Source organism: Brachyistius frenatus, unplaced genomic scaffold (genome assembly GCF_029030835.1).
Source record: "Brachyistius frenatus isolate BFR_SWC_R1_liver_20210118 unplaced genomic scaffold, ASM2903083v1 Contig_258, whole genome shotgun sequence".
Taxonomy (NCBI): Eukaryota; Metazoa; Chordata; class Actinopteri; family Embiotocidae; genus Brachyistius; species Brachyistius frenatus.
The window spans coordinates 105,156-177,244 of NW_027210857.1; the positions used below are offsets into that span (position 1 = coordinate 105,156).

General features: G+C 45.9%; 2 protein-coding genes across 7 annotated transcripts in view; both read right to left on the reverse strand.

Annotated features, from left to right (window-relative positions):
• Positions 1–2,296: 2,296 nt before the first annotated feature.
• Positions 2,297–36,642, reverse strand: usp25 (ubiquitin specific peptidase 25). Of its 4 annotated transcripts, none has more exons than XM_069721137.1 (26): positions 36,474–36,642; positions 30,991–31,068; positions 30,744–30,888; positions 30,482–30,605; positions 29,671–29,833; positions 25,371–25,457; positions 22,291–22,428; positions 21,135–21,211; positions 20,954–21,027; positions 20,125–20,276; positions 17,924–18,051; positions 17,734–17,829; positions 17,389–17,553; positions 16,764–17,002; positions 16,609–16,679; positions 16,299–16,527; positions 14,651–14,908; positions 12,971–13,110; positions 10,079–10,249; positions 9,371–9,466; positions 8,217–8,395; positions 7,444–7,522; positions 7,204–7,283; positions 6,786–6,909; positions 4,980–5,172; positions 2,297–3,142 (listed from the first exon to the last, which is right to left on the reverse strand). In XM_069721137.1, exons 1-26 carry the CDS (start codon positions 36,513–36,515, stop codon positions 2,970–2,972), a joined length of 3,501 nt encoding a protein of 1,166 aa, XP_069577238.1. In that variant the 5' UTR covers positions 36,516–36,642; the 3' UTR covers positions 2,297–2,969. The 4 variants fall into 4 exon arrangements, with proteins under 4 accessions (XP_069577238.1, XP_069577237.1, XP_069577239.1 ...); XM_069721136.1 differs by having other exon boundaries at positions 16,764–17,005; XM_069721138.1 differs by lacking the exon at positions 9,371–9,466 and having other exon boundaries at positions 16,764–17,005.
• A 9,324-nt stretch (positions 36,643–45,966) lies between these two features.
• nrip1b (nuclear receptor interacting protein 1b) overlaps positions 45,967–72,089 on the reverse strand; it is a 34,904-nt gene continuing 8,781 nt past the window's right edge. For 2 of the 3 annotated variants that reach the window (XM_069721132.1, XM_069721134.1), the window contains exon 2: positions 45,967–52,259. In XM_069721132.1, the coding sequence (XP_069577233.1) occupies positions 48,189–51,812 (3,624 nt within the window). In that variant the 5' untranslated portion in view covers positions 51,813–52,259 and the 3' untranslated portion in view covers positions 45,967–48,188. Of the gene's footprint in view, positions 52,260–68,313; positions 68,332–72,089 lie in introns of those variants that run through there. The other variant, XM_069721135.1, reaches the window with a different exon arrangement.

The following is a 72,089-nucleotide window of genomic DNA, read 5'->3' on the forward strand; positions in this document are numbered from 1 at the left end:
AAATGAACTTTTTTGATTTTAGCAAATGGCTGCAATGAAACAAGTGAAAAATGTAAAGGGGTCTGAATACTTTCCGTACCCACTGTATAGTGATATTAAGGCTGTCCTCATGCAGCTTTTAAAGGACCGGCCGAATGGCTGGATGGCAAACTGTTGGCTTTGACCCGGAAAAGCCAACCGGAGGAAACCTTTGTGTTCTGGGTGAATCAGAACATGGAAATAAACGTCATCGGTCTACGGAAGTGACCCACCCTCCTGGACTGATAGTTTGAAGGATATCGATTGTGCGAAGCACCTAAAATGGAAAGACTTTTACATATCCGTTCAATCTTTTTAGATCTAAAGGTCTGAAAGAACTGGCCTTCTCTGGTATCAGGGAACATGTTGAGTAGAACCCATGGGTTTTTGTCCAGGACTGTGGCTATCTCCTGGAACCAGCAGTTTGTCCTGAAGCAAACAGGTCATCTTAACCCCTGAGGGAGGTGCGGGCCGGCGGAGGCGTTCCACTGCCGTCTGGATGTGTTGCCAGGGTGACGGGCTCAGGTGATGTGGATCTCGTGAGCGCTGAGCGGAGGGGCCCCGGCGTCTGAAGCCTGGCCGGATGCTGCCTGCGTTCCAACGCCCTCGCTGCCTTTTGGCCCGAACAACTGGTCCGGTACAACAGGAAGTTTCCGCAGTGACCAACCGTAGGCGCCTGACGAGGGAGGACATGCAGCAGCCAAGCTCTCTACACATCAAACCAAAGGCATGAAGCGCTGCGTCATTTATGGCAATTAACTCCCCCCCTTCATGCTCTGGTTGGAACATGTGGAACTGGTCGAGGGAGAGCAGAGTTCCCAATACACGCCATGCCGTGTCATAAGCCCTTGAAAGGAGCCCCTCAGTGCCCCTCCACTGCGGCCTGGGACAGCGGGCATTGCCTTTCAAAGCTTCATGCAGTGAGAGGATAAGTGAGGTAATACGGTGGTCTACAGGAGGGCTGTGGTTCAGGCTAGGATCCCCTGCATGCGGCATGGAGGCTAGCGTCCCGGTGTCCGGTGCCCGGTGGGTAAATGCTCAGCAGTGCTGCAGTCCGTCTAAAGATCTGACTGCCCACAAGCTGAGGAGCTGCTGCGTCGTGGAGACCAATCTTAGCCAGCTGCATCGTCTGCAGTGGGAAGGGTTCGTCCCCAGAGGTCCTGAGGGAAGTCTCTGATCCGCTTCACCCCCCGGAGAAGACAGCTCAGAGGAAGAAACTTCCCCGGTGCCGAGTGCCCCGACATTACATCAACACCCGACGCTGCTCTATTTCAGCTCAAAGCCTCCATCTCCTGATGAGAGGGAGTTTGCTTCCTGGGCTTTTTGAGCTTTGGGCTTCCGTGTCCCTAACAAGTAGCTTGGGCTGATTCTACTCCAAATCCTTCAGTCTCCGGCAGGAGGTCAACCAACCTGTTCTTACCTCTCTGAGACCTGCACAAAGAACCCAGAACTGAAACACACATCTACAGAACAATTCACCCGCGAAGAACCACGTCATCAGCAGGAGATCAGAAAGGACGGATGTTTCCAGCGGAGACACAACACAGGACAGCCTCATTGTTCCCTGTTTAGTCTGGACTTTCAGCTACTCTGTGATCTGAAAGCTCGTAAATCTTTTCCTGGTTTTTCTTTTGTAAAACAGAATTTGTAAAGAGCATCTTGCAGTGACGAATACATCATTTAATAAAAGTAAACGCAGGTTTACAGGTGATGTATATACGTCGCTGTACGTGTAATATACTGGAGAAAATACAGGGCTGGATCAAACTACAGACAAAGTTAGTTTTAATTATTCATCTTCCTGGTTCTGAGTTGCAGTTTGGAATAAAATTCAAAACGCGCATTTGAAACTATTTTAAAAATGACACCGTAACATTTCCAGTGCTGAAACCAACGTTTGGAGATGTTTTAAAATGACTTCCTGCTCACATCACTTGTTTTTTTTGTAAAGTAACATTACTCGAGGAAGTTAGACCAAAATAGCATCATTAAAAAGATCCATTTTAAAGCAGCTAAAACAGAATCAGTTTTGTATTTTTATTATTTGGGCCGCCTGCTGGAGGCGTTGAGAGTTCGTATCTCCACATTAATGAAAGCCTGGTTCTAATAACCAAACGGCACAACGTACGTTAGAGACGCTTCTTACATCTCAGCTTGTATTTATACACTCTAAGCAGGACACTGAACTTCTACTTTCCTTGCAAACCGCCGGTCACAGTAAAGTGTCATGTTTTTGTTGTGATGGTGATTTTGTGCACAAGTGAAGGAAAAACCAACATCAGGCAAAACATTTGTTTATTTGGCCTAAAAGGGCCATAAATAAAATTGTATTCTCTCGGTTTATTAACAAGCCACAGGAAGTCCGTGGCCAACTACCACAGCACTTAAAACATCTCATCCTGCAGTCCACCAAGACACGAGACCGGTCTGAGATACTCTGAGCCGCTGATGCATCTGAAGGCTCTCTTCTGCACTTCCTTAGAAAAATAAAACAAAAGGTGGTAATACTGTACCAAACAGCGGGGGGCCTCTTCACACAGAGGAGGGTGCTTCAGGAAGGGCTATGAGCGCGTTGGGGAAGCTTGAATCAAACAGCAACAACAATAATAAACTAGGGAAACCGATCAAACTCAGGTTGGTTTTTTTGCTAAGCTGCAGCAGAATGTGCTCGGCTCTCGGGATCGCCACCGTTTATCCGTCAACTTGTCCTCTCACATTTCTTTTTCCCTCCTGACAGTCCGCCCGGTCCTCCTCCATCCTCTACTGTGTTTTGCTTAAAATAAAAGTGAAATAATATTTATAATAAAACCTATAGCAGCAAAAGAGGAATAACAGCTAGAAGCGAGCGACCCCTGGATTGATAAAGAAGGCGTGGGTTAAGAGAGGTCCATGGATTTCTGCCCGGGGTCGGGCCAGTGATCAGGGAGAGGTGCACGGTCGGCCCTCTGAGCTCATCTGCCCTCGCCGTGCACCCTGCCGACGGCAGCCATGATGCGGCCGAATCGTTCACACAGCTCCAGGGTGGAGAAGGTGGGCAGTTTGGGAGGGTCGTGGAAGCTTTTGATCTCCGTCGAGCAGTCCAGTAACTTCGGGAGGAAGTCGGTCAGCTTCTCCTGGAGGTTAGCTGCCGGCAGGAAGAGAGCAGACGGACAGACAGAGAATGAATAACACAAATCACAATGGAGTGAAAAATAGATCCCTGAACAGAAATCAGAAGGTAAAGGTAAAGGTAAGTGTCGTGTCAAGGAGCTGGACATCATATTGTAAAACTGCAGTGAATTGGGGTGTAAGTGATAACACTCAGCTTCCTGAACAAAGACTCCCATGAGCAGCTCTCTGCAGACTGATACGGGAACAAACTGATAAGAGCTCGACCCTCTGCAGCTCAGAAACTATTTTCAGGAACATTTTCTCAATATTTCTGTGTGCATTTTAAAAATGTCTCATTAGAAGTGCTGCAAATAAGAGATCAACTACACATCAGGTCAAATGTCACAAGTCCAACTATATACAATTAATAAGATGCAACTATAGACTGTATAGAAAAAGAGAAGCAGTGCAGTAACACTAAGGGCCACTAGGGGCTCCAAAACAAAACAAAAAACAACACCTTCCAAATATGGTCACAAGATGTGGACGGCTAAAGCGCCAGCTTTGAGGATTCAATGCGGTAGTTCCCCAACCAGAGGGTGACGTCACGCCGGGGTGAAACGTGGACGCTTCACACGTCCACGTTTCACCCGACACGCAGAACATCGACACAATCAGCAGTTTCAAGGTGTCAGCCGCTCAACATGTGACCACATCACAGTTATGGTGCTGGAATAATGAAAGGAGAACATTATGATGTCACAGTGACCTTTGACCTTTTGTATATAATGTCATAATTTTATACACTTGAGTGAATTTCTTTTTCATAATTAGTGTGTAACCTCCTGAGAGTTTTGTGAGGTCACAGTGACCAAAATCTAATAACTTCATCCGTGAGTTCAAGTAAAGGTTGGAGGCAAATTTCCACATATGTCAGTCAGAAGAACGAGACAGAAAACAGACCTGAGGCCAGTGTGCAGGCAGCAGAAGGGTCGCTCTTGTAAAATGAATGAATTGATTAATCAGTGAACTATTAAAACGTATCTTTGAACCACTATAATGTAGATGTAGACAGGAGGACAGGCTGCTGAGAGAGCTTAGATTGGCAGATGCAGCCCCTCCCTCCACTCTGCTTCCACCAATCAGCTTGTTGCTCCTCACTGAGTTAAACACTCTACAAAATCACCACTGTTTGCTGTCCCGGCTCCTAAATGGTAGAATGAGCTCCCCACCGACATCAGGACATCAGAAACTCTGAACATCTTCCACCACAAACTAAAAACACACCTCTTCAGACTTTACCTTGAACAGTAGAGGAACTTACTTTTAGCATTTTGAAGTTTGTCTTTCTGGAAGAAATTGTATTTTCTTGATTCCTGTTGTTCTGGTTTTGTACCCTCATGGTTGAAATGAACTTATTGTAAGTAGCTTTGGATAAAAGAGTCAGATAAATGAAATGTAATGTAAAAGTTGTAGTTCTATAAAATATGTATTCATAGGTTCATGAATTTATCATGGTTGACGCACGCTGTATATAAACAAATACTTAAATATGGCCTCAGGGCTGCTTCCAAACATTATTGTGTTTGATGAAGCGTTTATTAAAGGTTTGTGTGACACTTTAATAAATGGGGACATGAAGTGTCGTCATCATCATGATTTTGACCTCTTTGATGACTTCACAGATCCAGCTGCTCATAATATTTCAGGTTTGTGGTGGAAACCGCCTGGAAGCTGCTCCGATGTGTGACCCGAGCAGCGGTCCGGTTGTGGTGCTCTTCGGCAGAAGTACCGGGGAATGTACCGGTGACCTGAGCCTCCACCTCTCCAGAAATATGTAGCAGGCTGGTCCCGGTCCCTGAAGGACTCACCTTCCATCTCCTGGCCCAAGTAGGAGCACCAGCGGTTCCTCATGTCCTCCACAGCCAGCAGGTCCCTCTGCGCGTCGTGCACCAGCAGCAGCGGGATGCAGGGCACCACCAGCTCGTTCATGATGCCCAGGCCCGTGGTCACCTCCGGATCCTCTCCAGACTCAAACATGGCGGCTGCTTGCTCATTTAATTTCTGTGGGGGAGGGAGGGCACTGATCAGTCTTAGATTGTTAGTCACAGAAACATGAACATGATTTCCTGAGCAGTCCCCACGACTGCAGCCTCTCAGGGACCTAAACAGGAAGTACACTGTTTCCATGGAGACAGTCAGCTGTGGGCTACAACCTGTTTAAATTTGATCACTTATGAGGTGTAGGAGTTTTGATTCAATCAGGGGCGCTTGCCTTTTCCTCTAGTCGTATTTACCTCCAGTGTTTCCTTCAGGTTTACTGGACGGGATGAATTCATTTCCTTCTCAGAAAAAGACACATTTGTTTTTACGTGAACCCAGGATGGTTTTCATCCTTTACCAGCCAGCAGTCTTCTTCCTTCCTGCCTGTTGTCCACGTGTCCCTTTGACCTCCATCAGTATCTGTCTCCCGTCTGTCCCTCTGAACTCCTCTTACAGTTTGAAAACCTCAGCAAAAGACTCGAGCCGCTTTTAACCAGCACAAAACGGGGAAATGGGGATCACAAGTTTTTTTTATTTATAAAACTGTTTCCAAAAACATACTCTGCTTACGTCACTATTTTTTATATTAACTTATTATTATTTCTACTCCATACAATGTTATTATTCCACCAGTCGTCTCATTGTTCTTGTTTTCCAGTTCTTCTGTTATGTAAAGACTTGACAGCTAAAGTTCAATAACTCCACAGACACCATTAATATGACAGAACACTGGAGCTGAAGTGGGTCCTGCTCTCTGGTATGAATGTGGATACGAGCCTTTCTCCTGGTTCTTGGCCTGAACCGCGCTGCTGTCACAGACAAACTCCCTGACCTCCTCTCGGAGGAAACGACACGCTTTTTTTGGGGAATCGGGGGCTGCGAGGAGGGATTTGCAAAACATCCAAGAACATTAACTGTGTCAATGTTAGCAGTGTTTTCAATTAAAACAAGGGCTGAAGGTAAACAGCTGAGCGGACGGAGCCGGAGGATCTGGACTCAGATCTAAGATGAGAGCTCCGGCGGTGCAGAGCCGAGGTTTGAGGTTAGCTGAGGACACGCTCGTGTCTCATGGTAATGTGTTTACACTCGCTGGCCCTCCTGCTTCCTATTCCCACTCCAATGAATTACATTATGAGCACAATGCGGGTGTAAGGTTACTGAGTGCAGCACTGAGAGGGCTGCTAAAGACCAGTGCGAGGCTGATGGGACCAAATACCCCCGGCTCCAACCAATAATACCAGAGCAGAGCCTGCAGCTCGGTGGGAGCGAAATGAAAACGCTCAGAGGATTTTCATCTGTCAGTATCAGATGAAAAACCTTCAGTGGAATCTTTTTGTGGGTTGCAAGCAAGCCAAAGCAATATCTCAGCAAAAGCAATTTGATTATAGTACCCCAGCTCAATATTGAAGGGGAAATGTCTCGCCGTGCTCGTTCTGCTGAGTCACTTCAGCAGAGGAAGTTTGATAGAGAGGAAAGGGAGTGACGAGGAAGAGACGGGGATCACGGGGGGGAACTGCTTCACACAAAGGTTTCCGTCTCAGAACGCTCTGTTCAGAGGTGAAGCTGCTTGTGTCAAGAACCACATCCAGAAACTGTACGTTAGGACGGTCAGGGTAAATAAATCAAGGTCTCACCAGCAGACACTCCCGCCGGTAGTGACCCAGCAGCTCCTCGTCGTGCCCTCGGTACAGCCCTTTCAACAGCAGCTCCTTGTTGTACTGGTACGAGTAGATCAGGTACATCAGAGCCTCTACGAAACTGCAAAGGAGGAGATGAACACAAATCACATTCAGATCAAACTGTATCAAAGAGAACTTACAGAGTGAACCACTTCACAGGAGAAATAAACCCGATGAACCCACTGCACAACTACCAAGCAGAGAGAAGCAGGCTGGGAGGGGCTGCCCCCTGCAGGTGATGCAGGGATACAACATGAACTGAAAACAACATACTGTCTGACACAAAGTTAAAGCGCTAAGGACAAAGAGGGGAGACTGAGTTCATTAGTTTGCAGCAAAGATTTCAGGAGGGTCGTGGAAAGTGTCACCATACTTTGTCTTCTGAAAGAGTTCCAAACCGGTCATCATGAAGATGGTTGTCTCACGGAAATTCCTGTAGTCCTGATGCCACATCTGATCAAGATAAACATCAGTTAGCAAAGGCAAGCTCACTGAAATCCAAAAGAAAACAGTCAAAGTAATACTGACTGGGAAATATCAGCATTTTCAATGGTTAATTAAATCTAGTTTTAGATCAAATATATATAAAAACCCAGACGACACCACTTCTGACCTCATATTCATCCATGTTGACCTCCTCTGGCTTAATTAGGTCCAGTTTGGCACGTGCCACATTCATAATGCTCTTACATCTGTGAGAGAGGATGAGGAGGAGGAAGAAGAAGAAGAAGAGGAGGAAGAGCAAGAGGAGGAGGAGGAGGAGGAAGCGGCGTTAGCTCTGAGATGGTGAGTCATTGTGAGGTACTCCCGGAGATGAAACGGCCCACCCTGCCCCGAGGCCTTACCACGGCCTAATGAATCACTCTTTAGTGCTGAGAAGTGAAACGCTCCTCCGGAGGCTCCTATTGAGGCCACATGCACACATAAATCTAATTATCTCGCTCAAAATAGAGGAGAAGGGAGAAATCAATTTTTCACTCATGAATATGGATCGAGGCCAACAAGCGTAGTCAAAAAGTTTTTAAAAGACAGTCGGGGCATCACAGCCTAACGACACAAGCATCAGCAGATAACGGAGGGAGTCCTGGTGTTTTCTGGCAGCATTCAAACAAAACGTGCCTCTTAACATTTGAGTTTGAACTAAAGACACTGAACACTCATCAGAAGGATGAGCAACCCTGCCCGGAGCTCCTCCAGCAGGACTGCCTCAGATCCTGTCAGAGTGAAGGTCTCTGCTGCCCTCTGCTGGTCAGTGTGAAGTTAGACCAGTAACACATGATTCCTTTAAGTGACGAAGACAACCGGAGAAAAAGAACCGGCCACATTTTAATGGTACGCGAGGTTTTAAAAATGTCAGCTTGCAGCAGAGTGAAGAATTGGACCCACCGCTCGTCGAAGGCCAGGTTCCTGTCAGCGAACTGTGTGAGCAGAGTCCTCTCCAGGATCTTCTTGGGCGCCTGGTTCTGGATGAAGTAGACGATGATGTGCTGCAGTCGGTAGTCATTCTCAGGCGACGTGTCTTCTTGGGCAAATCTCAGAAGACGAGCGTACTCCAACTTGATGGCCTGACCGGAGAGACAAAGTTGGAGCAAGTCATGGTTAAAAATCAACTTCTTTTTAAAAAGGTGAAATGGGCTTTGAAAACACTTTTATTCAACTTCCAATCAAATAGAGGCAACTTCTAAAGGATTTGACTTTGCAGTTAAATTCATTTTGAGGCGATTGTTGTCTTTGGGAAAGATCTCTGACTCAGATTGATATGTTGAGAATCAAACATTAACTCATTAATCATCTTTCCTCAAAGAAAAGCCTTAGTTGAATATGTATTCATAGTGTCTCCACAGGACACGTACCTGAATGTCAAGTATCATACCACATATTTCCTCTCTGAAATGGAAACTCATACACATGAAATTCAGCATATTTATAATCCATCTCAGAAAATCTCCCACACATCAGAATATTACTGTGTTTATGACTGAGCCTTTTTCCACCTTAAAAAGGTATTTGTCTTTGCTTCACCTCACATGTTGAGAGGTGACATACAAAACTGTCATGTTTGTTTTTTGGACTGTTTCTTTTCTGAAGAGGTTTGAGAGGCAGGAGGTTCATTTAAAGTGATGGGACGACAGGAAGAGTTCAATGGAAAAAGCCTTTTGAAAACCTCACAGGTGTTTTCTACATGTAGATGATTTCAATAATCAAATACAATAGAATAATAATAATCGTGTTAACAGCAGAGCTTCTGTGCAGCACACGTTTAAGACTTCCCCTCAAACACAGAACCATGTGATCACAATGAGTCAGCGTTACACCAAGAAATGAAAAGGAAGGTGGGTGGAGGTAGATGGAGGTGGGTGGAGTAGAGGGAGGTAGATAGAGGTGGATGGAGTAGATGGAGGTAGATAGAGGTGGGTGGAGGTAGATAGAGGTGGGTGGAGGTGGATGGAGTAGATGGAGGTAGATAGAGGTGGATGGAGGTGGGTGGAGGTGGGTGGAGGTGAATGGAGGTGGGTGGAGGTGGACGGAGGTGGTTGTACCTTAAAGAAAGCTGCCTCAGGCCCATTCTTTTGATAAACGCTGCTGGTTTTTCCGATGGCCATAATTATACCCTGCATGTTGGGGGTCATCATCGTCTGCCCAGGAAGCAGGAGTCACGTTAAACAGCACAACAGGTCGTCGTGGACAACGAGCACGCTCAACGCTACGTTACGTGGAGGCGCTACAGTCAACATGCCAGACGGCGCTCTGCAGTCCATGCATCGGTTAGAGGGACACAATCTGAGGGACGCAGCCAGTCGGCAAAATGCACAATCCTCACCATGATGTGAGAGCACCGAGGCTGACAGACAGCTCAGTGCAGTGAGACGGGCTGCAGTGAGACGGGCTGCAGTACCTCAACACTCTGACCAACAACTACCGCTCATATGAAGCCACACTTCAACAACTTCTCACACGAGGCGACGGTCTCGGCTTCTCCGCTTTAAAAGCGACTCGTGTGAAGAGGCGGAAATCAGCGTTCTGCAAAAGGTCAACCTGCCTCTGTGCCAAGATGCCGACTGGCAAGACTTTTCACACTGGAGTAACGCAGGAGGGCCGACGGAGGGCCGGAGAGGTCGGACCACTGAGGGTCAGCGTACAGGTGTCACGTTTTCTCAAGTGTGAAAAACCTTCTGTAGAGCCATGTGACCGGGCAGCCTCTCACTCCATATATCAAACAGACTCAGACGTGCCGGGGCCTCAGCTACCTCGTCATCGTACCCCCCCTCCTCCGTCTCAATCACAAAGGTCCCCACATGAGGAATGGCCACCTCCACTGTTCGCTGGCCAGGGAACAGGTCAGGAGGAGGGGAGGGTGGAGGGGAAGGTGGAGGGCTGGTCTGGACCTCAGGCTGGAGGTGGGGTGGAGGGGGGGGAGACTGCAGAGAGAATGGGACAGATGAAACAGGAAGGATGGAGCACTGATGGACAGACAAGGAGTCATACACGTATACGGTGGTGTGAAAAAGTGTTTGCCTCCTTCCTGATTTCCAATTTTTTTGCATGTCTGTCACACTTAAATGTTTCAGATCATCAAACAAATTTAAATATTAGTCAAAGATAACAAGTAAACACAAAATGCAGTTTTTAAATGAAGGTTTTTATTATTAAAGGAGAAAAACAATCCAAACCCACATGGCCCTGTGTGAAAAAGTGTTTCCCCCCTCCTGTTAAAACATAACTTAACTGTGGTTCATCACACCTGAGTTCAATTTCTCGAGCCACACCCAGGCCTGATTACTGACACACCTGTTCTCAATCAAGAAATCACTTCAATAGGACCTGCCTGACAAAGTGAAGTAGACCAGAAGATCCTCAGAAGATAGACATCATGCCGAGATCCAAAGACATTCAGGAACAAATGAGAAAGAAAGTAATTGAGATCTATCAGTCTGGAAAAGGTTCTAAATCCATTTCTAAAGCTTTGGGACTCCAGAGAACCACAGTGAGAACCATTATCCACAAATGGAGAAAACATGGAACAGCGGTGAACCTTCCCAGGAGCGGCCGGTCGACCAAAATTACCCCGAGAGAGCAGCGACGACTCATCCGAGAGGTCACAAAAGACCCCACGACAACATCCAAAGAACTGCAGGCCTCACTTGCCTCAGTTCAGGTCAGTGTTCATGACTCCACCAGAAGAAAGAGACTCGGCAGAAATGGCTGCATGGCAGAGTTCCAAGACCAAAACCACCGCTGAGCAAAAACAACATGAAGGCTCGTCTCATTTTTGCCAGAAAACATCTTGATGATCCCCGAGACTTTTGGGAAAATACTCTGTGGACTGACGAGACAAAAGTTGAACTTTTTGGAAGGTGTGTGTTCCGTTACATCTGGTGTAGAAGTAACACTGCATTTCAGAACAAGAACATCATACCAACAGTAAAACATGGTGGTGGTAGTGTGATGGTCTGGGGCTGTTTTACTGCTTCAGGACCTGGAAGACTTGCTGTGATAAATGGAACCATGAATTCTACCGTCTACCAAAACATCCTGAAGGAGAACGTCCGGCCGTCTGTTCGTGACCTCAAGCTGAAGCCAACTTGGGTTCTGCAGCAGAACAATGATCCAAAACACACCAGCAAGTCCACCTCTGAATGGATGAAGAAAAACAAAATGAAGACTTTGGAGTGGCCTAGTCAAAGTCCTGACCTGAATCCTATTGAGATGCTGTGGCATGACCTTAAAAAGGAGGTTGGTGCTGGAAAACCCTCCAATGTGGCTGAATTCCAACAACAACTCTGTAAAGATGAGTCGGCCAACATTCCTCCACAGCTGGAAAAGACTCATTGCAAGTTATCACAAACACTTGATTGCAGTTGTTGCTGCTGAGGGTGGTCCAACCAGTTATTAGGTTTAGGGGGCAAACACTTTTTCACACAGGACCATGTGGGTTTGGATTGTTTTTCTCCCTTCATAATAAAAACCTTCATTTAAAAACTGCATTTTGTGTTTACTTGTGTTATCTTTGACTAATATTGAAATTTGTTTGATGATCTGAAACATTTAAGTGACAAACATGCAAAAAAAATAAGAAATCAAGAAGGAGGCAAACACTTTTTCACACCACTGTATATAAGAGTGAGAGAGTGAAAGAGAGAGTGAGTGAGTTTGACAGATCAACTTGATTCACCACGTGATGATGAAGGTTGAACGTGTAATAAGCATCAGATTGTGATGAAAGAATCCTTCATAATTATTCAATCATGTCTCTAAAAGATAAAACTATGTTTAGTGGCTGTAATCGTCCCTCGTGGAAGATCACGTCACTGTTTCAGTGGAAGAGATGAGCTCCACAGATCCTCACTTCCTGGTCGATGCAGAAACTCTGGAAGCAGAGGAAGTACTCAGCTGTTTGTACAACGCTGCACCACGTTCACCAGCTGCAGGGGAACCTGGTCTCTGAGGAACATGTTGGTTTATAAACTTCCCACTGAGGCTGAAAACGTCACTATGAGAGTAAAAGTGACTTCATCACTACAAACAACAACCTCACAAACAAACCCAGCTCTCTGTCACCGCCGCGTTTCACATAAACGTACGTGGACCGCTCAGGTACATTAACCCAGCAATCAGCATCTTTTATTTATTTATTTTGTAATCAGTCCGAGAGAAAGTATCGATGAACAAGTGGACAATCTCCCTCGTTCTCCTTCACCTGTCAGTGTAACGGAGGGGGGACAGGCAGGGTTAAGCTCCGCCCCCAGTGAAACACACAGAGATCAGAAGACAGAAACTAGCGCGACCGTCAACACTCTCACACAAAGCTGAAAAGAAACGGAGGCTCATAAATTAGGTAAATAATATAAATACAATATTTAATGTTGGGCCAGAGCTATAAAATAAAGGTGTCACTGAGTGAGTGAGAGATCAAAGTTTCAGGGTCCCAGTCGAAGGGAAAACATGAAATCTAATGAATACAATTGGGCCCGCAACAACTACTCCTAGATACTCAAGTCATGATAAATAAAAACCCGGGTAGACACACTTCAGCTGGTTGATTATCATCATCATCATCATCAAATTATCAAACTGACGTGTATAAAGTGGGGACGGCAGCAGAGACCCCCCACTGAGTCTTCTGGACATGTTTTACGTACGGCGTTCAGCAGGGCCTCGGGGCTCCTCTCCTGCTGCTCGGCGGCGGCCCTGAAGATGGCCCTCTCCGTGTCCTCCTGCAAGTGCTTGGAGTCGTTGGTGGGTGACGGCTGCTCCATGTACTCCGGCTCCTGCTGGGGGGCTGCAGGACAGGAACATCAGTGTCAGGCACAAACACATTTATTACAGCATTAAAGTTGACTTGGGTTCCATGATGGTATCCGTTTAAATTCTACACCCAGTAACAACTACTCCATTCACCACGCAGCGGCCACCATGATTCAGTTGAAATACATTTAGCAGTCCCCGCAGGAAATCACAATCTTGCAATCGCAATAGTTAACGCAAGCAAACGCCCCAATATTTGCAGGAGTTTGCCTTTAAAAAAAAAAAAAAAATGTCGTCACCAGAAGCTGTGTCACATTACATTTCATTTAGCTGACGCTTTTATCCAAAGCGACTTACAACACACCGATGGTACACCATCAGGAGCAATTTAGGGTTCAGTGTCTCGCTCAAGGACACTTAGGCATGTGGACAGGAGGAGCTGGGGAGGTGCATGTTTTTGGATGTTGGGAGGAAGCCGGAGCACCCGGAGAGAACCCACGCAAGCACAGGGAGAACATGCAAACTCCGCACAGAAAGGCCCAGGACCGGATTCAAACCCGGAACCTTTTTGCTGTGAGGCAACAATGCTAACCACTGCACCACCGTGCCGCCCGTGTTGAACGTATTAACGATATAAAGTAAATCTTTTCAAACAAAACTGCCCTTAATAACAAAACTAACTCCTCATTTTCAATCAGAGAGGCTCTGCTCCTGTTTTCATCTCCAAATAAAACTGGAGAAACAGGAAGTGACGGGGTTTGAGGGAAATGTGTTCTTCACATTAAAATGATGATTAAATGTTTGTGATCAAAGGAAGTGATTCCATATTACTGGATGTTAAATGAGTTTTCTCCACACGTCCAGTTGTCAGAGACGTCTCTTTGTTGGTTTCATCCAGCAGGTCTATGTGTTGAATGAACATGAATTAAACAGCATCTAAAGCTCTTATTTTGACAGCTGATGTCGTCCTTGTTTCTATATTCCAGTCACAGACGCTCTGTTCTGGAAACATACGCAGCTTTTAGGACCTTTTAGGACCTTTTATCTCCACGGTTCTCTAAGTTCATTAAATAAATATAAAAAAATGAGAACTAAAATATTTCTGTGATGTGCAGCAGGATTATTATCACAAGAAGTAATTATACATGTATTACTTTATCAGGTAGTTGTTCAAAAAAATAAAATTCTTTCTGGACTTGCTTCTTTTTTTTTTTGTAATTCCCACAATTTTACGCAAAAACCTCACTGAAAAGACAGAAGTCAGAAAATCTGCTGCAAAACCAAATATTCCCGATCACAACAATCACAAAAAAACTGCAAAATCCTGGAGGGACGTATTTAGTGTTGTGATATCGATGCAGAACATGAAGCGCACTTTTAAACTAGCAGTATGGTTTATATATATAGATGGAGGAATATTGTATACAGTCACGTGTTTTAAGGAAGCTCAACGATATTTCAAGGTTATTCTCCTGTAAATCTCCGAGGAACATCAGATCTGTGTTTATCGTCCTAAAAAGTATTAATTCTCTATCAAGTATTCTCGTCTGTATTCAGAGTGTCATGAAGATGACCTGCGTTGTCTGGAGGGCTGGACTCGATACTCATGGGCTGAGGGGAGGGAGAGGAGGTGGACGTGCTGGATGCTGCTGCTGCTGCTGCCGCCGCCGCCAAGGCCAGCTTCTCCTGCTGGGCCTTGCGGGCCTGCAGCATGTCCCAGTCCTCAATCTCCTTGTCGAACAGCTCGTTGTCCTCCTTCACATACTGCTTCAGGTCTGGAGGCAGCTTGTCCATGCCGCTGAGGATCTGGCCGGTTTCCTTATCAAACTCCTCTGCAGGAGGAGCGGAAGGAACAACAAACATAATGTCAACAAAATGTCTGATAAGAAACACGACAGCTTATTAAATGTGTTTTTGAATCAGTTCTTCACCTGAGAAATAAGCAGCAGGCTTTATCAGTAACTGGAATCACGTTTGAGAAAAATGGTTGAATTACAAAACAGAGAGAGAAACCGACAAATGTTTGAATATGCATGTGTAATGGAGCACCGATGCCAGAAGTGGAGTCGCTGTTGTGCAATAAAGTAAAAAGATGAATCTTTATTATCCAAGTAATGTTTTAAATTCATTTACCATCAAATGTGAATATATTCATGATCAAATTAAGGAGTGAGAGACTTATCAGGGGGCAAAGAGCAAAACTCAGATCACACACAAGAAAAGACAACAATGGATAACCACAGGTTATCAGCAGCCTGTTTGTCTTCTAGAGAAAATGTATAATTTGATTTCTGTAAGAAGCATTTCCTCTTTGAGGAGGGATACTCCTTGTTGATCTCAGCACACACTGCAACTTTCCTGCTCATCAGGCTCGAGCTCCTTCCATGTGATTACAGGAGGAGAAGCTGATTTTTAGAGATGCTGATGATCACATAACTTCTGCTGTACGCTGTCATTGTGCATTTTCAAAGTTTTATGCTTAATATTTGAAGAGGTTGCTGCAAACATTAGGTTGTACCTCAGCTAAGGAAACTTAACCACCAAGAAGCAACCAGCAGTGAGGTCGTTTGTGAGCGTTATGAAGCCTTTACGCTGTAAAGTTCTACTGGAAGTTTAACATGTTAAGTGCCATGAAATAACCTATGTTGTGATTAAGAGATGATGAGAGAAGTTGAATGGGAGTCTATGGAGCCGGAGGCTTTTTGGAGCCGACCTCTAGTGGCACTCGCTGGTATTGCAGCTGAAGACACTTCTGGATCAGAACCGTTTTACAGACCTGAAGCTACGAACTCTTTTAGAAACGGTCTGTCGTAACCAGAAGAAGAAATTTCCCCTTGGTGATTAATAAAGTGAAATAATTTTTTTTTTTTTTTTTTAAAAACCCACTCAAGTTGAAATACATCCTTCTTTGTTTCAGCTGCACTTTCTGTTTTCACCTGCCTGCCACTGTATCATCTTGTGGCTTCTCAGCTGTGGGTGCAGCCCTTATGGATCAGCTTCTATTGTACATGTCACCCCTGTCCATGTGACTAAATGATCCCAGCAGCCTTACAATATAAGCTGCTAGTATCAATGAGCCACAGATAGTTTGCTCAACAAGGCCGATCAGCTGCAGGCTGACACTCATATGAGGATCACTTACTGAGGAACAAACAGGAAATGGTCACCCACCAAACAAAACACATGAACACCACCACTGACTGGACATCAGTTCATTCTTACCCTCTATGAGAAATGGCTTCTTGTCATTGATGTACATGAGGCAGTAGGCGCTAGCGTTGCGGTAGCCTCCAAAGGAGTCCCTGACCAGCTCCTCCCAGGACGACTTGGTGACGGAAATGTCGTTGTACTTCATCCAGCAGCGCTGGTGTAGGTCGTAGATATAAGCCCAGTAGTGGCCGGCGTTGGCCTGGCCTTCGTGGACCAGCACCGCATGGAGCCGGTATGGAACCTGGAAAAATACAATGACGATTTTAAAAACTGATAATAAAAAGGAAGCAGCCGACGTGTTGTTTTTTTGAGAGTTGCTCACCTGCATCATAGATTTGTCAGAGTACATCAGCTCAATGGTTCTGTGGATTCTGGTAATACTGCCCTGCAGGTCTGGTGGAAGGAGCATCACACACAACATGTTAGCATGTGACGTACTGAAGGAATCAGCTGCGGACGGGAGGCACGTCCACGTACCTCGGGTGTCGTTTTCCACTTCACTCCTCCAGCGATGCAAGCAGCCCTCGAGCACCCTCAACTCCTCCTCGGTGATGTGGCGCGGGGCCGGGTGCATTGGCAGGTCGGGGGGTAGCCGGGACTGGGTGAAAGGCTTGTGAATGGGAACTCTCTGCTGCTGAGCTGCACTGGGACCTGAGGTGGGACCTGAAGCAGGGCTGGAGCTCTCTGGGGCAGGTAAGGAGTCCTGCTCAGCTGCGCTGCTGGGTGAGGAAACATATACAATATCAACTGAAGATATTTCAATAAAACCTGAATAAACAAGTGGCAAGATTCAAAGAATCTGATAGCAGCTATATGTAGTTCAAAATAATATCACAACAGAAGTTGAGATAATGCAGCTGCGGCACGAGCTCTGATCGAGGCCGACCGCAGACCCACAGTGCTGCATGCATATCTGAATCAGGGTGTGTCTCATCTTAAGAAATGGTAAAAGGATTATTCAAATTAAACTCTTCAAATCACTATTTTATGATTTCCATCAAACATGTACGGAAAAAAAAAAAAAAAAAATCTCTCGCCTCCTTGTCGTTATTTAAATTTAGAGCTGCCACGCTAGCAGCAGCTATGTGTTTTAGTAACTTGCCTCGGAGGGGCCAACTGCTGTCCCGTCGTTCCACCGGGGGGCGCTGATGTGTCAATGTCCTCCACTGGGGAGGTACATACAGGCTTACTGGAGGCAAACTCCATGGCATACTGGAGGACATCTGCCAGAGGAAACCTCTTGGGGCCAGAGCCATAACTCAGATACCTGAGAGACCAGAGGGAAGGAAGTGAGAGTGTCACGGAGATGGAGGGAAGCAGAAGGACACAGAAATACTTGGAGAGGGTGAAGCGGCCTTGGAACAAAGTCCCAGTCAGAGTAAGGAAGGACTCTCTGGGCCGTCTACACAGCTCTGTGGGCCGGGGCTGAACACAGCTGGTGGTGTACCTCTCCAGTCGCTGCTGGAGCAGAGTCAGATGCTCCTTCAGCCTCCTGATCTCCTCCCTCTTGATCCTGGTTATTTCCCTGTTCCTGTCCATGTACCTAACAACACATAAGATATACAGGAGATGAATGACTAGTTCCAACAGAGACAAATTGACTCTAGAATAAAGTCCAGTGATAATGTTTCTATCACCTGTCCATGTAGAGCATGGAGGGGAACTCCAGCTTGTTGTGGATCTTCTCGGGTCGTCCGAGTGCTTGGTTGAACTCAAATCTTGACAGTTCAAAGGTCAACACAGGAGGAAGCTCTGTGAACCAGTGCTGAAAGAAAATTACATGTTGATGTTGACATTTATTCTGGTAAAGATTTTATTCCTTTAATGTTTCCAAAACATATTCAGCACAGCGTGTCAAACAGCAAAACTAGATTTCCATAAAACACTGAGAAGATCTGTACTGCTTGTCTGCATGTTATAGAGAAACAACGCGTGACAAATATCACACTTTAAATCTCAGGAGTCAGACCTTCATTTAAAAGAGCTTTTTTTCACTGGGCTTTTACAAAACAGCAGGATTGACTGATTCTGTGAAACCATGTTGAAAATCTCTGGTTTTAAACATGTCGCTGATGAAATCGATCTTTTCTTTGTCAGACAGGTGTAACATGTTGTTTCAGAGTCCATGCTTGAATCACTAATTCATTCTTATGATGGAACAATGTGCAGATTATTTTCTTGATTTATCCATTAGGTTTAGAACACCAAAGTCACGTCATTGAATGCTTTGTTTTGTTTTAAACACAAAGATGTTCAGTTTACTATTAAGAAACCATTTTTTTTCCCTTCACATTTTAGAAGTCGGGTCAGAAAAATTTATGATTACATTTGTAAACAAACATTTTGTCTTTCTTATGTGGTTTTGCACACAGAATCCAAATAGGTTTTTCACTCACAGCACTGTGGTTTCAGTATTCTCATGAAGCAGCAGCAGCCAGGCAGGTGGAGCCGGCTGACTGCTGCTGGCAGTAGGGAGGGGTGTCCATGAGGCCAAATACGGGTGAAAATCACACACCTCTACCTTTTAGAAGTACGTCTGTACACAGTTTAAGTGTTATAAGAGATTTATTTATGAATGAGATATATGCCTGCTGTGCCTGACAGAATATAATTCTACAAACAGTTTTGAATTTAATGTAAAAAGTACTATAAATGTCCTATTTTACCTTTAAAACAGCTGCTCATTATTTTATGTGAATCAACGAATCAATTAATTGAATAATAATTACAGCTCTAATCAGAGACTTGGAGGGAAAATAACAATTCGAATCACTCCCTTGACCTATATTAATATATGAATATAATGCTATAAATGAAAGCCTTTGTTTAAAGTACGTAAAGTCAGTCTTTCCCTGCATTGATTGATTCAGATCATATTCATCTCAGATTAAATACACACACTGTGATGTCATCACCAGACTAACGGTGGGTTTTGCCCCTCGGCTGATGACAGCACCGGGGGAACCCTGTCGTCCTGTATAATGTGGGCGGAGCCGTCTCTCAGGCTGCGTCCCGAGCTGCTGGTTGGTGCTTTTCCAGAAGGCTGGGTGCCGTACCCGTCTGCCTACTGGTAATTAGCTGCTCCTAGTTGTTTAGGGACAGTGTAGCTCAGGCTACGGCTAAGCAGAGGTCAAACCCGGAATAGCACAGATGTCACGTAAGGGCGAAGAGGTCAGGCCTTCGGAGAGGATCCACCACATGATCTCAAACTATTCAACCTGATTGTCTTCTCGATGCCACAGACAGGGGCTGACAGGCGTCGGTGTGAGGTCACAATAAAATGAATGTGACTCTCCAAATCGCTTGGAGTGTAAAAAACACATTTATTCAGTTATTTTGATAAATAAATGTAAAGCAAATGTTTCAAAGCCAAGTACCTTAATTGTGTTATGATTTAATGAGATAGGTTGAATATTAAGAGAAGACAGAGAGCATATTTATATGAAGTGGACACATCACCTCTGTGTTGGTTGTTTTCTGTGCATGAAGCACTTTGAAATACTGGTTTAGGAAGGGAATCTTTATATCAAATTATTATATTATATAAGGGTCGAAGGATTAATGTCTGCAATTAATGTTTGCAGTTGAGGACTCAAAAATCTTCAGTTTTTGAAGGAGATCTCGGTAAAATATACAATGAAATAATAGAAGTTCTTTTTCCTACTGAAAGCAGGACTAAAAATAACTGAAGGCTATTTGACCATGACACATTGGTGTCACAGTGTGTACAGCATTTCTAGAAAATATTATTTTCCTTTTGTACAATTTACCAAAATCTCCATCAAACTTGCTGCAGCAGTTGGATGTGAACAGCGTGATGGGCGTGCGTTGCACTGACCTCCTGTCCAGACCGCGCTGAGTTCTCCGCCGAGTGCAGCGACTCGATCTCGCCCTCGATCATTGCCGCCTCCAGACACTCGTGGAGGTCCTTGAAGCCGTTCACCTGGAGCGGGTACTGTCCAAACATCTCTGTGTTCTCAAATTTTTTACCTGTGGAATCACAATTGTACAACAAACACACATGGATGAGCACTTGTTCAGTCATTCATGTTCACTTAGCTGAAGGTGAAGTGTCGTCAGCATGTGGGAGAGGAAGAGAGGGAACGTGACAGCCATCATATCATGTGTGTCAGTCAGTGCTGTGACGGGTGTTTAAAAGGCAGAGAGCTTGAAAGAAAAGACATTTTACACTCAAATGCATCCGAGCTCATTTTCACGTGTTCAGCAGTCAGTCATTCATCATGACTACTTAAAACAGCTGCACGGAGCTCTGTGCTCCAACTACTGATGAGACCCCCCCGCCCCCTCCCCAAAAAAACAGAGGAGAAGAGGGTCTGCTGGCGGACATGCATATGAGGCATTAAGGTCATTTTGTGAGCAGCAGAGTCCACTGGCCCAGCTTCTGGTGGCTGTGGGACAGTATTGTCATGCATAATAAGCGCAATGTCAATCAGCCGTCAAGGTCTTCCACAATCAATGCAGCCGCTCTCCTCTTTTAGATGGACCACATCTCATTAAGACAAGGTCACCTTTCATTACTAGGGGCAAGGACTTGCTCGCTTTCTGGCTGTTGCAATCAGACCACGCTAATGCCTCCCTTCTCTGTTATTCTCCGGCTGCTCCCCACTTCTGCTCTATATTGGTGTAAATTAAACACCTCATCTCACCTTCCAGGACGCCCACAGCAAGAAAGCGGCCATAGAAAAGCTCCACCATGGGGTTCTTTGGCTTCTCACCCTCCCTGGAAGAAAAGATTGCCTCAAAATAGACGCCACAGCTGTTTATGCTGCATGTAAACATTGTACACAAGATCCAATCTTTCCACAGTGACTAATCAGCTGACGTTACCTGTCTTCCTCAGCCTTCATCTGGAAGGCATCCTCCAGCCAGTCCAGCAGCTTGTGGGTGAACTCACTCACATCCTGCTGTTGAACGAAACACACACACACACACAGGATGGACAAATCACCAGTTACAGGACTGCCTTCAGGACACGGAGGTCACAGTCAAACTACACGACACAAGAACAGTGCAGTCAGTCACATCAGTGTCATGTCTGTCATCTGCTCACATAGACGAGCTTTGGATACGAGATGACCCGTCTCAGAGGAGGGGTTCACGCATTGATGAACTTCAAAGGCAACCTGCAGGCCCTGAGGCCACTCCCATAGACATCAATGCAGGTTAACATCTATCTAACCTGAGTAACAGAGCCCAGACCTGACTGATGGGTCACAGAGGCCAGAGGGCCGACCCCACTTAGCCTTGCGGAGACTCCGTCTCAGAGTCAATGCTTATGTAAGGAGACGAACTGAACAGTGCCACACAGTTAGACACGTGCACGTCACATTAACGGAGGACGTGCACACACGGCTTGTTTCTCAGGTGGAACAGTATATTTCTATTGCTTTAGTTTAATAGAGTTAACGAGACAATTCTGTAATTTTCAACAGCTGTTTACGATTATTGATCTGAAGTGTGATTGTCCAACTTCGGTCACAACACGTTCCTGCAAAGCTTTTTTAAGAAATGAGGGTTTCTGTCTAATAACACGCTTTTAATTTGAAATAAAACAGGAAGTGTTTGTAATACCACATAACTTTGACAGCACCAATGGCAGCAGATCATAGCAAGGCTTCAGGTTGACGTCATGAATATATTAATACATGCGCCGTTCAGGTCAATGCATTTTTTATTTATTTTTTACAAAGTTCAAAAGAAGTGATGTCAGTTTGAGTCTGAAAAGCCAATAATAGATGAGAGGTTAAAATGTCTCGGATTTGATAGAGCTGAGTCAGCAGAACAACCAGGAAACTGAGCAGTGAAGCCTGTGACTGAGTGGGCAAGAAAAAAACAGGAGAATATAGGGTTTTAAGTATTATAAATGCAAAGAGGAAAAGGTTGATCTCTCTCCTGTGTACATCAGTGACATCTTTAATGAACAGCAGCTAGTCTAAGTGAACGTTAGTGTTGTTTAAGCAAGTTATGGCAGAACGAGGTTTACCTGCTGCGACTCGGTGGACTTGAAAGCGTCTTTGAGGATTTCTACAGCTCGTGATGGATCCACGTATTTCCTCTTGGACCCCACCATGAGGGAGAACAGGTTCCTCAGCTCCCGCATGAAGGGCAGGTTCCTGTGCTCCTGGTCAGAGCAGCACAATCAGTGTTAACTATTCAGTGAATCAAACTTCATGAGTCCAATCAGACTTCCTCATCTCAGAGTGTTGTAGTAAAGGTCTCAGGTACGGTGGTGTGAAAAAGTGTTTGCCTCCTTCCTGATTTCCAATTTTTTTGCATGTCTGTTACACTTAAATGTTTCAGATCATCAAACAAATTTAAATATTAGTCAAAGATAACAAGTAAACACAAAATGCAGTTTTTAAATGAAGGTTTTTATTATTAAGGGAGAAAAACAATCCAAACCCACATGGCCCTGTGTGAAAAAGTGTTTGCCCCCTCCTGTTAAAACATAACTTAACTGTGGTTCATCACACCTGAGTTCAATTTCTCGAGCCACACCCAGGCCTGATTACTGACACACCTGTTCTCAATCAAGAAATCACTTCAATAGGACCTGCCTGACAAAGTGAAGTAGACCAGAAGATCCTCAGAAGATAGACATCATGCTGAGATCCAAAGACATTCAGGAACAAATGAGAAAGAAAGTAATTGAGATCTATCAGTCTGGAAAAGGTTCTAAAGCCATTTCTAAAGCTTTGGGACTCCAGAGAACCACAGTGAGAACCATTATCCACAAATGGAGAAAACATGGAACAGCGGTGAACCTTCCCAGGAGCGGCCGGCCGACCAAAATTACCCCGAGAGAGCAGCGACGACTCATCAGAGGTCACAAAAGACCCCACGACAACATCCAAAGAACTGCAGGCCTCACTTGCCTCAGTTCAGGTCAGTGTTCATGACTCCACCAGAAGAAAGAGACTCGGCAGAAATGGCTGCATGGCAGAGTTCCAAGACCAAAACCACCGCTGAGCAAAAACAACATGAAGGCTCGTCTCATTTTTGCCAGAAAACATCTTGATGATCCCCGAGACTTTTGGGAAAATACTCTGTGGACTGACGAGACCAAAGTTGAACTTTTTGGAAGGTGTGTGTTCCGTTACATCTGGCGTAAAAGTAACACCACATTTCAGAAGAAGAACCTCATACCAACAGTAAAATGTGGTGGTGGTGGTGTGATGGTCTGGGGCTGTTTTATTGCTTCAGGACCTGGAAGACTTGCTGTGATAAATGGAACCATGAATTCTACCATCTACCAAAACATCCTGAAGGAGAACGTCCGGCCGTCTGTTCGTGACCTCAAGCTGAAGCCAACTTGGGTTCTGCAGCAGGACAATGATCCAAAACACACCAGCAAGTCCACCTCTGAATGGATGAAGGAAAACAAAATGAAGACTTTGGAGTGGCCTCGTCAAAGTCCTGACCTGAATCCTATTGAGATGCTGTGGCATGACCTTAAAAAGGAGGTTGGTGCTGGAAAACCCTCCAATGTGGCTGAATTACAACAACAACTCTGTAAAGATGAGTCGGCCAACATTCCTCCACAGCTGGAAAAGACTCATTGCAAGTTATCACAAACACTTGATTGCAGTTGTTGCTGCTGAGGGTGGTCCAACCAGTTATTAGGTTTAGAGGGAAACACTTTTTCACACAGGACCATGTGGGTTTGGATTGTTTTTCTCCCTTCATAATAAAAACCTTCATTTAAAAACTGCATTTTGTGTTTACTTGTGTTATCTTTGACTAATATTGAAATTTGTTTGATGATCTGAAACATTTAAGTGACAAACATGCAAAAAAAAAAAAGAAATCAGGAAGGAGGCAAACACTTTTTCACACCACTGTATGTATTCAGCCTTTTAGATGAATCAATTATTAATTTAGTAACTACTGCAGCTAGGGCTCTTTTAGTAAAGGTATTTAAGTAGTGATTATGAAGATGTGCCATAAGGTCTCAAAAACGATAACAAGGAAGTGGGGCAATCGAGCCATATGTAGGAGAAAACGATTCCTGCTTTAAATGCTAAGCATTCTCAATTTTCTCCTTCATGTTTGTGTTCTTCCCAGATTTCCCCTTTTTTATATCTAAATTAATTCAATAATATAATGTACTCAGGCATGGTACCTCTTCACAGACACATCTCTGAACTGTTTATTAAATATGATGTCACCCACATGCATCACCTGATGAACCTGTAATCGGTTCATCAGTTTGATTTGAAGCCACGTGACCATGAAGGACTTGGCTGCTGTGTTAACGGTCATGTATATTATTTTCTTATTCAAATGCACCTCACATTTGAGGCTATTTTGTAAAAACAAGTTTTACTGTAATCTTCAAATGCAGCTTCGTGACATTATGGCGGTTAGATACAGAGGTGTTCAGACTTAGTAGAGTATAATAAAGACATGTTTGTCTGCACTGGTGGAGTCTAGGATGTTGATATAAAGATTAGATGGTAACTCTCGCAGTCTCACACGGCTGAAGTAAAAGGTCAGTGATTAGAAGCGAGGGAACGGAGATGAAGAGATGACTGCACCAAACCACACTCCCGCAGCAGAGGCTTAGAGCAGATTAGCAGCAGGCTGCTAACCCTGTGGTGAGCACTCTGCCGGGAAGAGATGGGAAACAAAAGCCTGCTGAGAACTACGCTGTCCGTGTGGCTTGACAAATTTAAGTGTCTCAATCTGGAAACCTCTCGGATTAATCATAGCACGCGCTCTCTGCATGTTGATTTCTGTCCTGGTGGATAAATCAGGCTCCATTAAAACACTTCACACCAGTTGGCACTACTTGTAGCTCACTAGCAGTGACTTAAGTGAAGTGTCGGGGGCAAAATGATAAGCTGCAGTGACCACAGGGCACAAGCACACATCTGCTGAAGGGTGGCGCACATCTCTAAGAAGGTCAGAGCCTCCCAGCTGAAGCACTGCTCGCTGTGAACGGCTGTAGAGGAGTTGCTCTTATAAACAGCAGATGTAAGCAGGGCAGATGTGAGGCTGAAAACCCTTGGAAGACATCACACACTGACGCGGTTAATGCAGCTTCACCTTCACCTGTCTCACCTTCTGGTTGCGAGGCAGGTCGTGGACTCTGGCTGGTGGAGAGTAGTGGAGCACCAGCCTCTGGAACTCCAGCAGGTTGAACAGAGACTATGGGTCAAAGAGGGACGAGGACTCGTTAGAGACACCAAGTGAGACGACAGCCACATTCATTGATTCATTCCAGAGAAAAACCGTGATTCAATGGACTGGAAAGTGTTGAGTGTCTTCATGTACTGTCCTAACATACATTTAGGCCTTTCACAAAGTGTGACGCTGAAATACGGTTTCAACTTTTTTTTAATTATTTAGGCTCTTTGGTGAATTTTACATGCGTGCTTGTCAGTCACTTTGTGCACATTTTCAACATTTTCCTCACTAGTATGACAAATGTTTTTCATGGAAAGCCAACGATCTCTAAAATTCAGAAGGTGGTTCAAAGGGTTCTGACATTTTCTCTGTTGCACAATTTCTCCACAGACAAAGACAGAGGGCAAACATCACATGTTGTATCAGACTCAAGAGGGGCGGAGCATCACTGTCCGAGAATGAAGCAGGATTGTGAGGTCAGGAGACACCAGCTGGGTTTTCTTTGTGTCACCGTGAATTCGTCCCCCAGAGTCAAGCTGTCAACAGAGTTCCACTGGGACCTTCTGAGGGAAAACATTCACTGTGAACCACCTGAACTGTGGCGCCATGGCAACAGGCTTCACCAACATGACAACGTGCCCCTCAGTTCATTGAAAACCGGCCAGTTTCTTCCCTCCCTTGTCACCCCCCCCACTCGCCGGATTTGACTTCCTGCGACTTCTTTTTCCCTAAAAATGTGACAAACTTAGATGTGCAATTTTAGGTTCATGGAAAATTGCAGTGCCAGACCAGCGCTCACAAAACATGTGTCTCAGGTGCTGATGTTGACTTTGAATACCTGCTCACAGAGGTCATAGCTTCCACTTGCACAACAGGAGAAGTCCCGCAACTTTTCGATCGCCCCTCGTACATTAAAACTTCCCCTGTTTTAACCACAAACCCCTCAAAGCCAAACATGCTTCTGCCAGTACAGAAATTGAAGATAAATCAAACATAAATAAATACTGTGATCACGTTGTTGAAACAGCTGGAGCACATGAAGGAAAGTAAGAAAATGAGCAAAAACCCATTAGAGAACGTTTATTCAAATAAATAAGAAGCAAGATTAGTTTAATCATCAGAATATTAGACCTGGTTTGGTGTGATTGTTTACATGCAATATAACTGCACACCCACAATGTTCAGCACCAGAGACAGAAATAACTTGTGACTTCAACTTAAGGCCCTGTTGGCCAACGTCTCCACGTGAAAGTGAAGTGATATTGTATTTGGTAAAGAGAAACTTGTTTACTGGTGTTGGTCTGAGGACAGCTGGGTCGGGTTGAAGCAGCGCCCTCCTCTCAGCGGGGGGTAACATGACACAGGAGCCCAGCACCATGTGACGGGGTATCCAGTGTTCATCTGCCATATTTCAGCTCAGATCACATTCTACCACCGACTTCAGCACCACACAACAAAGTCTTTGTGGCAGCTGCGCCAACAGTTTACAGCGTTTCTACCATTTTGCAGTATGTAAACATTTAGATGGTTCTCATCCACAAAAACTGCAGCAGATTAAAGCATTGGTTTCTACATCATTACAATTAAATGGAACCAATAGGGAGGCATTAAAAAGAACAATTTGCCACTTTTTATGAGAATGTCTAATCAATGTTGACCATAAATGGAGTCAATTGAGGCAATAAATTCCTCAATAAATTCTCTGCGTCTTCGAGAAGCAGCTGCTCAAGCTGATGTTCGACTGGCAGCTGCTCTGTCATGTGACGTGTACATTTGGTGGTGTTGGTCGAAGAATTAAAGGCCACCTGAGCTGTTTAAACAGCCAGGGGGCGCTCTACACTCAAAACAAAACTCAATCCCGTTCTGTCCTAGGCAGCTACCATTTTACAGTGTTTCAGCTGCCGTTCTTTATTTCAGTATGTGGACGAGGAAACGCAGCAGAGAGAAGTTCATCTGCATCAGCTGTGTAACATGGCGGGTTTGTTTCCAACAGCAGCTTATCAGCAAATCAATTATCTTCTTACACGTCTTTTGTTCTCTGCAGAGAATATTGTCTGGATTCTTGTGGTTTTATTCTATTCTGAGTTGGTGCTACGAGAGGAGGGATTTGGCAAAGGGAACCACAGGTTTGGGGGTTCGGTGTCAGAAGCTCACATGCAATGCATCCTGGGACATGTAGGCTTTGCCAGCACAGCTTGTTTGCAGGAGAACTCAGAAAAACTGAGTGTTCTCAGTCAATACAGAAGCAATAAGGAATTTATGGTTTCACCTAACAGTTCAGATAATCGCTCCTGCAGTTTCCTGTCCCTGAAGGTTGCACCAACTTCTGATATTTCTTTCAATATTGCTGATAGAGTACAGATATTTTGGTCAAAAGCTTTTCGTGTTTTAAAAAATGAAATGATAAACTATGTACACATCCCCTTCAAATACACTGTAGCTCCAACTGGAGGAAGTGAGTTTACTGAGACTTGATGTTACACGTCCAGAACCAGTTTAAAGTTCGGACACCTTCTCATTCAATGTTTCTCTTATTCTTATTTTCTTCTACACTGTAGATTAATGTTGAAGAAATCCAAGTTATGAAGGAACACGTGGAATAATGTGGTAAACACACACACCTGTGCATATATGTGTGCGTGCGTGTGCGTGTATATGTATGTGTATACGTGTGCGTGCGTGCATGTGTGTATGTGTGCATGTGTATGTGTGTACTTGTGCGTGCGTGTATATGTATGTGTGTGTGTGCGTGCGTGCGTGTGTATGTGTGTGCGTGTGTCTGTCTGTGTGTGTCTGTATATGTGTGTGTGTGTGTGTGTGTGTGTGTGTGTGTGTGTGTGTGTGTGTGTGTGTGTGTGTGTGTGTGTGTGTGTCTGTATATGTGCATGTGCGTGTAAACAACTACAGACCGTCTCTCTTCTTCCCTTTCTTTCTAAAACTCTGGAGCGAGCTATCTTTAACCAACTCTCCTCCTATCTCCACCATAATAACCTTCTTGACCACCAGTCTGGTTTCAACAGACCACTCAACAGAGACGGTCCTCCTTCTGTCTCTGAGCAGCTTCACACTGCTAGAGCAGCCTCTCTGTCCTCTGTCCTGATCCTTCTAGACCTTCTGCTGCATTTGACACAGTGAACCACCAGATCCTTCTTTCCTCCTTCAGGACCTCGGTGTCTCAGGCTCTGCTCTCTCCCTGTTCTCATCCTACCTCAACCACCTCACCTACCGGGGAACTTGGAGAGGATCTGTGTCTGAACCTTGTCCTCTCACTACTGGTGTCCCTCAAGGCTCCGTCCCGGGTCCCCTCCTCTTCTCTCTGTACACCGACTCTCTCGGCTCTGTCCTTCACTCGCATGTCTTTTCCTACCACAGCTATGCTGATGACACCCAACTGATCCTCTCTTTTCCAGATCTGAAACACAGGTAGCAGCATGAATCTCTGCCTGTCTGACCGACATCTCTCAGTGGATGTCCTCACACCACCTGGAAATCAACCTCCACAAGACCGACCTGCTCTTCCTTCCAGAGAAAGACTCTCCCACCCTCGACCTGACTACTACCTTCAACAACTCTGTTATCCCGACCCTGACTGATAAGAACCTCGGAGACACTCCACAGTCAACTCTCTCTTACTGCCAACATCACTGCAACAACACGTTCCTGTAGATACATGCTGCACAACATCAGGAGAAGACGTCCTCTTCTCACTCAGGAGGAGGTGCAGTTTCTGGTCCAGGTTCCGGTCCAGGTTCTGGTCATCTCACGTCTGGACTACTGTAACTCTCTCCTGGCAGGTCTACCTGTTAGTACCATCTGACCTCTGCAGCTCATCCAGAATGCAGCAGCTCGACTGGTCTTTAACCTCCTAAATACACTCACACTACTCCGCTCCTGCTCCTGCTCCTCCTCCTCCTCTGTCCCGGCTCCTAAATGGTAGAATGAGCTCCCCACCGACATCAGGACAGCAGAAACTCTGAACATCTTCCACCACAAACTAAAAACACTCCTCCTCCTCCTTTATCTTGAACAGTAGAACTTTAGTATCTTAACATGGAACTTACTGATAGAACTTTGTAGTTTGTCTTTCTTGAAGAAATTGTATTTTCTTGATTCTTGTTGTTCTGGTTTTGAACCCTCATGGTTGAAATGAACTTATTGTAAGTCGCTTTGGATAAAAGAGTCAGATGTGTGTGTGTGTGTGTGTGTGTGTGTGTGTGTGTGTGTGTCCATCCACCTGTATGACAGCACTGAACCAGCAGGTATTGCCGACGTTCTTCAGCCCTACAGGGCAGCTGTCGATCCTCTTCCTGTCATGAGGGTTGGGTGAGTCGCTCCACACCTCAGTGTGGGTCCGCTTCAGACTCGCCTTGTTCTCGGCGATGCTCGCCTCCAAAACCCTAAAACACCAAAAACAAAATGAAGACACAACATTAAAAAAAATGATAATAAATGCTACAAAAAAAAAACAAAGATTGTCTACAATTGAACTTCTAATAAGAGCTTCTCATTGAAAATGTATTTGGGGGTTCAGGATTATTGTTTCTAAATGCGTCTCTGACCGGCTCAACAAATTAAAGTGCTATTTTCAAACCTCTTTCACCTTTTGCTTGATCTTTTTTCAAAATGAAATACAGTTCAAAAGCACAGAAATGTCGACACGGAGACATTAGCAGGTCACACGTCGACGTTCATTTCATTTCACGCTGACTGGGGTTAAATTGAACTTAAATTCAGGGTTGTGATTAAAATGTTACATCTGTAAGGCTTGTTTTTATCTCCCTGTAAAGAAATAATGAATTAATCACATTTGCTAAAGCAAAGGAGCATCAGGGATGTTTTTCTGGTGGACAAAAGACTCATTATTACTCCTCTGAAATGTGTGATGCTCAGATGACATTAAACCTCAGTAGTAAATGCAGCATTCTCCGCTACCATGTTGGATTTATTAGAATGAGGAACATTTAAGATATTTTTCTTCTGGCAAAGACGGAGACGTGAAGTGTGGAATTTGATCCAAAACTAATTGAATGATTGTTTTGAGGCACCTGCTGATGGCCTGCTCCTCGTCGGTGATGCCCGTCTCCCTGAAGGCCCGGTTGGACTCCTCCAGGCTGAGAGCGATGGCTCTCTGCAGGTCATCTTTATCATCTCCAGTCAGATCGATCACATCTAAAGCAACACAGGTTTTACTTTCACGGAGGACCCGTTGCACGACCACAACAAACGTACAATTGTTAATGCAGATTGAGAAACCTCGTTATAAAACCATAAATTGAACTTGTATTTTCTGTGTCTCCTCTAACTCACTTGTGTCGGCCTGGCTGCCCACGCTGATGTACCGGTCGCTGGCCACCTGCGACGTCTGGTAGTACGTCGTCTCATCCTGCTGAGGAACCTTCGCGTTCTTCTCCGTCAGATAGGCCACAGCTTCGGCCAGGTCTCCATTGCTCACCTGCAGCGACGGGCGAATGTTAGTGGATCAAAAATGAGACGCAGTCACAATGGACCGGAGAAGACGGCAACGTTAGAGCATGTAACCGGTGTAAGGATGCACCTGCAGGGCCTGCTGGAGCAGCTGGACGTCCGTGGTGCCGGTGACCTCCCTCAACTGGTTTAGTAACGTCTGCTGGTGCTGTCGAAGAGGACAAAAGATAGAAATACAGTTCACAGGAGAGCCAAGTGGAAAAGAAGGAAGTCATCTGTTTCTTTAAAAAAAAACATAGACCTTTCTAGTTTCAGTGTGGAGCACTGAGGAGGATCTCCAGCCAGCAATGAGTATGATATTCATGATTATGTTTTCGTTAGTGTATAGTATAATCACCTCGGGCCAAGAATTGTGGTCATTTTATTACTTTAAAAATGGGCATTTTATATTTCAACAGGGAGCGGGTGGAAAAAAGCCACCAATTACAAAAATCCAAAGGAAATCCAATAATAAAGTTTCTTGAAAGGCAGTTACACTCCTGTAGTGGCAGACAGATGAATTACAACGAGAGGAGGAAGTTAAGCATCCCTATCTATCTATCCAAGGCTTCATATTTTCTTTATTTTTCCATTTATCACAATTACACGTATTTACTTTCATTTTTACATGAAATAATATTTGTATAATTATTTAGGAAATTACAAACTGATTTCATTGTTGTTGTCATTTTTCAAGCAAAAATTTAAAACATCTCAAAGAAATGAGAGGATTTAATTTATTTATTTTTATAAATCTGATTATAGATTCTGTTGTTCGGGCCTGTTGATCGTCCAATAAAAAAAAAATTACAAAAAATTATAAAAAATACATAGCAGGCGCCCTTCAGGTTTTTTTTTTAAATGATATGGACAAAATGATCGAGGAAATAATTGACAAGTTAATCATTAATGAAAACAATCATTATTTGGAGCCCTGGTGGGAATGCATTAAGAAATGTCGCACCAACTTTGCACACTGTCAGTTAATATATTCTTGATGGATTAACATTCTCAACAGTGTTTAAGTGAACATTGATTAACCATTAATATGCTTAGCCGTGGCAAAGTCACATTGCAGAGAACATTTGGCTGCATGTGGATCACCACCGTCCACAGCTGAAAAATATTTGTTTTCTGGGAGCTTTCCTGCAACGAGCTTCAGTGTGAACAGCAATGAAAGTAACCATCAATCATAAATCAACCTTCATGTCAAGTCACAGTTTAAACTGCCGTGCGTATTAACGTACACGTGAGGAACTGATACCGTATTTAATCAGAAGGCGCCTGCCAATTATCATCCCTATTAATGAGTCCACGAAGTCTGATGAACGACGGATGTCAAACCCAGCTGGGCTGCGTGACCTTACCACACACACACTTAACCTACAATGCAACTGCTTGAATAAATGCACTATAAATAAAGGGGGAGAGCACTTAGTGTCAGCATCATAAGTCTTCATGAGAGGAACGCAAACTGTAGATCTCACAGGTGCAGCAGGCAACAGACGGGAAACCAGCTCTAATGGGGCTCCATGCTTTAAGACTCATTAACGTGGGCTACAATACACACTACACACTGCACACTGCACTACACTACACACTGCACTATACTAACTACACACTACACTACACTGCACTGCACTACACTACACACCGCACTACACACTGCACTACACTACACACTGCATTACACTACACACTGCACTATACTAACTACACACTGCACTATACTAACTACACACTACACTGCACTACACACTGCACTATACTAACTACACTGCACTATACTAACTACACTGCACTGCACTACACTACACACCGCACTGCACTATACTACACTACACACCGCACGCATCCATGGCGACATTGTACACATCTCTGTCAGCGACGTCTTTCAACACTTTTAATGGAGTTGCAACAGCTCCGACACAAAAGGCCATAAAAAGCAGCGCTGCCACGGAGCAGCCGGCTGACATCCAGCACACGTCGCTGCTGCTCTCACACCACCGGTGCATTTACCACCAAGGCAAACTAAATATGGACCACCCCTTATATAATTTACCAACAACTAATGAACTTTCAAACTCTCAGATCTGGGAAAAATAAAACTCGATAACCGTCCCAAATGAGAACACAGCTTACAGAGATGTAGAATTAATTCAAAATAACTTCAGCTCTTTATTGAACCTCTGAAACAGGAAACGTGAACAGTCACGGCAGGCGCAAAGAAGATATGATAATGATAGTTTGGAGTTTTGATGTAAAAGCAGCAGTAAAAACCAACAGTAATCATTTAAAGAGGACTACTGAGTGCATAATGACATCACACAAGCTCACCAGAAATGATATTGTATTTAGTTTCAGGTCGTTTGAGAGAACAGATGGAGAATTTATCAGGAAGCTGTTTGAGCCCCGAGCACAGCTCAAACAACTTATTCTGTAACACTGAGAGGGTAAACAAATTAAAGTTACACAAAACATTGTGCCCAGCTACTCTCTTCAGTTATGTTTCTGGGGAATGAATAGTTGCACCAAAATGTAATATGATTGCAATTTAATGTGCGTTGTCACAACATTAATTCTATTGATAATTACACTATAAAATCGATATTGACTGTTGAAGCAATCCAAATTATTTTCTAATAGTTATTTAAAGAGCTGAGAAGAGCTTGTATTAAACAAATGAATGTATATTTAGGAGCAGATGAACTTAGTGAAGAATATGTATTGTCATCACAATAAAATTATCATCAGAACAAAATAAGTATTGGAAATATTTGCATTGAAAACAGAGCTGTAACAGCTGAGTGGAAGACATGCAGCCAGCAGCCGTCCTGCTGTCTTAACCTCAGGAGGACTCAATAAGTCCTCCAGCTCCGGGGAGCTGTTCTCCATCTGGTTGGAGACCCGACTCCAATTCTGCCGCTGGCGCTGTGGTTTCCTGAGCTGCACTCAGCCTCGAGGGCAACGAGCCTCACAGGCTTCAGAGCAGAATAATATTTAATTGAATACACTAAACAAGCGGTCTGTCCCCACGCTGCCCCACAACAAACACTACGTTTGCACCAGAAGATCACGCTAGGTTGTAATCTGTCACGCTGTGCTCGTGAATTATTTTTCCACTTCACCGATATCTATTTTTAGGAGCGATCCACTCACTGCAGGGCCCCGAAGAGCTGCGTTACTACGGTAATAAGAACCGAGCCGTGTTCAGCTACAGGAGAGTAAACGGGGAGACGGCAGCTTCACATCCTCCCGCTCGGCTGTTTATAAGTGTTTGTAAAATCTATGACTTTGACTTTTCCTGCTGTACATGTTCTACGTTGCTTTATTCTGTAACCGATATTTATTGTGAGCATGTCCATCCTGGAGGAGGAATCTCTCCTCGGTCGCTCCTCCCGAGGTTTCTTCTGTTACATCCTTGTTAAAGTGGTTTCCTTATTTGAACTGGAGGGAGTAACACGAGACCAATATGTGATTCATGATGTTAGGCTGTATATTGATGAGGCGCCGTGCTTTCAGAGAGAGACTGTATGCAGGTCGGATGGCAGGTCAGTGAAGTGAGAGGGACGTTAACCCTGTGACAGATTTGGGCCAAGTCAACTACAAGAGCAGTCTCTCTCTCACACACTCACATACTCACACACACACTCACACTCTCACACACACTCACATACTCACACACACACACTCTCACACACACTCACACTCTCTCACACACACACACACACTCACATACTCACACACACTCACACTCTCACACACACTCACATACTCACACACACACACTCACACACACTCTCACACACTCACATACTCACACACACACACACACACACTCACATACTCACACACACACTCACATACTCACACACACACACACTCTCACACACACACTCTCACACTCACATACTCACACACACACACACACACACTCACATACTCACACACACACTCACATACTCACACACACACACACTCTCACACACACACACACACACTCTCTCACACACACACTCTCACTCACACACACATACTCTCTCACACACACACACTCTCACACACTCACCACCATGTGACGTGTTGAATGGCTGCTCCTCACACTGATGGGAGCTTGTGAATAAGCTGCAGAAGGACAGGACTCCTCCCAGAAAACCTCCATCAGGTTCTCCGCTCTTTCGTATGTGCAAACATCTAATTGTGAAGACGGGATTAGAGGTCCCTCAGCATGAACTCACCTCTGTCTGCAGGTCACTACATGAAAACCAGCTCCACACCCTGCACTTCTGAAACCCACTAATGACAGAGAAGAACTGACGAGAACAAAATGTCTGAACACACTGATCCACTGTGAAAACAAACCTGGCTGAGAGGCTCCGCATGCACGCTATTGAAACCAGAGTGAAACTCATTCCTTGTCTTCATTGACCAATGAGACGCCACGTCGTTGTTTATCGTGGTTTAATGTCAGACCCCTGAAAAGGGCACACTGCATAATAAGGTTTGTGTTTCACAGCTGCTTTTCAGTTTGAGTCCCTGAGTAGTATTTCGGTGCTGCGGACTGCTGCCGTCACCTCCTGGGGTCACCTCCTGGGTTCACCTCCTGGGGTCACCTCCTGGGGTCACCGGCTGGGGTCACCTCCTGGGGTCACCTCCTGGGTTCACCTCCTGGGGTCACCTCCTGGGTTCACCTCCTGGGTTCACCTCCTGGGTTCACCTCCTAGGGTCACCTCCTAGGGTCACCTCCTGACCTGGGAGAGGTGTGACATCCACCTGGAGGAGCCCACATCTAACCTGTGGTTACTGAGGAGCAGGGTCCGAGTCTGAAGGCACTTCGGTAAACAGAGTTGCTCAGATGTAACATGATCACGTGGACCGTCACGTGCTCGGCTCGCTGTCCGACCTCCAACCACCACGGCGCGGCCGCGTTCAGACCACCAGCCACGCTTTGTAAACAAAGATACCGGAGACACGACTAGTAACGAGAACCGTTCACACACACACACCGCGTCACCTCACCAAATACTGTTGTTGTTGAGAAACTACTGACGTCACGTGTCCGGCTGGAAATAGAAAGTTAACGACATGTTGAAGCTGTGGCTGTTTACTTCCGCTGACGTCACGGTTAGCCCGGGGATGCTAACGGTACCAGCGAAGCTGCGTATTAATACGTGGACATTGTTAGCCGGTGTTAACGGGACTAAACGCGCGTGCACACGCACACACACACACACACACACACACACACACACACACACACACACACACACTCTCTCTCTCTACGTGTACCGTTAGCTCAGGCTCGGCTACCAAACAGCTAGCACAAATACCGGCTAACGCTCGGAGCTAGCACCACGTTAGGCCCGGCTTCACGACCACCTCCCGGGACGTCCACACGGCTTCCTGCGGACCACCGGCCCGCAGCTCTAGTCGACAAGTCCAGGTGAACCCGACCGACCGAAGGGAGTCGGTTGGTCGACTCTGAGTTCTTCGAGCCCAGAAACGACGCGTCTGAGCGGCCGCCCGCTGCCCGCTGCCCGCCGCCCCGCCGCCCGCTGCCCGCCGCCCGCCTACCTTGTGAGAGTGCTGCTGGAGGACGTTCTGCTCCACGGTCATGGCCGGTTCCGACGGACGGAGGGACACTCAGCGGGGAGCGGAGGCTGCTGGCTGCTCTTCGAGAGGTTCAAGCCCGAGCTGCTCCGACGTGCCTCCCTCCCTCCTCAGCCGCGGCGGAGTGACGCAAACATCGCTCTTCTCGGAGCGAGGATCGATTCCTCACGTCTGGAGTGACGTCATGACGTCATCACAAGCCTCCAATAAACAACGCGTCCTTTAAAATGTTCGGACGTTCAAAACAAACGTGGTTTCTGTCATAATGAGCCGGAATCATGAACACATTTATTCTACCGGTGTTATGTTATGTTCTTGGGCAGAATGGAAGATTATATGATGGGTCAAATACATGTATATATTAAAACTGAATCACAATTACATCACATTAAAAATGTTATCACAAGTTTTGAACATGAAAATTACAATTTTGAGTTCATGATAAAAGTATTAATTCTCTACGGCACATTTTTCACGCACAAATGTAGAGTGTCAGAAATCTCCCCCAACTTCACCGGATTTTTCGGTGAATTTAAAGATTATGTTTAAGACTCTCAAACGGATTAATACTAAGAGAAGAAACAAAACTGTCCAACTGTATGAAGAAATTGTTGAAGAGGAATAATGCTATTTTTATGTATATATATTTCTCTCCTTATTATTCTACTGTCCTATTATTTCCACATTGCTACCTTTTTTGTACGAAATAATAAGTACTTGTCTATACTCTTTGTAAGTTTACATCTTGTTCAATAAAGTTCTTATTCTTAAAAAATAAATTTAAAAAATACCCGTACGTTGGCATTTCAAAATAATAATAAATAAATAACTGTTGTTTGTAATTTTGCTTTTGCCAGCAAAAGTCCTGAATGTGTTGCATTTGTTTCTTTAAAAGAAGGAAAAAAACAATCATATTTTGAATCCTAATAAATTGTTTTGCCCTTCTGTTAAACACCCAATCCTGCTTGGTATTTTGTTTGTATTTTTCTAGGGAAATGAATATCTAGGAAAAGGATAGCTGCACCGAGATCAATATTATGGTATGATATTATGGGATACCTCACCTATATTTGGGACTATAATCTGGAATTGACTTCAGATAGTCTTGCTTCATTTTGTATTGGCTCACTGTTTAATGTCTTTGTGGACAACATGTTCCCTCCAGACTGAAAATGTTTGGAGGTTTTTCACTCTTCAGGCTCTGTGCTTCAGCGATTTAGAATAAAATCCTGGTTACTGCATCATACCACCAAGTCTCAGCTTTAATTTGAGCAGGTTTACGTCCATATTGAAATGTGGGAATTACAGACCTTTTAACACATAGTACCCAAAGGTCAGGGCTTCAACTGTAACTGATACACATGACGTCAAACAAAATGATCATGTGAATATTTAATGGAAAATCTTTTGCAGTCATTGACTCCCTGAGGTTTTCGGGCCATAAACATCTTCCCTGGTGTTGCAGACCTTCAGCTGCAGGTCTCTCTGGCGTTAGTCTGGTTTCAGCTGGTGGAACGCAGCTCAACCAGATAAGAGATCAATTCACTGATTTAGTTGCAGGATTGTTGTGCAGCTGAATGATGACATGTTTTCCGATCAGTTTTCTTGCATTTGGTTGAATGTGAGCACACAGAAGGCTCCTGTACACCTCTACATTCATCCTGCTGCTTCCATCAGAGGGGAAATCATCAATAAATACCAGTCTTGCCAGTTCCATTGGAAGCCACACAAACATCAAGAGAAGCTGAGGTAGTACTTTGGGTCACGAACTGTTCCCTTTTTCTCCTCACTTTCCTCCTCCCATCGTTTTGATGGAGATTGATTTTTCTTTCCTCAGTCCATATAAAGTTATCCCAGGACTCTACCAGTTTCTGTGTGGATGTTTTTGTGAACTGCGACCTCGCCTTTCTGTTTCGGAGTATTTCCAGGGCTGTATATTTTTATGTGGTTCTGGTCCTGAAGGTTTCTATTGATTGTTGACAAGGAAACATGTTCTCCTACATCCTGGAGAGCATTCGGTCATACAGGGTTTTATAATCACCCCAATCAGCCCCAAAACCTTCTCTCCTGTTTCTCTGAGCCTTTTAGTGTCCTCCTTATTTTATTTGAGATTTTTCTTTTTGTTAACAGGATGTTTTCTTTGGTCTGTTTAATTGTAAAAGGTCAAATGTAAAAAAAATATATTTTTGCTTGCCAAATACCACATCCACCACACATGTAAATTCAGTGGTTCGAAGCCATTTTTCTCTGTGTTTAAGAATGAAATCAATGCATACGTGGACTCGAAAAAATATTCAGACAACTCAAAAGCGGTTAAGACTGTGCAGCTCTTCACAACATCGGTGACTGCGCAGGACGGATGTTGAGACATACTGAAATGAATCTTTGAATGAATTTGAGATATGATTTGTACTTTTGAACCTGCACCCCTGGGACATGAACTGTTTAGTGTTTTGTATGTCGTTGGATGTTTTTGTATTGTGTATTAATGTTAACAGTAAAGGTTTTGGAAAAAGAAATATTGACACAACTCTACATTGAAATGCCACCTCCCCCTTCTTCCCCTCGCTTCCTTTAAGGTGACAGCGATCATTTGGCCTCCAGGAGGTGCTAAACAACAGCAGAAAACCTTAGCAATTACACAACAGTGGATCTTCCACACCCCTACCACTTACTATTTGAATTAATTTGGTTTAATTCGGTGTTCTGGAGCGAGTATTCAGATTACTAAAACATAATACAAAATGAATGATATGAGAAGAAACATATTTGACTGTTGATTCAATTCAAGTTTCATTCTCAGGTTTAATCTGTATCCATTTTTTAAAGGACAGCTTTGATGGTTAATCTCATCACACTAACTTCTCACGGCTCTTCACCTGCACCAGCTTTACATTGATGCCGTTTCAGAATCATCACCATGTCCTGCTGTATGTATACAGAGTCTCATCAGCAGAACAACACAGGCTTTTATCATTTGTGTAAGAAGGCTCTGAATTCAGATGTCCAAATTGTGGCCTAATTATTCAGACAGAGAAATTAACACCAACATCCAAACACTGGGCATTCAGATCTGTCAGCTGTAATTAATTCAGTGCAAGATGGAAGAGAACAGCCCTCTCACGCAGAACTGGGTCATCCTTTAGATGTTCAGGAATAGCATTGTTGTAATAGTTATAACAGAAGCAGTCAGCGTGCTTTGTTAACATGAACTGTGTCATCTAACTAGCACATATAAATATTAATGGGAGAAGTCAGAACTTTATGGTGTTACTGGGAGCAACAGCAGGGATGGGGGAAAAAAAGGATGTCATCTGTGTACATTTTACACGTTTATTTTAGAGTTAATGATTATCAAAATCCTGCTCAATAATTCGAATTTTATTTCCATTAAAATATAGAAGCATGTAGTACAGTTGTATTCAGTCCATTATTTTGTTATAGCGTCAATAAAAAGCTGTGCAGGGAACTCGGTTGTGCAGCTTTTGTCCAGCAGATGGCGTCATCCTTCTTTGGAGCCCATCTTGTGTAATGTCAGAGCCACACAGCAGCAGCAGGACTGTGGAAAAGGAAATGAATCATGAAAACGATTCCACTTGGTAAATCAAGTAGCATTATAAATCACAAAGTCTGTTTTCAATTTCCAGCACTGTGCATTAATTCATATTTTATACTTCTATGTGCTGCATGCTGAAATATTGACTGACCAGAGTGTGTGAAGGTTACTTCAAACAGCCAGCAGAGCCTCTTTAAACAGCCCTGTTGTCTGAGCAGACACATCACACAGTTTGACCTCAAGGCAAAGAGGTAGAGCTATCAGTCAGAGAATCTGGGAAGCTGTCAGGAAACCAATCAGAAAATAAGTTGATGAATCAATTGGCAAAGTCAAATAGTAGCCGCAGCAGTCGGAATAGATCCTCGGCTGACAGGCTGATATAAAGAGCTCAGACTTGTTTGTGGAAGATCAAACCGGATCCTGAAAGTGAGCCTGAGGGCTGTATGGTAATAGCTTCACTCACACCAGGACGTTTAAAATCCCCCTTCTCTCTGTCGGATTCAGTAACGCAACACAAACACAATGTGTCACAACTGTACTCGCACATCAATTTAGAAACTCAGTGATCAAAAAAATCTGACTAAAATCTTTATCCGTTGCAGAAGTGCTGATCTGAACATCCACATTTCATGTAAATCCATCAACAGGAGAGTGACGCTGTAGTACTCGATAAAATGAAAGTAACTGTGATGTCTCCTGCCATTTAGATACAACTGGATGCATTTGAGAGTCATATAAACATTTCCTGTGGATTTTAATTGGAGGTCCTGTTTGGACACATGTTGTATATTGTGATTGTGACTTTTAAATTTAAAATATACCTAAAAACCTGACTGCTTGATGAACCGGAGCCTCAGGACATCAACCTGTGGGCAAACCTTCCATGTTCAAAGCCTTTATCCTGCAGACTGACTGAAACGGAGAAATATTACATTATCACTGCATCGTAGGAGTAGAACAATTTATTTTATTATTGCATTAATAGGGATCTCTAGCTATTAGTTGTAGCTTGAATATAATTTCATTTTATGTAATGCATTAATGCAGTGCCACGGCAAAGCGTGAAATAGACACGCTGGTTCACTGCAGGAAAACATGAGATAGCCACACTTTGGGCTGTCTAGGCATGAAAGTTGCACATTTTAAACCTAAATCACATCTACGCACACAGTAGGTTTCATTTTCATCCACAATAGGAAAACGTGTAACTTTCACACCTAGACAACGCAAAGCATGGCTATCGCACGTTTTGCTGTAGTGGACGGGCGTGTCTATTTCACGCTTCGTCATGATACCGGGTTGAATGCATGCTTGCCAGCTGCCCGGGATCCTGAAAAAACTGAGCGGAAGAGAGAGAGGGAGAGAGAGAGAGAGAGAGAGAGAGAGAGAGAGAGAGAGAGAGAGATTGATTGATTGATTGATTGATTGATTGATTGATTGATTGATTGATTGATTGATTATTTTTAACAAGTTTTATTAACTAAGGGCTCATGGCAGTTCTGAATCAGGCCGATAACCATCACAGATGCTCTGCTTTATTACAGCGCATTATGCTGGTCACTATATGGAATTGAGTTGTGATTATATTTATGAGTGTCGTCCTTCACATAATAACTGTAAGTCTAAAGGAGTTTACAGTCAAAATTTGATGAAACAGTAAAGTGTCCAGTTTCTCCAAATATACTGAAACAATTTTGAAAGGCACAGAAATGACATCTGTTGTATTGGTAAATCTTATTACTGCTTATTCAGTAACACATAATTTCAAAGATTTGATGAGGTTAATTTATAAATAGGAAAAGACAACACATAGCATACTGTACATAGAAGCTGCAATGAAAAGTTGGTAGTCAATCATTAAATTAATCAAATCCAGTCTTGTTCTCGTTATTTTCAACACCGCTGACTTATTGTTTCCCAACAGGATTTTTATGTCATAAAACATCAAACCATGAAAAATGAAAACACTTTTCTTCAGACTAAAGGATGGGACCAAATATGAGGTCCTGGTCTTCAAATAAGCGAGATAAGAATCTATTTTGCGGTCGGAGGAAATTACAGTGTCACATCGAGATTTTAGCAGCTGATCCTCAACATTTAATATCAAACACGGATGCAGTGTCCTGTCATAGATGTTAACATATGATGCAGAAAACATGAACACAATGTACACAAGCAGCGATTATAGTCAGTGAACATGTCAAAATTAACACAAAGCTTTTTTTTAAATTTTAAACAGCCGTATTGTGCATTTCCCTTTTTTTATTATTATTTTTCTACCTTTGAGTGCGATATGAGCATTGATTTTATGACACTGTAAAAAATGAAGTAGTAAAACCCTGCCGTGACTCGATGTAGATCATCCTGACGAGATTATTGTTTTTGAGGATTTCAGCCATTTTCTATAACACCAGACATTAATCACTTCCCTCAGTCAGATCCCTTTAATAATAAACTGGATTTCAAATTTATTCTAATTTTGTCAAGCAAAGTTAAACCTTTTTTTGTTGCATTTTACCACAGTGTTCAAAAGAAAGGGAATAATTATGTCCTTGATAACAGAAATAATAAATGGCATGTTTTCTATCATGTTCTTTGTGTTCTTTGTTAATACAATCTATAATAATCACTCAAAATCAGTCTGTAACTGTAGATCCATGCTGTTGGCATGCCTAAAAACTCAGTGGTAAGTAGTCAAGTTAATATGTAGTAATAAATTACAGCAGATGTACTGCCTCGTGTTATAAAATACTGAATAGCAAAGCAACATATTGCTTTTCTCATAACTTTACAGTTTGATTGTGCTGCTGAATGCTGCATGCCTGTCAAACTATTTTGTGTGCTTAATGTTAACGTAAGTTAATAGCATAACTTCTGTGAATCCCCTCTGAATGCCGGTTGCAGCGTTGTTATTTTTTCTGTATGACTTCACCCGCACTGGAACATCAGAGCTCAAACTCCACAGAGTTAAATTTGGCATGCTTCGTCCTAAACGGCCCTCAGCCGCCCGCCGCTGCCCAAAGTTCACATCCCAAGCTGGTCCGAGCTAGACCGGTTGACACCGAGCTGCCCTTTCTCATTCTACCGGGGATTTTGAGAAATGTTTACTTGGAAAGTTCACGACCCCGCAGATCAACCGCCGTGTCATCGCCTGTGATGAAACACACAGGAAATTAGTGGTGAACATGTTTCCTGGAGACGACATTTCTCACGTGATAGGGTTCGAAAACGATGAGATGGTGGCGACTCGTCTACCGTTTAAACCGAGGAAATTAAGATTAGAGTCGGGTCAAGAGTGAACTCTCTGAAAACACTGTTGTCCACAGTTGGGATTACCTTGTGTGTGCACCAATCAAAGCCTCCAGATGTGTGCGCAGGAAGGTCTGGGAAAAGATCAGTGGCATCAGAAGACATTGGCAGACAGGAGACTGACACCGCTCGACCTCCCTGGCCAGTTTGTAAAACATTCACTCTTGTTTATCTGACATGGCAAATATCATCCATGTTCTTTCAGTGTCAGCCAAGATCCCTGAAGCTGACAGCCTGTTCTGTGGACTGCAGGGACTCTCACTCATCATGAATATTACATCGGGCCTGTTTAAATGCTTTCACATGGACGGCAGTGAGGAAGCTTTATAAAGTAGCTGTCACTGATCTGACCTCTGGAAGTGAGCTGTGTTTTCACTTCTTGTTTGAAGCTTCTCTGCACATAAAGCTTGTTATTCATTTCTGAATAATTACCACATGGTGTATGTCGACTATCGGGGGTCGTATGTGTCAGGAAGGGTCATGACTGGCATGAGAGAAAAGGAAGAAATTAAACCGTGGTGCCACTTGTCATATTTACATTAAAACATTAGAAGAATGGTCTGACTGTATAGCTGTGGAGCAGTGTGTGTGTGTGTGTGTGTGTGTGTGTGTGTGTGTGCGTGTGCGTGCGTGCGTGCGTGCGTGCGTGTGTGTGTGTGTGTGTTGTGTGGTTTGTATGTGTGGAAAAGGAGGAGTAGGAGGGGGTGGGGGTGCCACAGCTGCAGGCCAACAGTTGATCCTGTCCCGGGAAACAGGATCAGCCAGGTCAGGGCAAACGGAGGTGGGGCAAAAGGTCACGACCCCGGAGGTTAAGGAAAACTTCACAAAGAGGTACATCTTCAAAAGCACGGGCCCCCACCGGTGTGTGTGTGTGTGTGTGTGTGTGTGTAGGGGGGGGGTGGGGGGGTAAACCGATCTGACCTGGTTTCTCAGTGCGGGAGTTTCCCCAGGTGTTTAACCTCCTTATTATTGTCGGATCTGAGGTGCTGCGCTCGTGTGTTTTACTCTCATCCAGCCTCTGCAGTCGTTTCACCTCAAGGCGAAACACAGAGGAATTATTTTTTACTGGTATCTTAAAGAGGAAAGTCTGGTATTTTAGCATTTTATTCACATATTCTGCTTTTATTACACTTCAAATGGGGTCATGAAACCCATAAAATGCTAATTAGTGTGTGTGTTTACATAAAGCTGAGGTCAAATCGTGTGCTCAAAGTTCAAGGAAGGTGATCAGACATCTGGGAGCATATTTATCACACCAATCACCGTGACAACCAGTGGCAAACGTTAGCTCAGTGTGGCCACCATGTGAATAAACAAAGCCCCCCAACAAAAGAGTGTATCTCACCGACACTGCAGCTGACAGACGGGAGAGTAGCTGCTACTTAAAGCGTTCCCATGTAGATAAACCATCTGCGGTCATTAAGTTGTTTGTCAGAGAATCAGCATCTGTAATGTCAGGAAATAGTTTGTAACTATGAAACGTCTGCCGTGGGACTCGTGAGTCCTTGGCCTGTGGTGGAGCCGTCAGCGGCCTGGTGTGCAGCGCTCACATCCTTCGGGCCTCACGCTGAGGTCAGGAAATTAAAGAGAAGCCACAGACAAACAGCCGATTGTCAAGTTTTACACCTTGACCTCAGCTTAAACTTGTGCCTCGCTCCTTCATGTTTGCCGCTGCTCTGGCAATCGCAGGAAATCAAGAGGTTACCGGCGGTTCAGCCTTGATAAGAATCTTGAAATGGAGAAGTTCACGGAGGGGAAAGGTTAGCGGGAGTTTAAAGAGAGTGCAGTCAGTCATGGGGAGGATTAAATAAAAGGGAAGTCAGGGCTGGGGAACTGTGCTGCAATTTCAAAAGTGCACTGCAGACAAAAAGCCGTCTGTTCGCTCGCTGGACTTCATATTCAAACGCAGTGCGAGGGAAGTTTAGCTCGAACTCGTCTTCACCTTTAGGAAGTCTCACGCTACGGGCTGTTTTTCCCAAGTCACGAAAACCACCGCCGAACGGACTAGTTTCCAAACTGAGTGCAAGAATTTTAGATTTACTCCACAATGAGATCTATTATGAGCTGTAAATACAAATGTGTGGCTCCATTAGTGGAAGGCACAGTCAGGGTGCATCTGGTGACCTTCATGTGTCCTCCCTCCTTTCAGTGTCTTTCCTGCCTTTGTTACAGCTCAGCGCTGAAGGGAGCAGCAGCCAACTCAGGAGCAGACGTTTTGGGGCAAATACAGGACATCCTCTCCTGCTCCTTTAATAGAGCACCGTCTTTGATTACAGAGAGTGCTGTTTGGCTTTGATGTCCCTTTTTCAATAATAATACTCTTTAATGTGAGGCCCACATCTGGTATTGGGGTGCAGTGATACCTCAATTTTCTTAATGGTTGCTTTGGTTTATGAACACGTTCTGTGAAGTGATCGCTAAATGGAATCAAGCGGCTCGTGTCTCTGGAACAAGAGAATATATTCAAGCACATGTAATGTTAGAAACAATCTAGACAGCATCTTATAATATCCACAATTCTGATGTGTGCAAAAGAACAAAAATCTCCTGAATGGTAAAGTGGAAAAAGAGGACCACATCCCTACTAGGTCATGCATTTTAGTACTTTATTTTTGAGATATCAGTGCAAATGAACACCAAAAAATGAAAACATAAAAAATGAAATAATGTTTCAGGTCTTCACATGAGAAAAATGAAACATCTTTTTTTTTTTTTTTTTATTTGCTGCTACAAATGTATTTCTTAGATGCACAATGCAGATCTATGATTGTACGTCAATCCCCACTAGAGCCCCAAACTCCTCCACAGAGCTTTGTTAACCAGTAACAGAAAAGAAAAATCACAAAAATATTCAATGCACGTTTATTTTTCACACATTTTCACCAACAGTCGGTGGTTATTTAGGGACTGCTGATATTCTAAACCAACCTCTCTCTCTCTCTGTGATAAAAAAAGACCTATTTTAAGACTTGACATTTTCCCCCATCACCAGTAGGGATACACAGGTAGTTCCCATGCGTCTGCATGCAACAGGCAGCAGTGAGGAGAGTCAGACATTATTACACAACACAGCGCAGGATAGATTATCATTTACCACATAGAGACACATGCAAAGAACAAACCAACCAAAAAAAGATGGGCATAGCATCCTCTGCCTTTGTATGTACACTTGTACGCATATAATTCATATTTACATATCAGGGCATTAAAAACTAGGGCAATATCTTTTCTTAAACATTACAAAATAGTCATCTTTCATACTGAAAGTACTATTTACACAAATATATTTAACCATTGTGAAAATGTATTAATCGAACAGACGTACTTCATAGGTATATGTATTAAAAAGATCACAAGACTAAATGGATGAAGCGGTGTGTGAAATCAACTGAAAAGAATACAGTACAATCAAAAAGAAGGAGCGAGCTAGATACCAGATATCCCTCGAGACACCCGAAGGTCTCGGTGATTGTTGGGGGGCAGGTACACATATCCAGCTGCTCTGAAAACAAACATGTACCTGTGGTCTTCTCTTTATTATCATGCATTTATTTTGACATTTTATGAGTTAAGAGACTGCCACAAAAATAAAAGATGTCCATAAACCACAACAGTTAGAAAATAATGAAAAAAAAAGAAAAATCACAAATTGTCAAATCCTCAACAGATAACAATACTGACATTTTTATTACATGCCATTAAATTATTTTGAAAAGGACACCAAGGACTCTGTTTCGGTAGTGCAAACTCTGGGTACTCCTGTTATCTGAAGTGAAAAGAAAAAGCCGTGTGCTTCACGTGTGCGTGAAGAGAAGTGGTGCGGCTTCACCCAGGATGCCGAGATAAGTTTCTCAGACACTGCAGCCTCTTAACTGTTGCTCTAGAAACCTGTTTACACACAGTTGCTCAACTGTAAGCACTGCACACGCTCTGTTGACCCATCTGCTCAGAGCTGCACAATCTGCAAACACATTACCCTGAATTTGCACTGTCGAATGTTGGCCTTAAACATCAATTCAAATAAAAACAAAACACAATGAGTTGTGACCATTCAAACCGCCACTGAAATATATTCTCGCTCCGCCGGTAATCAAACCACACCGTGAAACTGGAAAAAAGCAAGACAAAGCATTCATCATGGTGGGATCCTCACTGGAGCTACTGCAGTGTAAATGTTGTTCTCAAGGTCCTCCTTCCAATGAATTCATCATGTACATGGTGGTAATAGACCGCTGCGACTGCCCCACGATGTCTTTATTTGGAATCTTATCTAAAATTGATGGGACTCTGTCTATCTGAAAATGTTCTAATGGAGAAAATAAATAAATGTCCGCTGAACTGAGCACTAACATTTTTGGAGTCATCAATAATAAATGTTGCTTGAAATGTTCTTTCTAAATGTTTTATGGAGGGCAACAAAGAGGACATGGAATAGTGATATGTGCTGCGATTCAGATACAAACTGAGTGTAAAACAAGAACAAGTTGTAAAGGAGGACTCCGTCTTTAACGAAACTGAATGTGTAGTGCATGATGGGAAAAGTTGGATGTGTGACAGCTGTGTCGTTTTGGTTGTATCAATCAGGCATTTCACTATAATAGACCTTTTATGTACCTTCCATGACCTCACTATTTAAAACAATTCAAATATGCATTTCAACTTGAACTTGCTCTCCGCCACCACAAAACGAAAGAAAAAAAAAATCACTTTGCATTCTTTGTTATTTGTTTCATCAAACCAATTTGGCAAGTCATTAAAAAATGAAAAAAGAGTCAATGAATTGAATTCTGCCTCGTGTATTATTATTTTTTTTTTTACTCATACGACCGGCTCAGCCTGTGGCTCTCGTGGCTGTGCTTGTCGTTGTGGGTCGGTGATTGAGGGGTGGAGGTCAGGCTGCGTTCATAGGCATGCATGTCACTGATTGGCTCTTCCTTGACTCGGACCATCGAGTGGGTTCCCTCCGCCTGATCCCTCATCTCCCTCCTCAGCTGGATGCTGCCTTTCTGCAGCATGTAGTAGAGGATGGGGTTGGAGCGCGACAGCCGGGGAGAGTCTGGGTTCGAGTCACAGCCGTCCTCCTCCTCTTCGTTCTCCTGACTACTCCACCGCACAGGGCTCTCGGGCTCCTGCTTGACTAGAGTAGGGGGGTCCCGTTTCTGAGCGACAGGCCACGGAGAGGCGTGGCGGCTCCAGGGGTTGTGGATGGGGCTGTCGCCTGCAGGAGGGTTGGGCAGTGGTCTGAGATTACTCTGAAGCCCTGAGTTGAGGGAGCCGTGCGGGTGCCAGCCAGGCAGGTGGAGGAAGCTGTGATTGTGGGCGGGCTGGCTGAGCATGCTGCCGTTGGCCTTGCCACTGGCCTGCAGGACAGAGGGGCTGGGCGCCCCCCGGGGCTGCTGGGACAGCTCCTTCAGGCAGTTGTCAGAGAGCAGCAGCTGCTTCAGCACGTTGAAGCCCCGACTCTCTCTGGTGAGGGTCTCGGTGGGGGGGCTCCTGTGTGGAGCCTCCTCCTCCTTCAGACTCCTCTGCAGGTCAGGCTCTACCTGAACAGCAGAGGATGTTAAAATGTTTGTGTCTCCACTGTCCACTGCTCTGTGAGAGCTGATATTGTTCAAACTGTCTGTCCGGTCGGAGCAGAGGCGTCTCTTCTTGGGACTGGGACTGGGATACTCCCTCTGCTCCTCTTTAACCTGCCTGGGCTGGGACTCGGTCTGCATGGCAGCACTGGTGTAGTAGGTAGCAGTCTGTTGTTTGAGCAGCTGGCTGAGAAGGCCATACTTTGCTATGACCTCTCCGGGCCGTGGTTCTGTCTTTGAGTCCTGCTGAGACTCTGAGAGGGCGCTACTCTTCTCGTAGAGTCTCTTTCTGCCACTCGGGTCCTCAGACACGGCGAAAGACGGTCCGAGCTCCTCTGTGAGCTCCGATTTAACCTTTACGTCTAAAGGGGGCACGTTGGAGCTGTCACAGATGATGGACGCGCCGGGGCTCTTCTCGTAGCCTCCCCCCGCCACCTCCGCGCTCCTCCTGCCGCTCCCGCCGGGCCGGTCTTTGCGGCCGACAGGGGCGGTGGCCGAGCCGGTTCCCAGAAGGAGCTGCAGCACGGTGCGCCTCTCCAAGAGGTTCTCGATTTGTGATGGAGAAGCTTCCTTCTGATTGAAAGGTGTGCCGCTGCCTGAGGCTCCGTCAGAGAGCGGTGTGGTGGTGGTGGTCCGGGGGATCGGAGCGTTCAGCCTCTCCAGTAGGGCCAGGGGCCGGCTGGCTTCGTGCTCCTGGCCCGGCCCTTTGCCGGAGGGGGCGGGTGGGGAGGAGGAAGCCGTGCCACACTGAGCCAGATTCTGTAACAGTTTACTGGCACTAAAAGCGGGCTCCGAAGCCTTCTCAGCAGGGAAGGTTTTAGACTTGCACAAATCCAGGGGGGTGGACTGGGCGTGGGGGGAGGGGTAGGAATACGGGGATGGCGCACCACTCGGGTCGCGACTGAGCGGGTAGAGGGGCTGGGCCGGGGCTGCGGGCCTGTCTATAGGGCTGTTTGTCCTGGTCTCCTCCCAAGGCACCAGTCCCTTCGGCTGGCTTCGTGACATGGTCGCCATGGTGATATCCAGCGGCAGGTCCTGGTTACCTGAGCTTTTGTTCACCATCTCATTATTTCTGCGCTCCAGAAGAAGCTGCATCAGCGTGACCTTCGAGTGGGACTTCAGGTCCGGGCTCATGTCGGGCTCCTTGTTCTTGGACGCCTTCGACCCTGATGGCTCCGGCTTCCATTTTTTTATTAAGGATTCTGTTAGTTTGTCCAGGGAGGAGGTAGAGATCGAAGATGAGGAAGATGAGGAAGATGAGGAAGTAGCGGTGGAAACGGAGGCGACAGCAGTAGAGGACGGTGAAAAAGTTGTGTTGGGGGGCTGAGTGGAGGCTGGAGGAGAGAATGCAACAGGAGTGGGGGAGAAGACGATGGTGGAGGAGAGGGTGGAGGCGGAGGAGGAGGAAGAGGGGGTGATAGTTTTGGGCCCCGTGTCTGGTAGGTTGACACGGCTTCTCATGGAGAGGTCGATGGGGGAGCAGCTGGAGTAGGAGCTCTCGGCATCGCTGCTGTCCTTGGCTAGGCTCCTCTCCTGGGTGGAGCACTCGCTGTCCGAGGTGACGGAGGAGGAGCCGCTGGGCGGGAGGAGGCCGCAGCTGTCCTCCAGGTGCCCGTTCTTGGTCAGCTGCTTCTGGTTGTTGTGGTTGTTCAGGAGCAGCAGCAACAAGCTGCTGCATGTTTGTGGGGGTCGGGTGGGACGAGAGTCGAAGCCTCGCTTCTCCCTCGGTGTCTGGCTGTGAGCGTGGCTCGGAGCATGTGGGGGGGTCGGCGGGGAGCTTTGGCTGTGGCCACGCAGCAACGAGGGGCTCTGAGGACTGGACAGGGCCATTCGAGGGAGTGTTGTTGTTATCGTGGTTGTTGTTGTCATTCCATTTTGTGTCGTTAAGGAGCTTAGTGTGTCTGGAGCTCCGGGCAGAGTCCCTCCCACACTCGGGGGCCTTATGTCCGGGCCGAGCTGCTGGTTTGCCATGGCGGCGAGCCTCTCGCTGGCAGACCTTCCTGAGAGCTGGGCTTTGAGTGCATGCTCTCTGGAGTACTGCTGCAGGTGGGCTTCACTGGACAGCAGCAGGGCCAGCTGACTGCAGGCCACGCTGGGTTTGGGTGAAGGTGCTGGACTGGAGCGGATTTTCACCATATTGGCCACGGCCTTCAGACGCTCTGCGCAGGACTCGGCGGCCGTGGGCGCAGCGGGCGGCGTGGCGCTGTGGGCCGACCGGGGGGACTCCGGGGGTCTGTCCTGACTGTGGGCCCGCCGGCTGTAAGGTGTGTTGCTGTGATTTTGAAGTTTGCTCTTCCTCATCAGGCCCTTCAGGCGGCTCGAGGCGGTCCCGTACACGGGGAGTGGCTCTTTGTCTGCAGGCGGGGCCTTGGACGGAGACGAACACTCGCTGGGGGACTTGACCGAGTGCTGAGACATGGCCACGCTCTGCAGCCGCGAGCTGAACGACTGAAGCAGGGAAGCCAGCAGGGTGCTCTCCCCGGCGTGAGGAGATCCCTCCAGCGCTCCGTTTTGCAGGCTTCCCACTTGGCCGTTTAGCTCCACGGGGGGCGAACTCATCCGCTGACTTCCCGGATCGTTCCAGGTTCCGGAGCGCAGTAAGCGGGCCTTCTTCAGGTGCTGCGAGGAACCCAGTGTGGGCCCGTTGGTTCCAGCTTTGGGAGCTGCGGGGCCATGGTTGGGGAGTTGGAAGGACCCACCAACCTTGTCGCCCTGCTCCTGGTTGCTATGGGCAGCCTCCGACCTCCCACTCGCCGTGGCCCCAGGCCCGGCCACCACTGGATGCATCAGTAAACCTTCCAGATAAGTTAGAACAGCTGAATCCTTGTGTGTCTCAGGGCCAGGCTCCTCCCCATGAGTCATGTTCAATACTAGGATCCCCTCGTATGGCTCAGCACTGCTACTGGGAAACAAATGTCCACTAGGTCATCTGGCTGACGGTGGCATGTACTTCCTAAATACAAGAAGGATGGCGGGTAGTGAGTGTCTGGCGAGGGCTGAAGGGTACGCTGGCTGGATGGGGTCCCTGTGTAGCGGGAGCAGTCAGCACTGGGGTGAAGCAGCAACCATGGTTGGAGGCAATCTGGGGCAGGTGGGCCTCCCAGGCATTGTTGTGTGCCTTTAAACACCGTAGGATCCCAGAAGGCCCGGCTCCAGGCTTATGTGAGTAGCAGGCGAGGAGTCAGCGGGATTTCACCACAAAGATGTTGACACATTCCGTGGCTGTGGATGTTTGGGATGTCTGTCCTCAGGCCTGGCTGTGGTTCTGTCAGTGGCGCCTTTCAGCTTTGCAGATCTCACATGGGGGACCTATGGGAGTGAGAGAGGGGGTGGGGGTGGGGTACAGGGAGAAAAAGGAGAAAAGGGAGAAACCGTGTGAGAAGCAAGGATTTGCACAGCACTATATCACATTCATTTCACCACCTTGTCTGCCATCTCTGTTACTTAGCAACATTTCAGATTGACTGCACACGGCTCCTTCTCCGCTCTGCACTCGCCTCTCGCAGCCACCCAGCAGATGACAAATGTAGATTAGAGCTGATTGGATCCAAATTGAAAATTCAAGCCCACTACCTTGAAAACATTTAGGTGTCGAGCTGTAAGCCCCTCACAGCGGTGTCTTTCAAAAGTGAAGGGCCTCGTGAGAGCTGTGAATAATTCCCTATGCAGCTTGTCATTTCAGTGGATTTACCCCCCCCCCCTCCACCTCCCTTTCACCACCTCCTGCTCCTTATGCACTTGAACATCTCACACGACGGTCTACATAAAGCACGAGCCACCCGCCCACCCACATGCACACAAGTAAGCATTTTAGCATCGCCACAAGAATGGATGAGGACGGATATGTGTGCAGTGTCACTGCTGCATTATTTTACAGGCTGACCAGCTGTTAATCCTCCACCAACGTTTGAGCCCCGAAGAGGTTTTAAATCAGAAGACCGAACCTGAAGTGATGTGACGAGTGTTACACGGAGGCAGAGATAAGCTGCTGCACTCCACTATCGTGTGTGTGTGTGTGTGTGTGTGTGTGTGTGTGTGTGTGTGTGTGTGTGTGTGTGTGTGTGTGTGTGTGTGTGTGTGTGTGTGTGTGTCATGGGGTGGGGGTGGCTTCAGGATCAGGTGCACCTGTCACACCACACCACTGTCAGGAGGGCAGAGCCGCTGACACCGGGGTGAGCCTTGTGCCAGTTGCCATGACAGTGTCAGCAGTGCTGCCCTGGGAGACCTCTGCTCTGAACCCTGTCAGCGTGGTTTCCGTGGATACAGAACACCTCCGACAGTCCTGGCCGCATCCCATAAAGGTTAATTAATACAGAGTTTCCACCTCTCCTCAGCTGCTGTCTGTCCTTTCCCGATGCCGTCCTCACCTCTGGTGTCCGCTGAGCGCACCAACATAGCAGGTCACCGTGCAGGACAGCAGCCTTTGATTATGACGAGAAGCCACGGCAACCCAAACACAGCCACCAGCCGAAATACTTCACCGAGAGCAGCAGCCAGGGCCAAAAACAACAAGGCAGCCGGCCTCTAATCAGGCTGAAATCCATCCCCGCGGCCAAGGTCCACAGGTCGTCATGACAGTCAGGGCAGCGAGGTGCCACTTTTAATGCCACCTTGGAAATGAGCTGGGATTAGAAACTGGATTTAATTTGACCAGTGAGCAATTAAGTCCGAGTAGCGAGGAAAACAACCAGCTTGGCAATGTTAAGACCTCTTCAGACCAAAGGTCCACGAGTTCACGAGCCTCCTCGGCCCGCGGGTCACCGGACCTGAATAACTTCACTGAGATTGGCCCATCAGCGTCAATTACAGTTCAAGGCCATCTCTAAACTGTTGACCTAGATCTGACAACAACAAAAGCCAAACTGGTCACACTGGGCCATCTGACATCTGTTGTCATGCTAATCTTAGATGCTCAGGATTAGGACTATTTTTCCCGCCAGTGAGTTTAACGCGGTTATAAGGGAACGGCCGACGTGTTTACCTCCAACACGACTCGGCAAAGTGACAAACGTGCTGGAATAAAAAAAAAAAAACAGTTAGTGAGGAGAAGGAGAAGAAAAAGTGACACAGTTTCAACTGGGGGAACTCTGCTAATCTCTGCTGCCGGCAGCCGACCTTTAAAATTACAGTTGACCTTGTCTCTGTTTTGGCCCAAAGACACTTCTATACAGAGCAGACGAGGCAGCGCGGGGACACCATGACACTGCACTATATTACTTTATATACAACAGAGCTGCTGCATTCGCCGTCTCACATCTAGTGCGAACTACTCTTTGAACAAAGTCGGGACCTTCCGGCTCTTGAGAGACTGTGTAATGACGGACCCGGTGTCAAAAAGCCCGGCGACAGCAAGGGCAAGAAAAAATATGTTGTGCTCAGTGACAAAGCTCTGCTAACAAATAAATGACCTTAATATAGGAAAAAGCTGTCCTCTGTGCGGAGGCCCTGAAGCACCCGGCGCTGCTCCTCTCCTCCCTCTGAGTGTGATGTGTGCATTACTATTACATTATCTCCCCTGGTGTATACATTGGAAATGACCTTACACATCTGTTAACATGTCATCTCATTGGTGGCAGCACCCAAAAAGCCTGACCTCCACCCCTCCCTCCCCCTCCCTGGGACATCACAGCCCCAATGAGCTGCTCTACAGTTTCTGTGGTGATTATCCATTATCCTTGACAATGTCAGCCAATGACAGAGCAGGCACCGTTCTAAAGTGATTTTTACCCCGACAGTCAGCCACGCACACGCAGGAGGGAGGGAGGGGGGGAGGGAGGGCAAGTGATGGGGAGGGGGGAGGCTTCATCACTCCCCGGCTGGTTGACTCTTCATCTATTTCTCTCTCTGTTTCACTCCTCTGCTACTTAAAAGACACAAGGAGCGGGAAAGGTCAGCGCACCCTCAGACGCCTCCTGAGATGCACGGAGGGACCAGGAGGCCGATGCCGATGTCACAGATTAGATCTCCAAATATGACCAGATTACACCTCCTCCTCCACCTCCTCCACCCACGGGCTGTCCTTTTTTTTTTTTTTTTAATCTTAAGGAAAAAAAAAAGAAGTGCGTTTCTAGATGACCTTCATCGTCAGGAATGGTAATCCATTTAAGCCATTTAAAATGTATGAGACCAAACAAAAGAATTAAAAGGGGGGCGAGCCAAAGGAGCGGCAGTTAAAGTCAAGGTCATTCATGCCGCCAAGGCTTTTCCACTTGATGCAACAGCTGGTGTCCATGCAAAGCTCTGGGCGTTAATAAAAAGTGACAATGCTGCCTGAGCGGTGTGTATTACTAATGTCTGACACCAGCCTGGCAGATGTGTTCTCCCTGCATTTAAGGGGAGTCAAGGTTAAAGGAATTTAAAAGGAGAGGCGATGCCTAAACACTATTATATCATGTAATCTGCAGCCCAGCCCTGCTGCACATACTCAATGGGGTAGCTCACTTACACATGCGGCGTGACCGCTATTTGTAAATTCAATATGGCCTGACATGATTAAATAAGACAAAACATAAGCTACCTGACCAAATGCAGTTGTTGCACGCCTTCCACAAGTGACTGAGTGCACCGGAGGAAAGTTGAATTAAAAGCTCTCATTCACCTTGAGAAAGGTAAACAAGAGAATAACACACCCGAACAGCAGGAGAACCGGAGCAAGAAAATGTTTGTGCAGATAAGTCAATCAGGACAAAATAACACTGAAATGCAATACACAGAAACATGCACGCCCACACCACGAGATCTAGGGCACTCTGACCCACTTCTTAGGATGCATTGACCAAACAAGTCATGCATAGCACACACGCCCCCGTGTGCAGCACTCTGAAGCCCACGGATGTGCAGCACACGCAGGAAACGTGATGCTGAAAAGTCAGACCTCTCGTGGTAAGTAGCACAGACGATCCATTGGGAGAAACCGTCTCGCTCAGAGCACTCGGACGTGAGGAGGAAGAGTGTGATGACTGAACGCTGTCGTTTCAGACTCGGACCAAAATGGGAGCGGAGTGCCGAGGTTCTCGGCCCGCATCTGGCCTTGGATCAGGAGCGCGGGGGCGGGTTTCAACTTCATCTGTACTCATCAGTACAAAGAGTTCTCGGGGTTGAGAGATAGAGCGCAGAGGAATTCATGCACACTGATGAGTCATCTAAGTGTTTCAGAGCCCAGCTGAGTGGCGGAGGAGCAAGCCAAACTAGCCAGTGCGATGATGATGATGATGATGATGATGATGATGATGATGATGAAGATGAAGATATCAGTGTACCACAGACCTGGCCGCTGCGAGTCCTTTACCTTACATGCCCGGGCCTGCTTACTGGACTGTTTGTGTCCACGGTAAATATTTGCGTGCCATTTGGAAGACCCGCCCAAGGGCCATTTCCTGAGTGCCTGAGAATTAGTGCATCAATTAAACACACACACACACACACACACACACACACACACACACACACACACACACACACACACACACACACACACACACACACACACACACACACACACACACACACACACACACATTCCTTGTTAATGAGCCGTGGCTGCCATCAATCTATACCTGATTCATTTCTACGGGGCTCCGAGGTAATCTTCTGCTTACATCGCCGCTCCTAAGCGGTGCTCATTTCCCTCCCGTAACAACACACATTTTCCATTTTGTAAACACTGGTGCTGGAAATAGGAACAGCTGATTGCCCCATGGCCGGCGCGCCAGCAGGCAGAGCGAGGCCCTTGAAACAGACTGCGGTGGTGATGTCTGAGGGAAATGGGCCACTTTGCAATTGAGATCAAATGTCTCACTGTCGGGCTGCCCTGAAAGCTGGATAAAACCAGCTCCAAAACCTTGGCCTTTAATGAATCATTTTCATAATATCCTTGGCATCGGCCCTGAGAAGGCGATCGCTGTGAGTCAGCAAGATGTCCGTCTTTATCGGGTTAAAAGGGGGGCTGCTACTTCTCTTTACTCCCAGTAAATTGGGATAGTTTGGAGCATGATAGTGTGTGACAGAGGTCTAAGTGACAGAACAAGAAGAGGACTTATCTCTGCTATCATTTTGCCTTTCATAATGCTCCTATTGACCTACTTTCTAGTTTTTAAATCATCCTAATGCTCACTCTGAGTGAGGCTGGAGAACCATATTACAGAGGAGGAAGGGATTCAGGAGAATCATCAAACACAATATTTCTACCCCCCCACCTCTTTACTTCGACGAGATTCAAACTTACACAATTACAGGAATCTTTTCAAATCGATTACACACATTTTACCCCCAAAAACCTTTTCCTCTGAAGCAGCACCAACTGATCTGGCAGGCAGAGCTGAGTACATGCCAACGTACAGGAGACCTGGATGAGATGAGTCCTGAAGATGGACGCCGTGCTTCACCTGCTGCAACCTCAGAAGCGGCTCCACTGGAAATATCCCCCACAGTCTCCGGCTCAAAGTCAGCAGCTAAAACCGTCTTTAAATACCAGTTCATTACGAGATAATCAGGTTTGTGACCTAACTTATTATTCAGCAACAGCTAAATATACAGGATAAAAAAAGATGCATCAAATTAAGCAGAGACACAGTTAATGACTTGCTAAACTCTGGGAGCTAAAAACGGAGCCTCTGCTGCTAACTATACTTCCTTTTAACCACACAAGGCGAGGGCCGGAGATAACTCGGAGAAAACAAGCAGCGTGTTTGTCATGCTGCCACCTCGCAGCCTTTTGTTACACAACCTGAAAAACAGCCGACTGTAAGCTTCAGACACGCAACCTCAGCTGTTTGTGGCTAACGTTACGATCCTCGAGTGATTCCTGTTCAAGCGAAGCAGCGGGCAGAACTAATTTTAACCAGTTCTGAAGCTGAAATAACGCTGATCAGTTCCACTGCAGATTGTAGTGGAGGACCTGCCAGCGCTGGCCGTCGGGCAAAGACTGCTGCTTCATACACAAAAATCTGTTTTTAAAATCAGGTGTCCCAGATAGAAATGTTCCACTGGGCCAAAATAAGACACATTTACTGATGAATAATTAATACGCTGGTGAAATATGTAGATATGACCATCATGCGATACGACACATTTTTCACTACCCTTGTTTGTATGCGTGGGCCTCAGGATGGCAGGCGACACCACGGCTGAAGGAGGACGACAGTAAAGTGTCGCACTGAGGCTGCAACACCATGAATTCAGGTTAAAAGATGAACCGACACTTAACAAGAGATGACTAAAGCAACTCAACTCATCCACATACAGAGGGTCACCTCGAGTAACAAAACAAAACACACATGGCCTGTGTTTAGAAACCTTCTCCAAAAGAGATTCAGTTAAATTACGTTAAAATGAATAAAGGGCTAAAGGGGATCTGAAAACACACCAATATGCTGACTCACTGTTTTTCTGAGACTTGGGAGATCCTGAGTTTAAGGATGACATGATTATTTCATCAACTGACAGTCAGAAAAATATTTAAGTAATCAATCATGTTTAAAGCAGAGATCTAGTTCCAGACTCTCAAATGTAAGAATTCGTTGCTTTTCTTTGTTTTATAAAGGTGTAAAATGAGTATTTTTAGACTTTTGTATGGAGGGCAGAGTCTCCCACAATCTAGAATAAATGAATGTGTAATGGTGTTAAACCTTCGGCTGGTCGCTCACCAGAGAAACGAGGTGTTGAGCTCAGTGATCACTCAGGATTCTCTCCTTCTTCGCTGATCACAAACCAAACACTTCTCAGTGTACAGTCCATGTATGACTCGGGATGTCAATCAATCATTGATGGTGGAAGAGTTCACCCCATGAAACACTTTGGATGATGGCACTCTCATTTGCATAATCGTAAAAAAAATGATATAACCTATATAACTTTTCACCTTGGTGGTCTCGCATCACTCACACACACACTCACACACCAGCAGCAACAGAGCTGCCCTCGACAGCATCTTGGGGTTCAGTGCCTTGCACAAAGACACTCGGGAATTGAACCTCCAACCCTGCAATGAGTGGGGAATCTACTCTACCATCTGAGACACAGCCACCACCAGAAGTGTCAAAATAAACAACAGAAATCAATGAGTTGGGGGAAATACATCAATTAATTACCCTCAGCAGGGTCCCAGGGGGCGGAGCCTATCCCAGCTGACTGGGTGAAGGCGGGGACACCATGGACAGGTCGCCAGTCCATCACAGGGCCGACACACAAAGGCAATCAGTCACGCATTCACACCTGCAGCTAATTTATAAATAACAATTAACTTAATGCGTGTTTGGATGAAAACCTCTTCTGTGACGAGACGCTGCTCACCACCGGAAAAAATACATAAATAAATGTTAAAATGAAATCAATAATTTAAAAAAATGGAAAATTAGATGGGAAATTATATGAATAAGGAAATTAATACAAAGGTAAATAAATACAGAAAGAAATCAAAACAGTAATAATTTAGTAATAGTAACATATTATTATTGATTAATTAACGCCTACATTTATCTTTTAATATTTTTGTTGTTGCATTTAATGGCATATTAATTTACTGATTGAGTCATTTCTTTCTTTATTTTGTATTTTTGGCAGTTTTGCTATTGTTGTAATGGATATTTTTATCACTGACTTTTCTCATTTAATAGATTAAAAATTAATTCTAAAAATACTCAGCAGATTAATAATTCAGCCCTTCCAGATTTAAAATATGTAAAAAGAAAAGAGTGCACGTAGATAAAACAAGGATCACATACAGTAAGCTAAGGTGTGAAATGTCCAACAAAGTGTCTCTTTACGAGCTAAAAGTCCTTTTCTTGATGTGTGCCAAGATAAATCCATATCCTATAGACACCGGGGCGAAACTCACTTTATTTAGCTTGACCTGCTCCTTATATTTAAGCCTTCCTCTCACCAGCCAGTCTGAGCAGCTAGCAGTGTGTGTGTGTGTGTGTGTGTGTGGTGGTGGTGGGGTGGGAGGGGGGGGGGTTGGTTGGTCTGCAGCAGGGTCACTGGGGGGCTCCAATAAAGAGGTGAGCTGCTCTGGTTAGGAACTCATTATTATGAAATATAGCAGGTTTATCAGGATTCTATACATTATGTCTCACTGGAGCGTCTACAGCAGCCATGTTTCACAGGTCGCAGGATTTGGACAAGAAGCAACACGTTTCAGTCTGATAAAAGACTTCGATCAGACGTGTGGCGAAGAAGAAATATTTGTCTGTAAGTCTTCATTTATTTCACTCTTAATCCTGCTGAAATAATGAACGCACTTCTGCATTGAGGCTGCATCCTTTTAAAAGAAGTGCATTAGATAAAAACTGTGCTTAATCAACTCTTATTGGTCACATTGTGTCAGTGAATGGAGGGTTCATGATTCGAGCCAGACCGGCAACGCACGCTGAATATCAACATCCTGCACCGGCCACCGACTACTGACAACACAGTGCACGTCACTGACAAGCTGAACTGATCCGCGTAATTAGCTTTGAATTTAAATTTCACAGTGGAAGACAAAAGAAAAAAAATTAGAAGAAACTAAAACAGATCTGAAGATGAAACGGTGAGAAAGTGAGAAGGCCAGATGAGCAGAAGAATTCAAGTCAGTGGGTCTCAACTGTGGTTGTCATCACTCAAACTACTGCTGCTTTTCTACCTAAGCGCAGGTTAATTGTAATTAATGGCGTTCACCTGGCGGCCCAGGTGTAATCAGTCCCTGATTGAGTAGCAGGAAGGAGAAGCGGCGGGACTCTGGAGCCTGCAGACCACAACCGAAGCCGTCGTCTACAGCGTGTTGGAAATTATGAACCAGAAAAAAACATGAATCAAATTTTGCAGGCTTTCTTGTTGCTTTGGAATCGATCAGCTTGTCTCTACTGTAACAAAGAAGAAAGCCGCTAATTGTCAGCCTGGATGCAGACGAGCACGGGGCCAAGGCTCGCAGGAAATCAGTCCGTCCTCCCTCAGTCAGCCATCGACTGTTAAATAAGACGGACAGACACAGACGACTGCAACAGGCTTTATCTCACTGTAATGAAGGAGGCGGAGAAGAGAGGGAACACAATCCGGAGGTAAACGCAGGGAAAAGAGGAACAAAAAAACACCCCCGCTCAGCCGAATGCCAACACAGCTACTGTGCTGTGTTTGGGAGGTGAATGCAGACACACATCATGCCCTGTACCTTGTCATCCTTAGCTGTGGAGGCTGATACAGGTAAAGTGCAGTAATCAATTTGCTCTACTGGCAGGAGTGTTCCTCCAGAATACTAATCAGGCTGGCTCCCTCCCTCCCTCTGCCTTTCTCCTTCCTCGTTCACCTTTCTCATGACTTGACACCCCCCCGGTGCCCCAGACCTGACCAAATGCTAAAGGAGGGCGGGCTGTCTTCTGCACAGATAACTGCTGCCACTAATCAAGCCTACGTGCACCGGGGCGTGGGATTAAAAGAGCCCGCACAGCTTGACTCAGGCACTGAATGGTGTTGGTGTGCGGGTGTGCACGCGCACGTGCACACGCACACACACACGATCAAAATAAAAACCTATAGGGAAGCCAGCAGCGTCTTGTCCTAGAAACACACACACACACACACACACACACGGCTCAGACGAGCAAACAACACAACAAGGTCAACTTAAAAGCTGATGTTAGGTGAACATTCTCAGGCTATAAAAGAACACACACAAGGAGATTAGATCTAAATTTACTCTGCCAGTCAGAACGGCCTCGCCGGTGAGCCTCCCGTCTCTCAGAACACGTCACGCAGCGCCGCGGCGTCGGACGCATCCGAAGCCAAGAAGAGGAACAAACTCAGCTGTGAATTGACGGGGCCTTAATTCCCATTCGTTTTTCATTTGGAGAGATGGCTTACAAGGGGGGGGGGGGGGGTCTGTGCACCATATCAAACACACACCGGAGTCGCCTAGAGGCTGCAACAAAGCATCCTCAGTGTTACACCACACCACACACACACACACACACAGCCAACCGGAGTGTGTGTGTCAGAGAGAGAGACAACGCCACCCTATGCATCAGCAGGGATATTTCATTATGTACATAACGAGTGCCATTAATCGCTCTTAACAAGAGGACACAACCTCACCTTGGCAGTCTCACACGCACAGCGGGGGGGTGGAGGGGTTGGGGGCGGGGGCACGGAAATATCTATAGTGCGCACAGAAATTAAAATTCACCACACTCAAGGACCCGCTGACTCCTTTTGACCGACCACATCGAGGCCCGGGGGGGGGGGGGGGGGGGTGTGGAGGCGAGCCAGCAGTCAGAGAGGCTGCTCATCTCCCACATAAAAACAAAGGAAAAGTCAGAAGAAGAGGAGGAGAGGAAGAGAAGATGAAGAGGAAGGGGGAGGAAGAAGAGGAGAGTAAGAGAAGATGAAGAGGGGGAGAGAAAAAGAAGAAAAAGAAGAGGGAAGAAGAAAAAGAAGATGAGGAAAGGAGAGAAGATGAAGAGTAGGGGAACAAGAGGAGAGGAAGAAGGAGAGGAGAAAAAGGGAGAAGAAGAAGAAGAGGGGGGAAGAGAAGTTGAAGAGTCAGAAGAGGAGAGAAGAAGAGAAGAGGGAGAAGAGGAAGATGAAGAAGAGGAAGACAGCAAATAATATATAAATAAAAGTGGGGAAAATGCCGCAGTGGTGGTTGCCAGCGGGGGCTCGTGCCCTTGACATACTGACATGAGTGGAGGGGGGAGGGGGTGCTGTCATGTGACACTCTTGTCATTCGCCTGATCACCCGCCTGCCCACCCCGCCACCTGGCACACCCCCCTCCACCCCACCCACCTTGGTGCGACCTCATCCTCCGCTGACCTGACGCCGTCGCCCCTCTCCCTGTTCCTACACCTATGCCCACCCCCCCACCCCGCCTCTCTGCAGTCCTACCACCCCATCCGCCCCACCCCTCGCGCTCTGCCCCCCCTCCCCCACGGCTGTGCAGCAAGGTCAGGCGGGTCACCGTGTCCTCATCTGTAATCCGCTGCCATTCGTCAGCAGCCCCGGCCCAGGCTGGAGGAGAGAGAGGAGAGGCAGGCGCTCCGACGAGGGGAGAATGCCCAATTAGGCAGCTGTCACACACACACACACACACACACACACACACACACACACACACACACACACACACACACACACACACACACACACACACACACACAGCTCCGCAGAGCTGTAGAAAGAAAGAGAGGGAGGGAGGCTGCAGAATCAGCCTACTGTCCACAGACGGGGGGAGGGAGGGGGTGTACATGAATCCTTTCAGCTGTGAGTGTCTGCGTATTGTTCTGTGTGTGTGTGCAGCAGTTGGAGGAGATCAGCTACAGTCTGGACATGTATGACCGCTCTCTGAGGCGTGTCAGCAGCGAGCACACACGTCAACACGCACGTCAACACGCACGTGACGTTTTATATGATTCTGTTGAGGAGCTCTCGTCTGTAACTTAGACAATCAGGGAGAAATGTCTCCATGCTACCGGGGACAGAAACACACCGCGGGTCGATCTCCGTCCGGAGTGGACGACGGGCCGCAGACGTAGCGCCACATTTACGTTCTTTACGGTCACACAGACGAGCAGCAGATATCAAACGGGTGACAAATATTCCATAATTGGATCATTCATCACCAGCGAACACATCTGTTTTGAGTAATGGGAAAACTAATCAGCAGAAATGATACGGAGAAGAGTCGACGCCAGGCAGCGGCAAGATTTATGCCGGAGCCATTCAGGACTGGAGCCTCTACCTATCGATTGTTTAGTCACAATGCTTCTTCCTTTAATCAGAAGAAAGAGTCCAAATGGTCCCTTGCCAGCTGGGTGATGAGCAGGTGTGATTGGGGGGCAACCGAGGAGACTTCGACACTCTTTTTTTCCTCAGTTGCACCTGAAATGTCAAAGTTCATCGGGGTTCACCGGAGCTTCAAATCCAGCTTTGAGTGGTTGGTGTCCAGAAGGATTGCGAGGGACACTTATCCAGTAAATCCCGTCTGAGTAGAAAGTACAGTTCATAGGGACTTAGGCTGCATGTCATACCGGCCGGTAAGTATGAGGAGGACTACAGGTGTCGGGGGGAGGCGGGGGGGGCGCTCCACCTACACACATGAAACAAAGGGAGGCGACATGGAGGCAGCAGAAGACGTTACATTAATAAAGAGAGGGAGGAACACTGAAGCCCTCGAGCATCGCTGCACTGAAAGAACTTTCTGCTGATATTCATTATTTATCACTGATGCTGACTTCTGACAGCGCACCAACACGACACTTATTAATCCCAATAATTCTCTTTCAGACATCAATTCACTGTGTGTGTGTGTGTGTGTGTGTGTGTGTGTGTGTGTGTGTGTGTGTGTGTGTGTGTGTGTGTGTGTGTGAGAGAGAGAGAGAGAGAGTGTGTGTTTATCAGCATGTGAAAGATGATATGTAATGGAGGCAGGATATATACATATATTACAGAATAGATTCCAGCTTTAAATATAAAATGAACCCTCTGAAAGTGCATTGAAACAGTGAACTTCACTGGGAATGTAATCATCAGAAATAACTACAAAACAAAACATAAATAGAAGAATTTGTAAATTACCTCAAGCATCTTTTTCTGCACTGTGTTTTGTACAAAGCAGTTTTGGTATCAGATGAAATGCGTCCGTGTTCAGCTGCTTCTGTGTTTACAGCCGGAGGTGTGTTAACGTCTGCAGAGATGCTAAGCTAGCTGCTCACAGTCAAGTTAATGCTGAGGATTTCTGGTTGTCTGCTTGGACACATGTTGGTGTGGAGGATGTGGAGAGTTCACAGGCTCATCTGAGCTGGACGGAGGAACGAGTCGTGTGTTTTAATTCTGCTGGTGATTAATCAGTAAAATACGTTTTCACCAAACAGAAGTGGAGCCTGATATTCACCTGTCACAGGTAAATTATTATCAGGGTATTTGTTGGCCGACATGAAAAACATTCCTTACAGAACATAATGCAAAAAAAAGATGATTGTTTTTTTTCTTAATATAGTTATTTATATTGATTAAATTGCTGTTTCAGTGCACTCATCCTGCCTGCATCACATATTATTGTCACAAACATCAGCATTTTTTGATGACCATATTTGAGGGATCAATGCAAAAAATTATTATTGGCCCGATATTTTGACGTTTGAGTTGTCTTTTTATCAGCTTTCTGCATCAACCTTAAAAATACCAATATAAATCATCTCTAAGAAGCACTTACAGTTTCCAAGTTGGCCAACCCTGCTTAACAGTACTGACTTTATATGAACAAACAGTGTTAAGAAAGAAGGAAACGTTGGTGTTTCTACTCAAACATTAACTGTCTGTATTCAAAAGCCATAGAAGCCAGCTATTGAACTTGTACAACATCCCACATATCGTCTTTGTTTACTCTGACATGCTGCAGATTGCAGCATCAGATGAATTGTGTAACAAAGTGAAGCACGTGCACTCCTGAACTTTGGATTAATGTAATATGAAAAACAATATTGTGATACAATACGAGACAAAAGATGCACTGAAGATTAGAGTCACGGCCAAATCTCCATCAAGCCCCACAGGCTGAGTAGAGTCCCCCCGGGTACACTTTAATAATTTGTGTCAGGCTGCATGGCTGCGCGGCTCCACCCATCTCTGTGATTGTTATTATAATGACTCAGTGTTTTGTCGGCCAGTTCTCGCTCCGTTCCTCCAGCACTGAAAGTACCTAAGTGCTCCCAAAGTCTAAAGATTGTAATCTGTGATGTCATATTGATGCATAGCCCGAAGCAGCTCCATTAGCAGCCTCCGAGACTGACTTTGTGGACTCATACAATGTCCGCCTGTACTTTTACATCTACGAGGAAATTTAGATGATAGTGGGGCTATTAGTTCTGTTCCAGAAAACATAGCCTTATCTGCGTCCAAAAATCATCCTCCATTACTTTCACCTTGTACTTCTCCTCCAATAGTTGTAAGTTGGTGTGAAACAATGGAGGATAAATGTGGAGGAACAACTCACGTTCTTGAAGCTGAACACGGCTGCAAGGAGGAAAACTGAATTCTGTTAATAATGAGAGAAATCCTCCTCATGTCTCCGGTCACTCAGAGGTCAGAGGTCGGCCACATCGCAGAGCCCCTGGACAGTTGAGCACAGTGTCCAGTCTGAACCCAACCCCGTCCGCACTGAGATGTACAACACATCGTTCCCACAGTGAAATGGGCACCGCAAGCCGATACCTGACTGACCAGTGAACACATGACCACAGTTTAAACAAAGAGCAGACGAGAGTGTTGAGTCTCCTGCACTCGACTGACGATGCTGTAACGGACTTATTATAAATATAGATAGTTCAAAATCATATTAAACTTTACGATATCTGTACAAATAAACCACAAATAAACCAATAAATAATGACACATTTAATGTGGTCCACCTGTACCTTTCACACTGTGACCCGACCATCAACCATCAGTGATGTCATCAACCATCAGTGAGGTCATCAACCATCAGTGAGGTCATCAATCAGCAACTATCAGTGATGTCATCAACCATCAGTGAGGTCATCGTTGGTTTGTGAACGTTATGAATCCTCCAGTTCAGATTCTGTCCGTCAACATCTTTGCTAGTTCGGAGCGGTTTGGAGCAGGAAGTGACCATATTTGGACGAGCTGGGGGAGGAGCCAGCGGTGGATCTGACCGATCTGATCGGAAACCTGACGATACTACGTCCCGCCCACCGATAGCTGTAACCTGACTGCACCGCAGGCCTGTCAATCAAACAGACACGCCCCCAAAAACAGGTCTTCTTGAATCTTCTTTTCTAATGAATGAGGGATTATTTTCAGATGGACCTCCAGAAAACTAATAAGAAGGAGTGACTTTAGCTAACAACACCGAGATAACTGATGGACACATTTTATTCACTTTGGATTTGATGAGAGAAGTTGAATGGGAGTCTATGGAGCCGGAGGCTTTTTGGAGCCGACCTCTAGTGGCACTCGCTGGTATTGCAGCTGAAGACACTTCTGGATCGGAACCATTTTACAGACCTGAAGCTACGAACACTTTTATATCCAGTTTATGCTGTGACATCACTCCAACTATTACAGATGTTAAAATGAGCACTTCAGGAACCCACTGGGTGTGTAGGACAACAGAGTGTTGTAGGTTTGACGTAATTAAAATGCTGAGTAATAGTTTATCGTCATATTGCAGGTGCTGATCTGCAGTTGGAAAACAGTTAAAAACACTCAACATCTGTGACCACAACTCGACTTCCCACTTGAAGCCACCTGCTGAAGCATCGTACTCCACAGCAGTGACGACTGATTGGTCAAAAGGTGAAATTCACTGAAGCACAAACCGTCCACTGAGGACATCAGATCACTGTCCCTTTAAATAACTTTAAGACCTTTTTTCCCCTCCTCTCCACCTCCCTCCCCTGAGCTTTATCAGTGCCTCTCCTCTCTTCCATCTTTTCCCCCTTCTCTCTCTCTCACACACAAACACTGGCTGTATGTGTGGCTGGCAACTACAAAGCAGTTAGCCAAGCATCTCTTGGCTCTGTGCAGAGAGAATAAGACACTCTCATTACTGCCCTTAAAAAGCTCTTGCCCTCACAAAATCCACTGCAGACCCAGACGCCGGTGCAGAAAGTCGCAGGAAAGACTCGGAGAGTTAAAGGCTACTTTTCGCCTCACAACTCAATTCATGTGAGTGCGTGTGCATGTCTGTGGTTGATGGTTTCTACCCCCCACCCCCCTTCCTGTTCCTCTATAATGTCACAGGGCTGGCTCATATGACCTTGAGCAGCAGCGTTGGCACGGCAAGAGCGAGAGCTGCCTCGCCTGCGGGCGCCCTTGAACTGGATCTGCAAGACAAAAAAAAAAAAAAAAAAACCTTCACGCGGCCTGATAGACATCTCAGCCCTCCTCCTATCCCCCACCCCCGCACCTATCCTCCCCCTTTCTCCTCAGCTCTTTTATTCAATCTATGCCACTCCTTATCTGTTCCCCCTGGTGGGAAGAGATTTATCAGGATGCTGTATCTTTAACCTCTCTATCAGACTGAGATAGAAACAGAATTTCAAAATGTCTGACCGGCCTGTGTGGATTTATTTTTAAACCTCCTCCTCCTCCTCCTCCTGCTCCTCCTCCTCCTTCATGCACCAGCCCCGTGCCATTTCAGGAGAAGGGATTGAGGGGGGGGCCTTTATGGAATACACCTGTGTGATGAGACGGCCGTCCACTCCTGAGGTGTTGTTTACGTACGAGGACATTCCAGCCCGTTCCCCTCCTCGCTCCGAGCAGGGCCGAGCAGGGCCGAGCCGAGCCGAGCCGAGCCGGGCCGCTGGCACACGGTGACCTGCAGCTTCAAAACAAACATCCCAGCCTCTGCTCCAAGGATGAGCGTCAGCTTACCGCCCAATCTAGTTTCTCGGACTCAGAGAGGGGGGCGGAGCCTCAGAGCCAGTGTTTTGACAGGTTGATGATGACCTCCTGAGTCCCCGTGAAGACCTCTGATTCTCTAAAGTAAACACCGCTGTCCAGAGTCCAACGTCTGGCGCTGCACCGTCAAACGTGTGGCTGACCTGAGACGTTACTGTAGAAACACAAAGCCGGGTTAACAATCCCCCCGCCCCGTGACAGAGACTCAGGCCACCAGGGTTCATGTCACAGTAAATATTTGCACAGCCCTGGTAGAAGAAACGTGTTTGAAAAATGCATAAAAGGCCTTTTCTTTATAACACACATAGAGCAACGTGTGTGTGTGTGTGTGTGTGTGTGTGTGTGTGTGTGTGTGTGTGTGTGTGTGTGTGTGTGTGTGTGTGTGTGTGTGTGTGTGTGTGTGTGTGTGTGTGTGTGTGTGTGTGCAGAGGGCTGCATGGTCGCTACGGACACGCTGGCCCTCCTCCTGCTGCTTTTCATGCCTGACCTTTCCAAACTGTAACGTTATCACATGTCATACGAAGCCTGCTGGAAACCATCTGCTGAAGGCACTGCGGTGACTTCCTGTCACCAGAAAAACAACAACAACAACAACACAACACTGGCCAGAGTGGTCCAGCACCGGTTCTGACTGGTTTTACTGCACACTGTGACGTGCACGCTCGCCCCTCCGAGGCAGTCGTTGAGCGACACGAGCCACGAGCAGGCTCCTCAATTAGCGTTAAGGGGCTTTCGCACAGAGACATGAAGTTCTGGCACTAAGAATAACATGAGAGCGGTCTGCAGCCCGGCAGCAGCAGCGGCGGGGCGCGAGAGCCGCGGCACCGAGCGGGGCTGGGTGTGCCGACCGACACGCAGTCCTGCCGCTAATCCCATCCCCCGCCATGTTGAGCTCCACCTCGGGATATTGTGTTGCGTTTGTTAGTGTGACAGCTCGGCTAAAAAGGCTGTTTTTACACCAATATGATCGGCATCAGCTCTGATTTAGGGAAACGACACAAACACTGAGGAGCTTTATGTTTATTTTTTCCCATCAAAAAACAAATATCTAGTGTTCGTATCAGGGATGTTAAAATATTTAAAGGCCCACTACAGATGCCCCACAGAAGAGCCAAACAGCCGACTGGTTGTGGAGGCACCGCAGCGTCCTGAGAGATTCATTACAGACAGATTTGTTCCACATAGTGAAATATGAGTGAGCTCCACTGCCTGAAAATTGCATCGCTCCATAAGCGGACCCCGATGCCAGAATAAGCCCCAATTTTCAGTTGTAAAGGTCTCAGCACAGCACAACAGCTCCAGCAATTATTAGTGAGGAGGAGATCAAACCCGGAGTTTATCCCGCTTCGTGTGTCCGAGATAGAGACGGCACACGTAGTAAAACTACGAGCAACGCCGCAGATGTGTGAAATCAATATCAAAATATATGGTGACTGCTTTCCTGCAGCTTAAGGGGCAAATTGCCAAAAATCAACGGGTGCAAATTTTGCCCTCAACCAAGTCTTGTTGGAAAACACTCTGCACTGACTCCTTTGAAAAAGTTAACAGAAAATCTTTTGAAGAAAACATTTGAGCTGAAAGCCACATGGGGATCCTGGAAGCAAATTATCAATTCACATGCTTTGACACAGATAATATGCAAAGGGGTCAGTGCAGCTGAATAAGCATGTGTGTTCATTTCTAAACCACAGTTGAACTTGGCACAGTAAATAACCTGACCTGAATAAAGTCAAGCAAATCTGGGAGGAAGAGGTCTATATTTAGAAAACAGGAGCCCGTATGTCAGAGATGGAGAAATGTGAAAAGATCCTTTACTTAAAAGCGTGTGTTTTTCTGAGCCTGTCAGGTCTGACTGCAGTAATCAAACCATATTACTGGAGACTGAGAGGGGAAGGAGGAACTTATAGGATGGGGCCGTGCTTCAGAGACTCCTGCGCTACTGTAAGGCTTATACACTGTGTGCATGTATTTTTTGAAGTGGGGGCTGGGGAGAGAGGAGAGACCTCAGTGCTCAGCTTGGGGCGTATAATCTATGGTTCATTTGCAGCTTTTCTCCCCGGTATGACAAGCCGTTTACAAGACGTAGCCTCTGCTGCTGACCCAGTTCTGAATGGCTGCGTCTCGCGACAAGGCCCTGCCTCCCCATCAGGCCCTGCTCCCCGTCTAACTGACGATAACACCGCCACCCTCTGCCTCCGTGAACTGTGGGAAAAAAAAATAGGTCGCCCTGACCCACTTTTCTTCTTTTTTTCCTTTCCTCCCCTCCCTAAGATCGTGCACGGAGTTCTGCAGAGCATGATCGAGGGAGACAGTAAAAGGGAGCGAGAGAGCGAAACAAAGGAAGAAAAGACGTTGAAGAAGACCGAGACTTCCCTCTGATCCCTCCCTGCTTTCTGCCCAAGCGTTGCTGTGGCCTTTGGAGTGGAGGCGGCCCTTATCAGCTGGCCGGCTGCGTGTTTGCAACGAACCCTCCCTCGTCTTGGTACAACGACTGCTCCTGAGGTTAAACACCAGCTACGGGCCTCACCGCTCCTCTTCCTGGTGGCCATTATCTCCCGTTTTACTGCGAATGCTAAATGGGATCCTCTTGCCTTATTTAAACAGATGTACACGCTGCTTTTTGCAGTCATCTAACACCCGTCGAGGTATGACATGTCATCCAGCCTGAGAAATGATGAGCCTTCCTCTGCGAGGGGCGGGACCAGCGGGCCACGGAGCCAGGAGCTGCCCTAGCGCCTGGTAGCGTGACACGGTGGGCTGGTCAGGACAGCTCCTGATATATCTGCCATCACGCACCGCGCTCCCGTGCAAACCCTTCGCTCACTCACGGCTTTTGTCATCCCTCCATACATTAAACTACTCTCGTCGACGGACATGTTCCTCCGACAACAGCTGGGAGTCTCATTCATTTAGAAAACAGCGTTGATTCTGTTGGATTCCTGTCTGAAAACATCGTGAATGAACTAATCAATGCACACCTTTGACTGCTAATTTAAATATTAATGCAACGGCCCAAACAAAAATCACCACTCATCACTCACTGGTACCTCGGTGTCGCCTAGCAACCTTTGTTTGGCTTCTGTTCGAGAGCTATATTTGTAGACGTGAGACTGACATTTAATTATTACATTTTCAAAACCTTTAAAGAGACTTACTGAACTGAACAATCCTTTTTTATGGCTGCACTAAAACACAGGTTACTGTGTACTACACAGAATTTACGCATCTCAGCTCTCTTAAAGTCACAGCATGACTTCTGTAAGCAAATGTTTGAAATTTGGCTACACAAATCTCTTACAAATAGGCTGCCAAATACCTCGGTGAACATTAGCATGCCTCATGCTAGCACCCCAGTGTCACACAGTTTTCCCATCTAGGAATATTAGTCCCAGCAGATGCTGGTGCCTACACGTGTTTGGGTGTGTACTCATTTGCATGAGCCACAGTTTGACACTTTAAAAACCAGAGGAGCGTTGACCTGCCACTAAACTCTCACCAGCTCCGTGGTAAGCCTCTGCGTGCTAATGGTGACCTAGTGCACACAGACATGTTGGTGCCTCAGAGACGAGCCACGAAGTCCTCTGCTCCACTTCCCCGCGCTGCCAGACACGCTGCACAAAAACACACCGCAGCTCCTCTGCATCTCCGGCCTGACACTCACCGAACACGAGCAGGGACGAAGACAAAACAGCCACTGCACGAAGTACAGACGGGTGTCAGGGCTCTTTATTGGGCGGGCGGGGGGGTGG

What these genes read in the sequence shown, in the direction of transcription:
- usp25 (XM_069721136.1), bottom strand. Translation starts at nt 36,515, where the DNA reads ATGACCGTGGAGCAGAACGTCCTCCAGCAGCACTCTCACAAG. An exon ending in GAGGAGCAGGCCATCAGCAG is followed by an intron (nt 29,834 to 30,481) that starts GTGCCTCAAAAC and finishes TTGGTGTTTTAG; the next exon opens with GGTTTTGGAGGCGAGCATCG. An exon ending in ATGAAGGCTGAGGAAGACAG is followed by an intron (nt 21,028 to 21,134) that starts GTAACGTCAGCT and finishes CTTTTCTTCCAG; the next exon opens with GGAGGGTGAGAAGCCAAAGA.